This window comes from Coptis chinensis, chromosome 9, assembly GCF_015680905.1.
Source record: "Coptis chinensis isolate HL-2020 chromosome 9, ASM1568090v1, whole genome shotgun sequence".
Classification (NCBI taxonomy): Eukaryota; Viridiplantae; Streptophyta; class Magnoliopsida; order Ranunculales; family Ranunculaceae; genus Coptis; species Coptis chinensis.
The window spans coordinates 40,806,295-40,877,440 of NC_141464.1; the positions used below are offsets into that span (position 1 = coordinate 40,806,295).

The 71,146-nt window shown below is 36.4% G+C and overlaps 5 protein-coding genes across 7 annotated transcripts; 4 read left to right on the forward strand and 1 right to left on the reverse strand.

Annotated features, from left to right (window-relative positions):
• Nucleotides 1-794: 794 nt before the first annotated feature.
• MOR1 (ARM repeat superfamily protein) lies at nt 795-36,426 on the forward strand. The gene is made up of 54 exons (XM_086583730.1): nt 795-1,135; nt 1,264-1,369; nt 1,465-1,588; nt 3,331-3,410; nt 3,538-3,715; nt 3,803-3,867; nt 4,626-4,708; nt 4,824-4,909; nt 5,062-5,175; nt 5,305-5,424; nt 5,944-6,046; nt 8,570-8,706; nt 8,825-8,890; nt 9,058-9,175; nt 9,297-9,337; nt 10,737-10,808; nt 10,918-11,022; nt 11,112-11,217; nt 14,030-14,142; nt 14,218-14,305; nt 14,756-14,856; nt 15,039-15,146; nt 15,250-15,355; nt 15,448-15,527; nt 15,597-15,746; nt 15,891-15,966; nt 16,093-16,217; nt 16,310-16,420; nt 16,502-16,651; nt 17,551-17,625; nt 17,712-17,784; nt 17,859-17,986; nt 18,123-18,224; nt 18,322-18,396; nt 18,475-18,570; nt 18,657-18,758; nt 18,839-18,940; nt 19,022-19,204; nt 19,278-19,389; nt 28,433-28,509; nt 28,590-28,669; nt 31,550-31,615; nt 31,717-31,843; nt 32,721-32,843; nt 32,943-33,020; nt 33,126-33,284; nt 33,375-33,533; nt 34,207-34,304; nt 34,387-34,543; nt 34,646-34,762; nt 34,875-34,970; nt 35,173-35,244; nt 35,343-35,640; nt 35,742-36,426. Exons 1-54 carry the CDS (start codon nt 973-975, stop codon nt 36,011-36,013), a joined length of 6,102 nt encoding a protein of 2,033 aa, XP_086439856.1. The 5' UTR covers nt 795-972; the 3' UTR covers nt 36,014-36,426.
• Nucleotides 21,807-22,396, forward strand: LOC147476001 (glutaredoxin-C1-like). Its single transcript, XM_086583731.1, has one exon. It carries the CDS (start codon nt 21,940-21,942, stop codon nt 22,303-22,305), a length of 366 nt encoding a protein of 121 aa, XP_086439857.1. The 5' UTR covers nt 21,807-21,939; the 3' UTR covers nt 22,306-22,396.
• A 4,585-nt stretch (nt 36,427-41,011) lies between the features above and the next one.
• Nucleotides 41,012-47,521, forward strand: LOC147476002 (carotenoid 9,10(9',10')-cleavage dioxygenase 1-like). Of its 3 annotated transcripts, none has more exons than XM_086584328.1 (13): nt 41,013-41,183; nt 41,438-41,575; nt 41,693-41,795; nt 42,341-42,600; nt 42,747-42,929; nt 43,242-43,323; nt 43,406-43,487; nt 43,608-43,670; nt 43,768-43,906; nt 44,033-44,345; nt 44,461-44,522; nt 44,807-44,974; nt 47,231-47,521. In XM_086584328.1, the coding sequence occupies exons 1-13, from the start codon at nt 41,076-41,078 to the stop codon at nt 47,363-47,365; spliced, it is 1,836 nt and encodes a 611-aa protein (XP_086440454.1). In that variant the 5' UTR covers nt 41,013-41,075; the 3' UTR covers nt 47,366-47,521. The 3 variants fall into 3 exon arrangements, with proteins under 3 accessions (XP_086440456.1, XP_086440454.1, XP_086440455.1); XM_086584329.1 differs by having other exon boundaries at nt 43,245-43,323; XM_086584330.1 differs by lacking the exon at nt 44,807-44,974 and having other exon boundaries at nt 41,012-41,183.
• An 11,973-nt stretch (nt 47,522-59,494) lies between these two features.
• Nucleotides 59,495-60,004, forward strand: LOC147476003 (uncharacterized). The gene has a single exon (XM_086585600.1). It carries the CDS (start codon nt 59,495-59,497, stop codon nt 60,002-60,004), a length of 510 nt encoding a protein of 169 aa, XP_086441726.1.
• Nucleotides 60,005-64,425: 4,421 nt separating this feature from the next.
• LOC147476004 (uncharacterized) lies at nt 64,426-68,006 on the reverse strand. The gene is made up of 4 exons (XM_086583994.1): nt 67,875-68,006; nt 67,738-67,805; nt 66,317-67,647; nt 64,426-64,930 (listed from the first exon to the last, which is right to left on the reverse strand). Exons 1-3 carry the CDS (start codon nt 67,984-67,986, stop codon nt 66,991-66,993), a joined length of 837 nt encoding a protein of 278 aa, XP_086440120.1. The 5' UTR covers nt 67,987-68,006; the 3' UTR covers nt 64,426-64,930; nt 66,317-66,990.
• Nucleotides 68,007-71,146: the final 3,140 nt, after the last annotated feature.

The following is a 71,146-nucleotide window of genomic DNA, read 5'->3' on the forward strand; positions in this document are numbered from 1 at the left end:
GGTCTGAGATTGTCATTCTCTCAGTCTACATCCCAAAACAACCTAAAATGGCTTCCTTATACCATAATCCAAAACTTAATAATCTCACGTCTCATATCTTAAATCAAATTATAGGATGTATTGACACTTGAGAAAATATTTCAACGAGCCCGTTATATGAACTCCACCTTATTATATGAACTCCACCATCAAAAGTGGATTTATAAGATGAATTGAGAGATGACTTTTGGTGAAGATAGTCTTTTCATGCAAATGGAGAATCTCCTAACAAAAAATCTGCCCAAACGAAAATATTTAATCTTGTCAAAAGTTGTTTTCAAATTTAAAAAATCTGGACCGTTGGATAATTTTATAACATTGTAAACAAATTTTGATACGTCTAGATATCTTCAAATATGTTGATTTTTTCTAAATATAATTTATATTGTTGGGGAAAACATCTTCACCAAAAATCAACTTCTAATTCATTGTTTTTCATGATGGAGTGTTTTTGGAGTTCGTATAAATGGGGTTAATATAACAGGCAGGATATTTCAAATATACATCTAACCTTAATTATTGGATGGACCTGAATGGACATGGATCCCCAAGTGTTATAAGTTCATAACTAATGTGCTCTCCCATTACTAATATCCACCATCTTAACCCTATTTTAAGAGAGAAGGATATTATCACAACTTACCAATAGGGATATATATAGAAAAAGAAAAAGATTTAAAAATTTCAAATCGTTACCCGTCCGCTCCATTCCAAATCTCCCACTTAACTCCACTCAAATCATCATTAATAACAATGATGTACTCCTTCTTCTACTCTAATCCACGTCATCACTAATCCTAACGTACATTCCAATTTACCCTTTCTTTTTCTCTTTCTCCCTATTTTACCCCTCTGCCGGCACACCACAAACAAACAAACTTCGTTTTCATTTCAAAAAAAAAAAAGAGAGAGAGAAAAAAAGAAAATAAAAAAATGGCGACAGAAGAAGAGAAATTAGTAAAAGAAGCAAAAAAATTACCATGGGAAGATCGATTACTTCATAAAAACTGGAAAGTAAGAAACGATGCTAATATCGACCTTACTTCTCTTTGTCATTCCATTACTGATCCTAAAGATTCTCGTCTCCGTGAATTCGGTAATTTTTTTAACAGATCTATCTATCTATATCTACTTTTTTTTTTTTTTTTTTTTTTTTTTTATTAAATATCGATCTGGTTTTTTTATACTAACAATGTCGGCATAAATGTATGAAATTTTGTTTAGGTCCGTTGTTTAGAAAGACGGTGGCGGATTCAAATGCACCGGTACAAGAGAAAGCATTAGATGCATTGATTGCGTTTTTAAAAGCTGCTGATGCTGATGCTGGAAGGTATTACTATTATTTTTTAAATATTTAATAATAATAATAATTAGAAATGTATTTTGTTTTTTTGTTAAATTATTTTTGGGGTTAAAAAAATTTAGGTATGCGAAAGAAGTGTGTGATGCCATTGTGGCGAAATGTTTAACGGGGCGGCCTAAGACAGTGGAGAAGTCGCAGGCGGTTTTTTTACTTTGGATTGAGTTAGAAGCTACTGATGTTTTCTTGGTAAGTAATTGTTTTTATTGTCAAATTATTTACAACTTTGTTTGTTTATTAAGTGGTTGGTTGGATGTTAGAATGCGTACTTGGAGTTTAGTAGGTGGAAGGTAAGGTTGGAATAGGCCACATTTGATAGTAGAATATACATAGAAGATAATAACTATATTGGTGTCTTGAAAGTGGTAGGAGGATTGTGGCTATATGGAAGATGTAAAAGGTTTAAGACCTTTTAGTATTGTTGGATCTTATTCATTGCTATGAGGATCAAGAAGGTTATGGGGAGATCATCACATTATCAAAAGTCATTTGTTAAGAGGTGACAAATTATAGACTGTTTCTTCATAGCTCGATGGCTTCAAGGTGGATACTAACATGGAGGCAATTTCCATAGTGCATCTACAATTTGCGGATGATACAATGTTCTCTATTAGTGCTTTTCTGGAGAAGGCTAGAGTTCTAACGAATTTATTTGGTGCTCTGAACTTTGAACTAGATCCCCCTGGTTGTGTGTAAATCTTTCAGAGTCCAAACTTTATGCTGTGGGGGGAGGTGTTTTGGATGAGATAGCTAACACTCTGGAGTGCTGGGGCAAAAAGTAGATTGAAGCCTATATGGTACAAGGTGTTGGGAAAGGCCGAAGCGGGGTTGAGTTGTAAAAGGCTATGTGCCTTTCCAACAGTGGAAGGAGCTCTTTCACAGTCTACACTTGGCAGTTCTTCTACTACTTATTCTGATGTCCCATTCTAGAAGGGGCGGTGAAGCAACTTCGGAAGACTAAACAAAGATTTCTGTGGGGAGTGGAGGAAGAGTAGTCAAAGTTGCACATCGTAAGATGGGAGCAACATGTATCATATCTGTTGGATCAAACAGATTGTTTAGAAAGGAGATTTTTCTTTGTATGCCTAACGTTAGTGTATCTCTGTAAGGAGATCATTGATTAGTCTCAAAGGGGTTGACAAATCAAATACGAAAGTTAGTCCCTGATGGATAAACTTGAACTCAAGAAGGAGAAGAAAAGAAAGACCAACACTGGCTAATAAGTATGCGACTTGGTTGATCCCAACAGTCCAATTGACCCATTCGGAAATTAATGAAAAACGAATGGAAATTTTGTTTTGGTGACGAAAAAAGTACGAGGGTAGATTTATCTGCGTCAAGTGATTGATTCATTACAGTACCTTAAATACCCGTCTTTGACATTAAGTGACTTGCATATCGGTTTATATCATGTTTGTTGGATCAAATAGTTTGAGTATACCCTTTTGTATGTTTAGGAGATCATGGATTTGTTTGAACGGGGGTTGACAAATTTTAATGATATAGTGTTAAGTCTCTGATGAAGAAACTTCAACTTAAAGAATGAACAATAATCTCGAGAGATATATGGATATGAAAGGTTGGCATGGAACTGACTGATTGGGATGCGGCTTCGTTGATCATTGGTCATCACTGCCCAATTGACCAATTGGGAATTCAATGAAAAATGTGTGAACATTATTATTTATTGATGGACAAATGTATGGGCAGATTGATCTGCATTAAGTGAGTGATTGATTACTGTATTGTGTATCCTGAAGGTGAAAGATGCTGTTTCTGTGTTTTGTTTCAGAGACTGATAACTGTATTTATGGCATCTTGGAGAGATTAATTCTGGTTCTGTACTCTCTCAGAGCAATGTATTTACTGTTAGCAATGTTTTTTTGAAAATATATTATTTTTAAATATTCTTCTGGGTTTTGGAATTTCAGGATGCTATGGAGAAAGCAATCAAGAACAAAGTTGCCAAAGCAGTTGTGCCAGCTATCGATGTCATGTTTCAGGCATTAAGGTTCACAGTTCGTTGTGTTTTCATTGTTGAATATGTACTTTACGTATGTACCTCTCAATATGTGAACTGATTGGAAGACACTTGATACTTTTTTTTGCCACTTGGCCTTTTGTGTGTGTTTGTGTAGTGACTTTGGAGCAAAAATTGTCCCACCGAAAAGAATTTTGAAGATGCTTCCTGAACTTTTTGATCACCAAGACCAAAATGTCCGCGCATCATCCAAAGGGCTGACGCTTGAGCTTTGCCGTTGGATTGGGAAAGATCCAGTAAAGTCAATCTTGTTTGAAAAAATGCGTGATACTATGGTCAGTACTAATTTTAATCGATTCATAGCTCTAGTTTATTTTCTATCTTCAATATGTATAAATGTTGCATCTCCTATTCATTTCCAGAAAAAGGAGCTGGAGGCTGAGCTTGTCAATGTCATAGGTGCAGCAAAGCCATCTCGAAAAATAAGGTAAATCGATGGTCTCATATTTTAAAAACTCACATCTATACCGAATGAGTTTTAATTTTTACTCAATATCACTTGTGAATGACTGCCTTTTGAACCTTTTTACCTTGTTTTCACCCTCTCATATATTTCGTATGTGTTAACTTGTACCTGGAGAAAATTTAGTAGTAGATTAATCTGCTGTCATTGATGAAATGAGCCCTGTTTAACTGAATCTCCCCTCACTCTTTAGTCTGCTTGCTGACTTCGCCATGAAGTCTGTTTTTCTGGACAATTTATTTTCTCTTTGGCCTTTTCTGCCCTCGCTACTTTAGTACTTACTGTGTTTCCTATATAGTTCGGAGTAGATACTTGGATAGCATAGTAACTTGCTGACTTCACCATGAAGTCTGTTTTTCTGGACAATTTATTTTCTCTTTGGCCTTTTCTGCCTCGCTACTTTAGTACTTACTGTGTTTCCTATATAGTTCGGAGTAGATACTTGGAGAGCATAGTAAATTACATGGATAAAATATTATTCATAGTTTGTGTTTCTGTTATACTTGTACCCCCTCCTTTAGGTTTGTACATGTGGCTGTCTTATCATGGCGGAGATATCTCTTTTAGTTCTTTTGTCATCAAGTCGGAGTTGTTGGTTCTAGATTAGATACCCAAAATTAAAGATGGAGTTTGATATACATACATTTGAATCTTTGCGATCCATTTTATTATAAAAATGTGACTGAGTTTGTTATATTCTGGTAACTGTTGATTCTTGGTAGATCTGAGCAAGACAAGGAGCCAGAGCAGGAATCAGTGCCTGAAGTTGTGGGGACTGGCCCATCCGACGAATCTACTACTGATAGTAAGGAATTTATTTGTTGAGTGTCTGGATGTGCGAAAATCTATAGTATGCTCATTTATTGGCTTTACATTTTGCCTTGCAAACTGTGTTGAACCTGATAAAATTCCGTTATCAGGTCCACAGGAAATGGATGAATATGAACTTGTTGATCCAGTTGATATTCTTACGCCTTTGGAGAAGTCACAGTTTTGGAATGGAGTGGTTAGTTCCCATTTTTGTGTGTTTCATAGAGACTACCTTTTGTTTTCCTTTTTTTCTATATGCAGTTTGACTGAAACCATATTCCTAATAGTCTGGAATGGGTGCTTTGTCTTTGTTGATTTGTTATATGTTTATTCTTTCTGTTGTTTTAGAAAGCTACTAAATGGCAAGAAAGAAAGGCGGCTGTTAGCGAACTTAAAGACCTTGCCTCAACAAAACGAATAGCTCCTGGTGATTTCACCGAAGTCTGTCGGACCCTCAAGAAGGTATTTAGCTTGTCTTTAACTCTATATTATGTCATGCCACTTAGTCTTAAGAATGTTACTTGATCATGTTCCAATTTAGTTATGTGAACCGGTTGTTGGACCCTGGTTTACTAATTTATGTACTTGCAGCTTATTACGGATGTGAACATAGCTGTTTCAGTTGAAGCTATACTATCTATTGGGAATCTTGCAAGGGGACTGAGAAGCCATTTCTCTGGGGGTTCGCGTTTTATATTGCCAGTTTTGCTTGTGAGTGTCTTGCTATATGCTCTATACTTTGATGTGAACAAATTGGTTGTTTCCTTTCTTTTGATCACACAGTCCCCTTCTGCTATATTGAGCTTTATATTAGATTTATGGTTTTATTATTATTATGTGGTAGTGGATTTTGATGTAATTGGTTCTTGACTACTTGCTCTTCTTGTATTATCTTATCGAAGTTATTTATTTATCTTTGGTTTAGTAACCATAGTTGTACATTCGACTTCAAAGGCACTGCAAATGGTCGATAGTTGATCCTTTTTGGTTCCCTTTGACTGACGTTTCTGTTGTAAGCATTATAAAGCATCATCCCTATATCTGCTCATTTGTTGGAAACTTGGAATCTACATCATATATCAATATTATATTGAATTGGTAAATAAGTGCTAATAAACTAAATAAAATTAACTTGTATACTTAGTTCCCGTGTGCCAACTGCCCCAATTACACTTTGACCAATTGGGCCAGTCCTAACAAGCCTAACCATTTTTGTCTCTTCTCATGTAGGAAAAACTGAAAGAAAAGAAACCAGCTCTTATGGAGGCTCTTACGCAGACTCTTCAAGCAATGCATCAGGCTGGATGCTTAACTCTTCTTGATGTTGTAGAAGGCAAGTGGTTTTTATACCTGTTCATAATATTCGTGGATCACTTTGTTGACAGTAAATTAGGCCCACCGTTTGAGGTCATGAATTTGAACATGAAAAATTCCTATATACATTTTGGTATTCACACACATTTTCAAAATGTCGATGGCTACATGTGGCCTCTTTAAAATTAATTGCTAAATTTGCTGAAGTTCATTATCTTTCTCTCTGAATTTGTATGTATTTAGAACTTATCAACATGTGTGAACTCTATGGTAGTTCTTTCCCCTGATTTGAACCCAATCTCTATGACAACTTTCACTTTTTAGTACCTTTAGTTACTTGGTGAGCTATGTGCCTAGAAAGTGTAAATGATGTGTCAACCCTTAAATAGCAAACTGAAAATAAGAGTATGGCCCAATTTGAGGGGTGGGAGCCTTCAATTATGGCGACTTTAAGTGGTTAAACCTCCATTAAAAACTTAAGCAAAAAAAAAAAAAAAAAACCCCATTAAAAGATTTAACTATATGAGACAAATGTTATCCTCTTTTGTTCATTTTAGTGGTAGAAGTTTTGGGGAGGATGATCTCCAGGGCTAACAGGAGAGGTGTTATTGAAGGCTTTAAGGTTGCTGATGATACTATTGTCTTTTTAGGAGATAGCATTGATTTTGTTTTTGCTACGTGAGGTTGCAACTTTACCTTCTAAATACGTTGGGGCTTCTTATTGGTCCAAATCTGTTTGGGATCTTGTGGTTGAAGTGTTGAATGCTTTGGTATAAAGTTAAGTGGGTGGAGGAGTAGGTATTTATCTAAGGGGATGGTTAGTACTTTTTAAGAACCCACATTCCAATCTTCCTGCTTAGTATGTCCTTATTTTCTACGCCCAAATGTGTGGCTCCTATAATTGACTTGATTATCTGTAATTATCTATGGGACGATCTGGAAGAGCATCATAGGTAGACGTAGTTTGTCCGGAAGAGCATCATAGGTACCACCTTGTCAATTCAGACGTGGTTTGTCTACCTAAGAAAGTTGGGAGTTTGGGGTTTAAGAATATCCACACCTTTAACCTACCCTTACGATGTAAGTGGTTGTGGAGATTGGGTCTCGAGAGAGTTTGTGGAGAAAAGTAGTGGTGTGACTGGTGTCGCGTTTTGGTAAGGATCATCATAGTTGGGAAAGTCGTCCGGTTTGTATACCCTATGGCTTTGGGGTTTGGAAAGGCATTTTGAAGGTCCTTTCAAACTTTAAGTGAGGTATTAGGTATAATCTGGGTTTGGGTTGATCATATTCTTTTTTGCGAAGATCCTTGGTTAGGGAGTAGACTGCTTAGGGAGGAGTATACAACTTTATTCAACGTGACTGAGCTGAAAGGTTGTACAGTTAGGGAATGCATGATTAGAGTTGTCCATTGTAATTCGGGGAATCTTGGCATTCACCGGGCTTTTAATGATCAGTACATGGATGGTTTAGCCACCCTTATGGCAAGACTTGGCAGTGTAAGTTTGAACCGACAAGATTATGATTCGGTGACATGGCGCCTTAGTAAGACTCTTAGTTTCCCTGCCAGTTCTTTATATTACTCTTTGTTCATGGTTCTCGCTCTCCAGTGGTGCTCTATTTTTCCTGGGTTTCTAGCGTCTAGAATTTGGGGTTCCAAGGTACCTCCTAGAATGGCTTTCATTGCGTGGTGTGTTTATTTGGAGCGGGTTCTTATGGTTATTTATTTTAGAAAAAGAAATTTTAGGGATCAAACCGTGGATCCTTGTCTTTTCTGTGGTGTAGTTGTAGAGTCGGTCAATCATTTACTCGTATTGTCCCTTCTGATGGCAGATCTGGTCGTATTTTCGTTAGGTATCTGGGTTATTTTGGGTGTCCCGTTTGGGTGGTGGATTTCTTTACTCAATGGCATCTAGGTTCATTTTCATCTAGAGGTCAATGTATTTAGAAAATGGTTCCATCTGTGATTGTGTGGGGATATGGTTGGAAAGCATTAGATGACAGTTTGATGGTAGAGGTATGAATATCCAGAATGTCATCCTGACCATAAAAGGCCTTCTTTGTTAGTGGAGTAAAGTGTTTGTGGATTTTAGAAGCATTAATTTTGAGTCTTTTGTTGCGAGATGGAGTGATATTATTTATAGAGATCCTGGATGTGGGGTTGTTAGGGTTTAAGTCTTTGATGATGTTTTTGTATTTTTTTTTCTTTCCTTTTTTCCTTGTGCTTTTAGGTTACTCCTTTTTTATTTTAAAATAAAAAGTCCCTACTAATCAAAAAAAGAAAAGAAAAGACAAGTTCTATCCCACTGCTTGAGTTATTAGTCATTACATATTGCATGTTTTCTTATGTATTACACATGTACATGTGTTTCCTTATCTATGGTACTACTTACCAGCATATAAGTAAATGCAAGTAATTGTGGTACGTGTTTATCCATTTATGCACTCTTTTGGTTAGCTGGTTATATTACATTTAACATTGCATAAACTGCTGGCTTTCTTGAAACCTATAAGCTCACGCTCCTGAGAATTTATGCCATTGCAGATGTTAGAACTGCAGTGAAAAATAAAGTTCCCCTCGTCCGCTCTTTAACCTTGAATTGGGTTACATATTGTATCGAGACTAGCAACAAGGCTGTTGTTCTTAAGTTGCATAAGGAATATGTGCCCATATGTATGGAGGTCAGTGAATATGTGCACATCAATGCTCACTTATTATTCTTTTTACATTATGATATTGGGCAAAATAGGTATAAGCTGTTTATTTTGTACATTTGATAAACTTTTATGTGTTTTGTAGTGCTTAAATGATGGAACCCCCGAAGTTAGAGATGCCTCATTTTCTGTCATGGCAGCAATAGCTAAGGTAGTTGTTGTAAAGTATGTTACTGTTAGTGAGATTACTTTGATGGTAAATAAGGGAAAAAAATCCAACCTTTGAAAATAACTGTGTTTTAGATTCTAGTTTTGTAGTCTCTACAGCTCTCTTTAGACATGGAATGTTTTTTTATTGTGCTTTGTTCTTCCTGATAGTCTGTTGGAATGAGACCTTTAGAAAGGTCTCTTGAGAAACTTGACGAGGTGAGGAAAAAGAAGCTCGCAGAAATGATTGGGGGCTCTGGAGGTGGTCTGCTTCCTAGCACAACTTCAGGTCTGCTTTTTAATTCAGTCATCCTTTTTTGTTTGAATATGCATTTTTTTTGAATTTTTTATATTCTAAAGGCTTTTGGCGCTGTTCTTTTCGCTGTTTTACTCACAATTTGGTTTACCAGCACCGGTTTCAACTTCAAGTGGGAGCCTCTCAGGTCCAGAGGTGTGTTCAGTTCTTGGTTTATCTTCTTTCACATATTTCTACTATCGTTTTTTTTTGTTGTTGCAAAGATTCAACTGGCTTCATCGTTAGGATCTATTATCGTTGTTTTGTTCTTCTATGAGTTCTGTATCTCGTTATTTATTTGATAGATAAATATTTAGTTAGTTCATATTTCTTATTAACATATACCTAATTGATTATGCTACGATCATGCCAATACTAAATTTTCAAGTGTATAATATTGTTTCCACTTCCACAGTTAACAAATTTATTTGATATTCTCAGGAAATCTGCTTTTAAGTTTGAAGGATCACTTGTGTTATATTATTGATTAAGAAAAGAAAATCCTCGATTACATACTATTATGTATTTATGTATACCTGTTCTAAATGTTATCAGGGGCTCTTTGATTCTTCTACCAATTTTGTTCCTCTTGTGCTAGTTCATTGTCCATTTTGTTTGTTTGGTGTATTATTTGTTGTTGTGAAAACTACAATTCAGTGATTAAGTAGGTTCATTTGACCCTTCTTTACTGCTTATTTGTTAAAGTAACATGATCACCAAAACCTGTAGTCCTGTACTGAATGCATACCATACCATTAGCATTAAGCAACCACACATTTCTTTTATGTTTTCTTGTTTTTGGGTTTGTTATTTGTATCCGCTTAATATGATTTTGTACCTTTTTTCCCTTTCTATTTTCATTTGTCTTGTGGCTTTTATATTGTACTGTATTTAAGTGTATTACCTGTGTTTAACTTCAGTGCTTCAAAGTCCATAAATATTTTTATAAGACTGTTGAAGTAATAGTTTGAATTATTTGACTTTTAGAGTTCAATGTAGAAGGAGAAAGAGAAGATAGAATGATGAAAGAAGACGAAAAGAGAATGTTGTGTGTTGTTGTCACATGCACTTGCACTTATATTTAGTTAAAGTGACTGAGCCATTGCATGAGAAAGCATAAATGACCATTTTGTCCAGATCTTGTAATAATGCAATTTGTTAATTATCTCTGTACACTTGCCTCCATGTTGGTGCACTTTCAATAATGACAACTATGAAATTACCTAGAGTTGATCTTTTGGTAGGATGTTAGAAAATAGCTCATTAGTTTTCAGGAAGGGGGCACCTATAGCTCCTGATGGTATTGTCTCATGAATGAGATTTGTATAACTTCAACATGCTTTTGAAGGTCATATGTATTGAATTTTTTGCAATATACTAATAGTAGCCCAAGTGACCAATAACAGTCTGGAACTTCCTGTTAGATTTTACCTTTGTTATATGGATCCTAAATAATGGTCATGGGCTCTGGTGATGAGGGGAACTGAGGGACTGTCGGGTGTTGTATGCTATAGAATCAGAATGGTGATGCCATATTGGTTACTTTTGTTTTTAGGTTGTTGGGAGTTCACTTGTAAGAAAATCGGCAGCAAGCATGCTCAGTGGGAAGAAGCCCATTCAAGCTGTTGTGAGTATCTTTCCTTTTCATTATTCTTAGTTAAATATGCAACATTTTGTCAATATCAACATGGTCATCGTCATTTTCATTCGTTTGACTTCCTTAGCTATTTTAATAGCCAAGCAAACAAAAAAGTGGATCGTTAAAATCGGGTGTTAGCAAGAAAGGGGATGGTGGTGTGCATTCCAAGGCTTTGGGATCAGTTGAACTTGAAGATGTTGAGGTAAATTATCTATAGTCTGAACTGGTTTCTGTCTTCAGTTTGAGATATCTATAAGAGCTTTTGGTGGTTGTATTGTTCAATGTTTTCAGCCGGCAGATATGTCCCTTGAAGAAATTGAAAGCCGATTAGGGTCTCTTCTAAAGGAAGATACAATTTCCCAACTGAAGAGTACTGTATGGAAGGAACGACTTACAGGTTTTGAACTATCATCTTGTGGCGTCTCTTATTTAATTTTAATAACTCTGGTCATATGTTCAAGTTTTGCCTGTTGCTTTTGTCTGTGTTACTTAATTAATTTCATAAGATCCTATTGTAATTTTATTTCTAAAGGATTTGAAATGATATATTCCTCCCAAAGCGTTAATTTCATGCAATTTGTTGGAAGGTATGTGATGCGGACATCAATTAGGCCCAAGCCCAGGACGTCCCATAATAGGAATGCCTATTTTCTTTTAGTATTAGTTCTTTCCTTTTAGAAGTTGACACATGTCGTGTTACTATTAGTTGCTTTTATTTTAGCATTATTATAAATAAGGGCTTGGAATCTAGGGTTAGTTAGTTGATTGGTTGAATGCTATTTTAATTCCAGAGTGAATAAAGAGAAACCTTCGTGGTTCTTTTCTTCTTCTTCTTAGTTGTAGATTTCTTTTATTAAATCGCTTCCGCTCGATTAAATCTACATCATATCATATGGCTTGAGAAGATTTTTGGAAACAAGTGTAATTGCTTTGAGCATATTGTACATAATTTTAATCATTGTTGTGAGGTGTTGGGCTTCGGGGGACTTCAGAATGAGAGGTCTTGAGTGGGAGAATGTGATATTACCATAGTGGTGTATATATATCAGGTTTTTACCTACTTGTGTTACTTGCTAAGGGAGTTTTTTCTTTGTTGTTTAGCGGAGCATTCATTTTTTTATGGGAATTTAATATATTCTTTTAAAAAACATTATTATTCATTTGTTTGGGAATTTCTTTTTGTGTGCTACATGTACTCATGTTTAGATTTCTTGATTGCCTTTGTTTGTATTTGTGAAATTTGGGCATCCAACTTAAAACCAATTGGTGACAAGTTGAGAGGCCCTAGGATTTAATATTGATTTGCTAGCTTTAGACCCCTAATGTGGGATTAATAATCTCAATACCCATCCTCACGCGTGGTGGCGATATATATATATATATATATATATATATATATACAGTCATTCTCTAAAAAATAGCTACTTAAGTTAACTTAAAATAAGTACGTAAGTAAAACTTCACCTATAAAATGAATTTAAACCTAATTTTTTGTTGTTGTGAAACACTCACCATAAAGATCATCTCTACAAAATTTCAGCTCATTTGAAAACCTCTAACATAGATAAAAATTGTTGTCATCTTTAAAAAGAAATTCAACGGTCTAGAAATGTTGAGTTTTTGCAATAATTTTTTGCTAATGTTGGAGGTTTCCAAATGAGTTGAAATTTTATGGAGGTGATCTTTACAGTGAGTATATCCTATCCACAAAACATTGGGGTTGAATATATTTTATAGGTGAAGTTTTACCTACGTATTTATTTTAAGTTAACTTAAGTACTTTTTAGAGAATGACTATAATGTTAACGTAGCCTGACCAATATATTGGCGAGAGATCCATATACAACACTTTTTATACGACAATTTATACAATGATCTCCATCTCACTCTACAAATTTACTTACGACTTGATTTTTTGTGGATGCCATTTTCCTACCATAGAGAACATCTTTGCAAAAAATGGGCTCATTTGGAAATTTCTAAAGATGTCAAAAGAGGGTTGGAAAATTTTAAATCCTGACCATTAAAATAAATCACATTTTCAAATCAAGTTTTGAAAGGGTTAGAGATTTTAGAATGATATGAAATTTTGTGGATATGATCTCTATAGTAGTAAGATCATACCTACAAAACATTAGCCATTACTACAACTTATAAAAGGGTGTTGTATATGGATCCCTCTCCATATATATATGGTATATATCTCACTCTACAAATTTATTTAAGACTTCGAGTTTTTGTGGATCTCACCTTCTCACCATAGAGAACATCCCTACTAAAAATGGGTTCGTTTGGAAATTTCTAAATATGCCAAAAGAGAGTTGCAAAATTTCAAATCTTGGCTGTTAAAAAAGATCACATTTTCAAATCTACTTTCGAAAGGGATAGAAATTTCAAAATGAACTAAAATTTTGTGGATATGATCTATATAGTGAATGGGCCTTTTGGGCCAGAGGGCTTGTCTGTTCTGATACCACGTGAAATTTGGGCGTTTGACTTAAAAACCAATTGGTGATAAGTGGAGAGGCCCTAGAATTTATGTATTAGTTGGTAGGCCTTAGACTATAGTTATTAGACCCAACCCGGACACTGACCCGGTGGAGGTAGTGGGTCAGTGGGTTATTGGTTCAACCAGTGGGTCACTGAAGATATATAATTAATAATTATATTTATTAATTGTAATATATTATGTATAAATTTGATGGCTAAATATCATGAAATTGTGAGTAGCGTAGTGGTTTCTTTGTCAGTTCCCACCCAAGTGACCAAAGTTCAAACCCAGCCAATGTGTTTTGTTTTGTTAAAAAACGTATGGTAACAAAGAAAATTAAAATCATGAATTATCACAACCAACAGTTGGGGTGGAGTGGCTGTGCCACTTTCCCTATCTCTTTTAACCCAAGGTTCGAATCTCACCATCGACAGAAAAATGGAAAAATGAAAACCCAGCTGAACCGTCCGAGTTTAAGTGGTTTGATTGAAAACCGGATGAGTTAATCGGTTTCAGTCTGGGCTAAATGCATAAATGATCTAGTAACTGACCCAACCCAGTTTAGTGACCGGGTCACCGGTTCACCGGGTCAAACTGCCAGGCCGGGTCTGATAACACTGCTTTAGACTCCCAAGTCCCAACGTGGGATTAATAATTTCAATAGATTATTTTATGTTATCATTCAATGTGTACTGAGTAAAATGATATCTACTTTCAGCGATTTCCTCCCTGAAACTGGAGGTGGAAGGGCTTGAGAATCTTGACCAGTCAGCAGAGATATTGATCCGACTGCTATGTGCAGTTCCTGGGTGGGGTGAGAAAAATGTTCAGGTACGATTTCTTAACATCTTTGGATCAGTTCCGTTTTGTAAGGACCACTCTCTTTTACATATTACATAATTGCAGGTCCAGCAACAGGTTGTTGAAATTATTACTCATGTAGCTTCTACAGTGAAGAAATTCCCAAAAAGATGTGTTGTACTCTGCCTTCAAGGTAGGTATTCAGCGGTGAAGAAGTTACTAATTGGAGTAATTTTTTATTTCAATTTTCCAAAATACGAGTTTGATACTTTTATGTAACAATTTGTAGTGTTTCTTTTAAAACCTATGAATGCCTTAAATTGTCATCATCTCAAACACCAATTCAGCAGTTTCCAGAGTATTTTTATTTATACCTTTTAATTTATATTTGAGCAGTTAGCATATTTAGAAACTAATCAGTCTAGGAAATCAATGTATATCTTTCAGTCAAGTACTCAAGTGTGCAACTAATTTCTGGCCAGCTTAGTTACTAGTAGCAACCCTATTAGAATGAACGTTTTCCATAGCTCTGTTTCACCCATACGCCAGTATTAACTGTATGCATTGTATTTTTGTCTGCACTACTTGGTACAATATGCTTCTGACGTAATAATGTAAACTTGTATCTGTGCTTCATTTGCAGGTATAAGTGAACGAGTTGCAGATATTAAAACGCGCATTCATGCGATGAAGTGTCTTACCTCCTTTTCTGAGGCCGTCGGCCCAGGCTTCATTTTTGAGAGAGTGCGTATATTTGGCTCGTCATGTTTTTACCTGTTTTTTTATTAATGGTCATTTGTGGAAGTTGTCTTATGTTATGTTTTCCTCAACAAGATATGTACATCATCCTCATGTGCATTTTTCATTGTCCTTCACTGTTTTTTCTCCTAAACAATTCTAACATGTTTTATATACACTTGTTATAGCTGTATAAAATCATGAAAGAGCACAAGAATCCAAAGGTTCTTAGTGAGGGGATTACCTGGATGGTTTCGGCAGTTGAAGACTTTGGTATTTCACTTATAAAGCTTAAGGTGGTTGTAATTTCTTTTCCTACCACATTTTAGTGACATTCATTTTTGGCTGTTTATCTTTCTGTTATCATGTTAATCAAGCTTTTCTGGATTTTCTCTGCAGGATTTAATTGAGTTCTGCAAAGACACTGGATTGCAATCCAGTAATGCTACCATCAGGAATGCGACTATCAAGCTTATTGGGGCAGTACACAAATTTATTGGTCCGGGTGAGTTTTCGTTTTATTAATTGTTTTAATTTGTTTTGTGTGGAGTTTGATGATCTAAAGTAGTGGTAGGGCTTCCAATATATTTTCTGCAGATATTAAAGGATTTCTTACTGATGTTAAGCCTGCACTTCTCAGTGCACTTGATGCTGAGTATGAGAAAAATCCTTTTGAGGTATGCCATTCTATCCACACATTTTTTCTGAAGAGCACTGCTTCTAGTATTTAATATCATTTGCAATAGGGTACATCTGCAGCACCAAGGAAAACTGTGAAAGCATCAGAATCCACCTTGTCTATGTCCGCTGGTGGATTGGATGGCCTTCCACGTGAAGATATTAGTGGGAAGATAACACCTACTTTTCTGAAGAACTTGTCTAGCCCTGATTGGAAGGTGTGTTGGGGTTTTTGTTCATTTTGCATTAACTTAATTATTTGGATATTGTTAAGCACCCAATAACCGGGTGCTGGTGGTGGTGTTCAATCACTGTTTCACTGCTTTGTAGTACTAAGCTTGCTTGTTTTTCTGATGTTCAAGATCCGTTTGGAGTCTATCGATTCAGTGAATAAAATTTTAGAAGAAGCTAACAAGCGCATTCAACCGACTGGAACTGGTATGATTTTCATTTATTTCCTCAGTATATCAATTATGCACATATTTAACTTTATTCATGCAGTTGACTGCCATTATCTAATTTTGATTGCTTATTAGTAGCTTATCTTTTCACTTGGCCTCCCAGCTGAGTTATTTGGTGCTCTTAGAGGTCGTCTTTATGACAGTAACAAAAATTTGGTTATGGCAACTTTGGTTGTTGTTGGTGGAGTTGCATCTGCAATGGGACTGATGGTTGAAAAGTCTAGCAAGGTTTACAAGTTTGCTTTCAATTTAAATGTGTCTACTCATTTCTCTATTTGTGACTTGGAGAAGTGAGTAATTTGAGGATTGGTTTCTTGCAGGGAATTTTATCAGATGTCTTGAAATGCCTTAGTGACAATAAAAAGCACATGAGAGAATGCACTATTAATACCTTAGATTCCTGGGTTGCTGCCGTTCATCTTGATAAGATGGTAACTGCTGTCAATATTTATTGATTTGAAATGTATCTCCTATCTTTTATTCAGTATGACAGAAATGTATGTGATTTTCAGGTTCCATACATTACAGCTGCTTTAGCTGATACCAAGATTGGTGCTGAAGGTCGGAAAGATCTTTTTGATTGGTTAACAAAGCAAATTTCGGGAATGAGTGACTCATCCGAGGCGTTGCACTTGTTGAAGCCATCCACTTCTGCTCTCACGGTACACATTATCAGTTTATCACTATACAGTCTCTGCTTTCGCGGTGTATATTATTTATTATCACTAAAATCTTTTTATAATTTCCTTTTATTAATGAAAAGCATGTGTTTTTGAAGAAAGACAAATTAACATTCGAGTTTTGAGGTTTAGCAAAAATTAGGCAGTTTTTAAAATAATAAACCGTATCTCTTATAAATGCCAGTTTAGAGTGCGTTTGTGCATTGGGAATGAAAGCAGTTAAGGTTTGAAATACTTATAAGTTTGAACATATATCTTAATTGTTTAAAATGTGTGTATCGTGTTGTGAAGGCGAAAAAACTTTAGATTTATAAAATTTCTTGATCCGTGCTTTTTATTTGAAGTACTGGAGAATGAATGTCATTTCACCCTTTTGCAGGCGTATATATGTTTTTTCATAATTCATATTTTAATGGTTTGATTGCGAAAATCCTGCCGCATCAAAAGTTTCTTGTTCTGCATCTGTTTTTGAAATCCAAAGATTGTGGCTGTCTATATAATAGCTTGAACGAAGAGTGCCAATTTAGTGATATACACTTTAAAGGAATTTTACTGTCAGTTTCTTCAACTTCCAAAATGATTTTGTGCCTGTATTACACCCTTGGTCTTTAAAACAAATAAAACGAACTGCGCAGTTTGAGCTATTCCTTGGTATATTGTTGGTTTTTTCTTTAATTAGATAAACAATTGTTATATTTCTATCCCGTTTATCTTTGTTTTGTGTTTCCTGAGTTATGTTTTATATTTTTCCCCATCAGTGTTTGTAACCTTTATCTGTCATCCTGTAATGTTATTCTGTTGGTATATATTTAGCTCAAGTGATTATTAAACAATTGCGAAGAAAAATATGGATTTTCCTAAACGTATTTGTCACTATCTAGGACAAATCATTAGAAGTTCGGAAAGCAGCAGAAGCTTGCATTGGTGAACTGTTGAGAGTTTGTGGACAAGAAGCAGTATGTGGGCTATGGATTAATTCTCTATATTTTAATTTGATTTTTTTTTTTACTCTGGTACACATTTATGACTATCTTTTGTTTAGGTGACTAAAAACATACGTGGACCTGCGTTAGCTCTTGTTCTCGAAAGGTTCCACCCCTCTGGGGCTGTCCAAGGTGTGTTTTCGTAAACTTGAAGAGCATGTTTCTCTTTCCTCCTGGTGTTAATCTGTATTTAATATTATCCTCAGAATCATTTGACTCGACGAAAGCCGTTCCTACTGGGATAGCCTCTAAAGCTAGCTTAAAAGTTGGAAAGTCTGTGCCCAACGGTCATGGTGATCGTTTGGCAAAGCACGGGAGTAGAGCCATTTCTTCGGTTAGTTTGACTGACACGAGACCCTTTGAATTTGAATCATAATGAGTTATTCTTATTTTTTCTGATTGAATATCAGTTGTTGACATATAAGTTTATTGAAGCATAATAAGTTGCTGACCGTTATCTATCTGAACAGAGGGTTCTTCCTTTAAAGGGATCTAGACCTGAATCCACTGTGTCTGTTCAAGATCTTGCTGTACAGTCACAGGCTTTATTCAATATCAAGGATTCAAACAAGGTATTCTGTTAATGCGTTATAAATCTTTATAATGTTCGTTTAGCGATACCCCTTCAAGAGTGTATTGGTCAACCAAATCATGATCTTATTTGCACAGGACGATAGGGAGAGAATGGTTGTTCGGAGGTTTAAATTTGAAGAACCGCGGTTAGAGCAGATTCAAGATCTCGAGGTTTGTTTTCATTGTTCATCAGAATAACTTCTTTATTTTGTAGTTTGTTTCAGTCTTGTAACTGCACGTCCACTGCAGAGTGATTTTATGCGATATGTTAGAGAAGATCTACATAGGCGGCTTTTGAGCACGGATTTCAAGAAGCAAGTTGAGGGACTTGAGCTGTTGCAGAAGGTGTGATGTCTTGCGATACTCTTGATTGGTTTAATTTGATTGGGCTCTTGAGAGTTTTGGCACATATTTTTTGTTGGCTCATGCAGGCTCTTCCATTAAATGGAAAGGAAGTAATCGAACTTCTTGATATATTGTTGAGGTGGTTTGTTTTGAGGTTCTGCGAGTCAAATACAACTTGCCTGTTGAAGGTATTCATATTGCATTGTCAAATGTGTTGATGAAATAATTGTTAGATTGTTTTTTTACTAAAACTCATTTTGGGAAAAAGGTGCTTGATTTTCTTCCGGAGCTTTTCAACATGCTTAAGGATGAGGGCTATACTTTGACTGAATCAGAAGCAGCAATATTTCTTCCATGCTTGATCGAGAAGGTTTGTCCTCGATAATAAATATTTCTTAATGCATTGCTAATGGTTGTAGTAATTTTGATTATTTCTGTGGATATCTTATAGTCTGGGCATAATATTGAGAAAGTGCGAGAGAAAATGCGGGAATTGACCAAGCAAATCGCTCGCTTGTATTCGGCGTCAAAGTTTTTTCCTTATATTTTGGAGGGTTTCCGGTCTAAAAATAATCGCACACGGATAGAGTGTGTTGATCTTGTCGGCTTTTTGATTGACCATCATGGAACTGAGGTAGCAGTTGTGATTTCTCAATTAATTCATACGTCCTTTTCCAATCGCTTACAATTGATAACTAATCTGACAGATAAGTGGGCATATGAAGTCCTTGCAACTTGTTGCTGGTTTGACTTCAGAGCGAGATGGCGAAATCCGGAAAGCTGCTCTGAATACCCTAGCAACTGCTTATAAGAATCTTGGTATGTTATGGTGCTTCCCGAAATTTAGTTCACTATGCCATTATTGTTACATATAGTTTGTCATTTTGAATGTTTGATTATACTATTGTTTACTTACATTTCTGTATTGTTGTTACTTCATATCTGTTCAAATTTTTGAGTGATGATCTCCAAGATGTAATACGAATATGCCGAAGCAGATAAAATTGAAGAAACACCAGTCTTTATATAGAGAAAACTAGGGTTATTTCAGAAAGTCATTCAAACATAAATAGAGGCACTTTTAATCTGAAAATAAAACCTCAATCACACTATGCTTGTTTATGACTAAGGTCTTATTTATATAAACTAGTTTAGGGCATGTTTGCTTTACTATTTTTCAGTGGAAAATTTAGCTTTTCTAGGGAAAATGTTAATTATTTTTATTTTTTGATCAGTAAAGTATATTGTTTATATATATGTTGAAAAGAAATAGGATGAGATATCCTATAGTGCAAGCTACAATAGAAACTGAGAAGAAAAAACATAGAAAAATCCTCCCATTAGCTCATAATAGACTCCCATTCACACGAAAGCCTCAAAAAGGATGGCTTGAAACTTGTGATGCACTTTCAACAAGAAAAACAGCTGCGCTTTGATGGCCAAAACCACTTTCCCCCTAGACATTGTAGTAGCTTTATAATGTCTATTATTCCTCTCCGACCATATTGCAAAAGGAAGCATGCTCCAAAGACAGCACCCTTTACGAGAATGGACCCTCAAGTATCATGTGGCTAATACCTTCTTCACCGAACCAAGACACACCCAAGTGACACCGAACTCGAACAAAAAAGAACACCAAATTCTCCAAGAGAACATTCTTTAGACAAACTTTGTTTGTTGCTATCAAATGGCTCTTGTCAAACTCGACAACATGGCATTTTTTTTACAATGAATTTAATTGAAAATTATCTATGAGAACAATGTATATCTTGAAAGCTTTCAACCATGTGTCTTGGAATTTCCTTGATTTTGTTATGGAAAAGATGGTATTTGGAGGTAGATGGGTTGGAGTATGTGTTTTAATTGCATGATTATCTACTCTCATTAATGGAGTCCCACATGACTTTTTTCAAAGTTCTAGAGGATTGATACAAGGTGACCCTCTTTCACTTTTTCATTTTATCATTATCACTAAGCTTTTAAGTAGGATGACGGAGAATTGTTGGTGGATGGAAAGATTGGTGGTTTTAGAGCTTCAAGGAGGGTGGATTCAATATCCATCTCACATTTTCAATTTGTGGATGTCACCATGTTCTTTACTTGTGTGTCTATGGAAAATGCTTATACCATTAATAACGTGTTTGGTTGGTTTGAGTTGGCTTCCGTCTTCCGGGCTTAGAATTAATTTTGTGAGTTGGAGACATCTCCTACAACATATATGGCTAAGTCTAAGGATATTTGGACGAATGTCATTGAGGGGGGGGGGAGAGAGTAAGTTGGCTGGATGAAAAACATGTGTTTTTCTATAGGGGGATGTGCACCTTGGTGAACTTTACTCTCTCTACTATTCTAAATTATTATCTCTTATTATTTCTAATGAAGAATGAGGTAGTATTCTGGAAGAAAGTGACATTATTTTTAATGACATTGAGGGGGTGGAGAGTAAGTTGGCGGGTTGGAAAACAGGTGTCTTTCTATAGGGGGACGTGCACCTTGGTGAACTTTAGACTCTACTATTCCAAATTATTATCTCTTAATATTTCTAATGAAGAACGAGGTAGTATTCTGGAAGAAAGTGATATAGAAATCAAGATGAGAGAAGTGAAGAAGAGATATAAGAAAATTAGAAGAATAAGAACAATAGATTAAGAATAAGAAGATTGAGATTAGAAGTGACAAAAAGATAACAAAGAAAACAAACTTGGAGGAAGAAAACCTTCAATTCAATTGATAGTCATAATGGTTGTCAATAAGAAACCCATACTTATAGATATGGTTTCTTGGACTTCAAGGGCCTTTTCGCAACCATTATAAGCTAGGAAACGAGGATACCGATACGCGACACGGATACGACACGACACAGATACGTGGACACGACATTTTTCAAAAATATAGGACATGGATACGTCATGGACACGTTTGAGTAATATATATATATATATATATATATATATATATATATATATATATATATATATATATATATATATATATATATATACAGAAATGCTCTTATGCGGACTTCCCGTACCAAATAAAATCCGGACCTAAAAGAATCTCAATTCCATATCTAAATTCTAAACAAAAAAACCGGACCCACTTTTGTTTTCTTTTTTTCTTACGCTCTCTCTCTCTCTATAATATATATTTTTTTTTTTCCATTCCATATAGTAATCAGAAGTTCGAGAGTTCAGCTTATAGAACTAAGATTCAACGGATTCCACTGAACGCAAGTGCAATGACAGCAAAAACAAAACATATGACAATATGAAAACTAAGTGGTGACAATATGAAAACACACCATCATATCTTGACTGCTCACTCTACTAGTCAACTTTCTTTCTTTGAGAATATTTTTGAAGTAGGAAAATGGCTTGGGGTTCATACAAGAAGACAATCAACACTGTTAATGAAGAGTACCCACCGGCGATGATTCAAAGAGTAGCATCAGAGAGTGCTGTAGTGGTTATCAGTATAAGCAGTTGTTGCATGTGTCATGCTATCAAGAAGCTATTTTGTGGAATGGATGTGAACCCAAATGTTTATGAGCTTGATCAAAACCCAAGAGGGAAAGAGATTAAGAAGACATTAATGCTGCTTTTGGGTACTTCTCCAGTTGTTCCTGTGGTTTTTATTGGTGGTAAACTTGTTGGTTCCATGGATAGAGTTATGGCTTCTCATATTAATGGCACTTTGGTTCCTTTACTAAAGGAAGCTGGTGCTCTTTGGCTTTGAAGATACTGTCACATATTCAGAAAGAAAGAAAAATGTCATTTAGATTTTCAGAGATATAGCTAGCTACTTAGAAAAGGAGAAATGGAGGAATGGGTTCAATATTTTCCTCCATTTTGTTTACGTGACTTTCCTATTGTCAGGTTTATTAGTTTTTCACCCTTTTTTCAGCTAGGATGTTTACAGAGAGAAAAATGTATTTGCTTCGCTCTCCTGTATGGAAAATCAGAAAAAAGATCAGTGAAAAACTTGTTAATTACTTTCAAAAAAAAAAAAAAAAGTGGTGATAAGATGAGTGCTCAAATTAAAGATATTAAAGTCCATTTTTTCCACCATGAGATAGTCCAGTGGTGCTTATAATGGCAATGGAAAACTGAGCATCTGAAGACCGATTTCTGGACTTATTGAAGGAAGCGTATGGAGAACTCACTAACAAAAAAAAAAACTTCACTTCCAATAACCAAATAGATGCATCATTTTTTTCGTGCGGACTTCAAGACACACTTCCTTCAGTCAATACAGAAGAACAAATAAAACGCGGGTAACATTGCTTTTCTCAGATTCAAGACTATGATGCTTCAAATCATCAATGATCATTTCCTCCTCGTGAATCTCAGATTCTATCACTTCAGTTGGTATTTCAAACTGGGATGTGTTTGCAGTAAAGCCTCACTAGATCCAGGTGCTTGTTTTGGTTGACAGGAGTTGAAAGTGTTTCTAAACTACCCCCATTGCAAGATTATAAATTGGGTAATTTTTTGTTATGTCGATAAGTGATTAGGAGATTAAAAAAGAAATGGAAAAAGTGATTGAGACTCAGGTGAGAGAGAGTGTGTGGGGTTGGAAGTTAGGAAGAGTGGGCAGCAAAAAAAGAGGAGAGAGAGAGGTATTATTAGACTCATATTACTATGGTGGAGAGAGAGCGAGAAAAGGAAAGATAAAGGTGGGTCCGGTTTTTTTGTTTAGAATTTAGATATGGAATTGAGATTCTTTTAGGTCCGGATTTTATTTGGTACGGGAAGTCCGCATAAGAGCATTTTTGTATATATATATATATATAATTGAGCATTTTTCACCAAATTCAAATTAAAATGGCAATTCTACTTCATAAAATGACCAATTCAAACACATTAAGCAGCAACTTACATGTATAACTTGGATTCACTTCATCTTCTCTTGCATCTCTTCTTAACTTGGATTTTATATTACTTGTTTTTTTTTGTTGAAGCTCCAAAAAAATTTCTTGTATGTGTGAGATTATTGTCCCCCGCGTGTCGGAAATTAAAAAATTAATTATAAAATCGGATACTCCAAATCGCTGTGATCCCGACATCGTGATCGAGGCAGCCAGATCGGGCATATTCGTGGTCCGGACACGATATACTTTACCCTTAGGGACGTGTTTGGTAAAAAATATTTAGAAACCATTATCTCATTTTCAAAATGTGATAATCCTTTAAAATTGTGGAGCTTCCCTGTTGCTAGGAGTTAACTTATTTTATTTCTATTTTGTTTTTGGCAGTTTCTCTTTTCAATTTGATCAGAATTAATACTGAAAAACCCATCGAGTATTTCATTGTTTGGTACCACTTATTTCATAAGAAATTAAATGAAAATTAGTTTTATTAAATATAATTTTGAAAAGGTAAATAATTCTACTTTTAATGGTTGCCCTACTGCCCCCAAATAATTGCAAATGGAAACTATTTCTAATTCTAGCTTAATGCAAATAGAAACTCCTAAATAAACCAATTTCTAAATCTACTAATATTAAAATCGAATATTGCTAATTTCTAAAACCAAGTTTCTTGTCCTACATCAGTTTCCTATTCTGATGGGTATTACTATTTTTTGATAATTAAATTTTATTTAATGTAGGGAAAAGACCAGAAAGGCCACTACAAGTGGAGTATAAGGAATCCTGAACTATATCAAGGACAGGATTACATCATTGTACAAAGTACATGAGACCATACAAACTAGGAAAACAGGAAAGAAAGAGATAGACTTGTGTTCAAGGGTTGAATCCCGTGGGTTAAATCATGTTTGCCCCATATTGATTATTCTAGTTGATCTGTGTTTTATTTAATTATGTTTGTTTAGTGTTCGCCTTTAAATTATAGTTCATTTTTTTATTTTTATTTTAAATCATTTGTGTTCATCTTACTTCCCGCTTCTGCGAGCAAGTTTTTATCAAGGTTTTTCAGAAGATTCTTGTGGTGTGGTCAGACCAAGATGTACCTGGTGAAAAGAGATGGACTTTGCATACCAACAAGAAAGGAAGATGGTTTGGGTTGCAAGCACATTTTACTTATGAACAAAGTCTTGTTATCAAAATGGTTTTGGAGATATGGTGAGGAGGAGGAACATCTATGGAGGAGAGTTGTAGCTAGGGGTGTCTCTTTTTGCCGAATTTCCGATTTTTCCGAAATCTGACCCGAAATTGGTCTGGCTCTGGGTGTAGTTTTCATGTGCCGATTTTTCGATTTCCGAAAATTCCGAAAAAAAATTGGATCGGATTTGGATATAATTCTAAAATCCGATCCGATCCGAAAATTCCGATATTATTACCAATTTATTCCGAAAATATATACTTCTCTCACTATCCACTTGATTAGATCTCGACCATTCATTCATTTTCTAGTTTTTTACTTCCAAAAACAAAACAAAAACATAACCTAGCCGCTACTTCCCCACTTGAATTGGATCACTCTACTGTCATTACACCGTTTGCCATAACAACAATGATATGAAAAAAAAAATGTCATTGAGTCATACAATGACTTCCAGACCAATCCAAAAGCCAAATTCCAATAGATAGAATATTATGTAAAGCTACTTAGAGTCCAAGACCATAATCCATTATTTATGCATTAACTTCACGCTTCAATTTCCACACACGAAAGATTGAAACATTACAAATACCCGCACCTCAACGTAATGCAATGCTTGCTATTGGTGGTCGCAGTTCTTTTTTTTTCGCTTTTTCTTGGATTACTTATTTGAATGAAAATGGGTTTTCTTAGTAAACAAGTGTGTATTGTTGTTGGTACATTGGTGTTGTGGACATGGTTTTCTCTCCCTACAATGAACATTGGCGTATGATATTCCTAAATTAATTGAAAGTAAAGAGATCTTTGAAAATTTACCAAGTATTCCGAAATTTCCGAGTTATTATGAAATTTCCAAAAGTTCCGAAATTGGAAATATATTTTGAATCCGAAAAAAAATTGGATCGGATTTGGCTAGCATATTAGGTTCCGAAAAAAATTTGGAAAAATTCCGAAGGAGGTTGATCCGATCCGATCCGAAGTCACCCTAGTTGTAGCGGGCAAGTTTGGTGAGGGGGAAAGTAAGTGGACCTTGAAGTTACTAACATATCCATTTGGGAGAATTTTTTGGAGGGGTATAATAAGTCGTTGGGATGACTTTAAAAAATGTGTGACATTTATACTTGGAACCGGTGGGACCATTTCCTTTTGGGAGGATGTTTGGGTTGGGGAGACCTCACTTAAAGAGCAATTTGGGGGCATTTATAACTTGGCATGCAACAAGAAAGCTTTTAAAGTTAGAAAGCTTTGATTACTTATAAAGTCGAAATGAATCGGTCGTGTGGAATGAAACACTTAGAAAAGGTCTCAACGATTGGGGAATGGAGTGGTTTGAGACTTTTTTGGAATGCATCTATGAAATATGGGAGTATATTCAGGGACATGGATGCTAGAAAGTGAATTTCAGTAGTAAAAGATGAATTCACTTCACTTGGTCTTAGCCAAGGAATTTACTTTGTTGAATCTTGATGCGACCGAGAGAATCGTAAATTTTTAACATAGAAGGATATGGAGAACCTACACTTAGAAGAGGTTCTAATGATTGGGGAATGGAGTGGTTCAAGACTTTTTTTGGAATGCATCTATGAAATATGGTAGTATATTGGGGGACATGAATGCTAGAAAGTGGATTTGAGTAGTAAAAGATGAATTCACCGTGAAATCATTCTACTTGGTCTTAGCCAAGGAATTTGCTTTGTTGAATCTTGATGTGACGGAGAGAATTGTAAACTTTTCACACAAAAGGATATGGAGAACCTCTATCGCATTCCAAGTAGCTTTCTTTTGTTGGCTTGCTTATTTGGGAAAGATCTAAACTATTAATAATATTAACCAAAGGGTTATGAATCTACAAAATCTTTGCCAACTTTGCAAATGGATGGAGGAAAGCATTGACCCCCATCTACTGAATTGTCTTCTAGTAATAGATGTTCGGAATCTATTCTTCTTCCCACTCAATAGACCGTGGGATCCACCAGTAAGGCAGTAAACATTGAGGAAGCCTTGGGGAAGAAGTTTCTTGTGGGTCCATTATCTAGGAAAGCCAAATGGTTAGGGGATCATATTTGAAGTGCTATTATGTGGTATATTTTAGAAGGAAAGAAACTTGGGGATCTTCGAGTGTAAGGAGAAAGAACTTCACATGGTAGTGTTGTTTGATTGGGCAAGTGCGTCTCCAATCTTTCAAGGAGTGGGTCACTATGATTTTATTTGTAATTGAGACACTCTTATGCATTGTGGGTATAAATGTATGATTTAGTGGCTTCTTGCTGCCTACGATCACTTGATGATCCTCTTTGATCTGTACTTACTATTTTTTCTTTCTCGATCTCTCGTTCTTCTTACAGCAGCATGTGTTTAGTGCAAGACAGCGGCTTTAGGGTTTTACATATAAAAGTTGGGTACCATCTTCTTTTCAAAAGAGAATATGGGTTGACCTAACTAATGTAAGGCCCATTTAAAGACAGACTTGAGCACTTGACTACTCAGAGTCCATTTAAAGTGAATTTCAGTACTTCACTAAAAGCATACGGGCCATTTCATAAGACCAATTAAATACTCTATATGACTGGCCCGTGTAGTCATATCCACTTGTTTTGTTCTAACCATCCTCTAAGTCTTGTGTAAATAATTTGTTAATTTTGTTTAATCTATGTTTTTGTTGTTTATATTTAACAATTTCTTGAATCTTATGATTCCCGATTTGATGTGATTTGCGATATGATTTGTGTGTTGACAACTATGATGGTTAGGAATTTTGAAGTGAGGTGTTCTGATGGTCGTATCGACAAATATTTAGCCCTTAATTCATCTTGTACTCTTGTACATCTGTCTCATGGTTTCTCATACTCCCTTCGTAACATGCTTTGTCTCTCTGAAGTCTGCCAATCTGTGTTGAGTGGCACTGTTTCTAATTAAGGTGGTATGATTTTTGTACTGCTTCAATTGTCACAATCAGTCCTATTTCTTTTGCTATCCATTTTTCTGTGGGGTTAGCATAGGCTTTTGTTCCACCTTGTAAGTTTCTTTCTTGTCATCAACGTATTGTCATTGCATTGTCGTTTTTGTTAGTGATATTTTTGTTGCTTTTCTATGCAAGAGCATGGAAAATTTTAATAGTAGTTTCAGTTCATTAGTTTCTGTTTTAAGTAGGTTGGAGGTAGTTTCTGTTTTTATTGGGCCTTAATTAGAGAAGTGTACTTGAGGTTCACTCAGAAGGGGAAGGTATTTGTATGCTTCACTTCTGACTAGGAAGCGGAAGAGAACCAAGTTGGGAAATAGCTAGTCTTTGCAGAGGAGAAATTTCCTGCTGTAGAAACGAGCAAAGGAAAGCTTCTTAAAATGATGGAAGCAGGAGAAAAATGTTTGAGAATGCGAAGAAAGAAACCCGGTGGAAATAAAATGGAAATAACTGTTTTTATTGACTGACTTTTACAAATGGAAATAAAAGTTGTTTCCTATTTCAGTTACAATTATATTCAGGACTTGTATTAGAATTGGAAATGGAAATAGGGGTTTATTATGAAAAGGCTCAGAATCCTCATGGTTAGATAGTTGATTTTGATTCTTTGATTATATCTAATTTGTAATTAAATAGTTGAATTGAAGATTTTAGTTTTTCCCCCTATTGTGGTCCTTGAATCTGTTATGTCGGGTGTGATTTCTGTTTAATTAATTGGTGCTTTTGAATGAAGTTGCTTCCGCCTTAAGATTATTCACCACTTTTCTTGCTGTTTCTTGTATCTTATGATATTATTGGTGTTTGTGTTGCTGTTGTATTAATTACTTGGTTGGTACAGGTGAGGACATATGGAGATACGTGGGGAAACTATCAGATGCTCAAAAAAGCATGTTGGATGACAAATTTAAGTGGAAAGTCAGTTTATACTTCACCTATTTTCTGACCCCTTTTTGAAGTCTTTACTTTTCTATTCTTAATTATTCGTTTCTGTACAGGCAAGGGAGATGGACAAAAGAAAGGAAGGAAAGCCTGGGGATGCTAGAACAGCCTTGAGACGTTCTGTTAGAGACAATGGGTATGAACTTGCTTTTGTTCTTTAAACTGTGTGATTCTACTTTTTAGTTATTTTCTCCTCTGTTATCTCTTATGTACTTATTTTTACATCCATAATGTGGGTGGGATTATGTTTTGTACTTGTTCCCTATGTTCTTACTGTTTTTTGAGCATTAGTTTCTGTGTTTAAAAAGTTAAACAATGCTTTGCTCTTGATTTTGCATTGTAAATGCCTTCACTTTAGCTTACATATCTGGAATAATTTTTTAAGGTTTAGTTTTGTTTCGTATTCAGTTTTGTGCATATTGTATGTCATTCCTGATTTAAATTTATATCTTTATATACCCAGTTTCTGTAATGAATTCCATTTTACATAAATACTTGTATTTACCCGTGCCGTACGGTACTGTTGGCCCCGGCCCATAGACCCATTAGAAAATTACCCAGCAACTAATGTTGACTAATATGGGGGGCAGCACTGACCCACCATTTTTTGACTTTATTATCAAGTGTGATCGAGTGGATCACACATAAAGAGACTAAAGAACTCAAAAGTGTTGAATCCATTGATTCTGCCATGTCACAACTTGTGAAATGATTTGTGCCGTTGGATGGGGCCCTTTGGGCCCCACACCATCCTGTATTATTAGATAGATAGGCTGCTTTCAGATTCCAGTTTATAGTTACAAATATACGTCAAAGATAAAAGGCGTGTGTGGCATGAGATGGGGGCTGGGTTGATAACTTGGATGTGACAACGACTGGTTATGGCATGGTGACACTTCTTGAGATGGGGTCTGCATTTTGTTTGTGTTTGCTCCTTTTTTCGCCTTTAATTTTTTTTTTTTTTTTTTTTTTAGCGGTTAACTCGGGTATATAAACCTTGGGGCAGAGTAGGTTGGGTCTAATGGTCCTGAAAATATAGCTTCGTCTTGTTTCTTGATGTTGATATAGTTTTCTTACTTTTATTAATACACCACTGTTTTTCAAATCAATAAAGTAAATAAAATTGTTGTATAGTCAGACTATGTTGACTAGTGAAACAGGAAAAATATGTAGTTGGTACCTTTTCTGGTGTGAATTACCCTTTGGAGCTAAGCTGTCAATATTGCGATTAATCACCATCTCTTATTAAGCGGATTATTTTCTTACGAATTCTCATTTTTTCCTCAACGATCCATTTTATCACCAACATGACTGATTTCTTGCCAAACTGAGAAAATTAAAATCACTGAAAATATCGGTCCCCCAGCCAGAAAATATATAAAATTAACAATTGGACTCTTGTACAGGTTCACTAATATATTTTCTCTTTTCTCTCTTCTCCATCGCCCCATTTTTTCCTTTTAATCTGTAATATTTTTGTTGTGTTTGTATTTTTCGTAATACTGGATGTGATCATTAGAATTTGATATTGTTTGTTGCATCTTGGATAACCATTTAGTAATTTTTGGTAGGATTATACTAATATATAATTTGATAGGGCCAAATATTAATATCTGATTAAATCCGTTTATATCACCGATTAACCGATTAATCGCATATTGTTCCTTGACCCAATTAACTTTGAAAACCGATATTAATTGCTTAGCTTTGGAGGCTATGTGGTTATATATACATTTCAAAGTAGGTGAGCATAAAATTATACACGTGGAGATGTGCTTATGAAGTATGACTTTCTTGTCTTGCGTACTTTTGTGTAGAAAAATTTGGGTTGCATTTTCACCCTTAAGATTAGATGTAAACTTCGAAATGCATACCTGATATGTATTTAAAATGCAAAGAGACTGGTCAGTTATGTACCCTCACATGATATTTTTTGTGGGTTGTTTGGAGAATGACTTTACTGTTTTATAGGAATGGATGTGCCAAAATAATTTGAGTACCTTTTTTTTTTTTTTACTGTAGCTTGATAATTGCAGTTTTGGCCCGCTTCTTTGTTTTTATATGATCTAATTACAAAACAATCGTAAGTAAAGTTCTAGTAGACAACAAGAAGAGAGTAAATAGCTGTAAAAAATAAAAAGCCAAAGGATGTGGAAGAAGAAAATAAGATGTTTACAAGTTGACAATTGTTTTTTGGGAACTTTATGTTGGACTACAAGATGGAGAATAATAAGCATCACTTGGTCAGTTTGGAAAGAGTGTATGTCTTTAAGAAAGAATGCAGTTTGGTTTGTGTGGGATGCATGAGAAAATTTGTACTTCATGGACAGATTGCTCTGGAGATTGGAGGAGTGTGAGAGATTGTGGAGAAAAGTGGTCAAGTCTAGGTTTGGGGACGTCAGCTCTGGGTGGGATAGCAGGGACAGTGCTGGCCCTCTGCCCTCACGTGTGTGGTGTGGAAAGCCATTCAAAATGGTTTTGTTGATTTTCAGTCAGAAATAGATATGGTTGTAGACTGTTATCCTTTTAGTTTCTTAGACATTATGCTATCACATTTTTATTTTTGTTAAAAAAATTACGCCCTTTTGTATTAAATTGGAACCCTTGTTTGGCACTGTGTAGTGACATTTCTTGAGTGGCCTTGAGGTTGATTTGGTCTCCTTGTTTTCTTTTGATTCTTTGTTGTGTACTTGCACTGTAGGATATCGTCGTAGCTGTTTTTAATACCTTTCCAGATTATGTATTAACTAATAATTATTTACTTTTACTACTACAAAAAGAAAAGGAAGTGTAGAGTTGCGAAGTAATTCTTGATTTATTGGTAATTTGGTGCTCCCCTATTACTATTAATCTATTATACGTGTGCACTCTTCATGTTTATTATGCATTGGTAACATGGAACGTAATTGTAGGTTTGGGATAGGGGATAAAATTGTAAAGTCTACTCTTGAATATTGTCTCACGGTTGTTTTACTTGAAGAAGTGATTTAGATACATATTTTTTCCGACCTTACAGGTTAGATTTGGCAGAGCAGAGTGGGGAAGTTCTTACACGATCTGTGGCTGGTCCAATCCTGTCAAGGTATGGATCAGTAACATGAGAACTTGTGAGGGCATTAAGATGGTTGATGCTTTTAGTTGTTGTTTATCTACCTGACTCCTTTTTCGCATTTCTAATTGTAGGGAAAATTTCGGTCATACTGAGGCTTACATGGACAGGAATCTTGTGTCTCGTTCTGTAGCAAGTCCAAACACTCCAACTGACTGGAATGAAGCCTTGGATATCATTTCATTTGGTTCTCCTGAGCAGGTACTTTAGTTTTCTTTACATCTGAATAATTTATTTACTTCTAGATTTTTCGATTTTGGTCCCACTTAATGCCAGTTGGGCTTTGGGAAAATACAACCCGTAATTAGCTTTCGGCCCTTGCACCTCCTAGTCCATCTGTCCACCCTGTTCCACTTCCACCTTTTCTCTGTCCTACTACCTTGTCTGCTAGTCCATCCGTCCCCCCCCCCCCCTCCCCAAAAAAAAAAATTAACACCAACAAAATTTTCCCTCGTCTACAGTTCCATACACTTAAAGAAAAATTCTAGAACGATCTATTCATGATTTTTAAATAAAATCTTAAAAAACTTTGGATTGCCCTGCATTCCACCAATTAGTAACCAAAGGAGTCCTCCAGGGACAGATTATATTTGCAAGCTATAGAAGGATTCACACTTTTAGGACCTTTGTAAAGCCATTCTCTATGCTTCCGAAAGAATAACCATTGGAACTAGTCAACCAACAAAATTTACTTTTGCCGAAAGAGGTTGATCAATCAGTTTGGTCTCCAAAGCTTCCTTTATGCACAGTGGTACCACATAATATTTGTTGATTTCATGTGCAATTGGGATGGGATAGTGAGATGATTGCACTTTTGTAAAGGGTATTGGGAGTGTGTGAAATTGGTCGAGTAGCTCCGTACTACTTGGACCGAAAACATTGTAATCTGTATCATCATTATTATATATACAAAGTAAATTTTACTGAGCAAATAAAAAAATTCACAGTGGTACCACATGATCTAGAATATTAATATGTTACGTGTGAAAATTGGAACAGTTTAGTTTAGTTTTCTCTGTTTGTGGTGCCTTGGTATCACTTGCTCTAAATTATAATGCACTGACTATATTTGATGCAGTCTGTTGAAGGCATGAAAGTTGTTTGCCATGAGTTGGCACAAGCTACAAATGATCCTGAAAGCACTGCAATGGATGATCTTATCAAGGATGCAGATAAACTTGTTTTATGCCTGGCCACTAAGGTTCAGTTAGAACTGACTTCATCAAAATGCATTTATCTCCCTGATGAATTCCGCATACAATGTTTCTTTTTTTGTATGTAAAAACATGCAATGTTACAGGTAGCCAAGACATTCGACTTCAGTCTGGCTGGAGCTTCTTCACGATCTTGTAAATATGTGTTGAATACACTCATGCAGGTGAATTCTAAGTTGTTAAACCTTTTTTCAGTAGTTTCTGTCTTGTAGGAATATTGTTCATTTATTTACTTTGGGTTGCTAATATAAAATTTGTATATGCTGCAGACCTTTCAAAATAAAAAACTTGCTCATGCTATAAAAGAGAGCACTCTTCACAGCCTCATCACAGAGCTTTTGCTTTGGCTCTTGGATGAAAGGGTTCCGCTGATGGATGATGGTAGCCAGCTTTTGAAAGCGTTGAATGTATTGATGTTAAAGATTCTGGTTAGTTCAGTCTCAGATACATGAATATTAGCTTTCACCATGCATTGTTAATGGCTTTTCTTTGACCCTGACTGACGGTGTTAAATTCAGGATAATGCAGAACGCACATCATCTTTTGTTGTACTCATCAATCTCCTGCGCCCGCTAGACCCGTCCAGATGGCCTTCACCAGCATCCCCTGAAACTGTAGTGATTAGAAATCAGAAGTTCTCAGATCTAGTTGTGAAGTGTCTTATCAAACTGACCAAAGTAATACCTGTTTCTTTTTGTTTACTTTTTTTCTTCTGTCTTGATATTGAACAATTTATATACTTGAATGTATGTACCTCTAGAACTTAGACTTTTGGAGTTTGAATTAAAAAAATTCTAGTTTGTCTTTAATTCGAAGGTAGAAGTCTAGAAGAGAACTTCTAGTTCTAGTTCATTTTTGTTAGCAGATTTTATAGGTAACTCCAGCAGATGAACTTTTGTTCTAAAGCACATTATGTTGAATGGAGTTCTTTCCAATTGGGAGAATTTAGTGATGGCTGTATTATGATGTAATCTTCTTGTAGGAGGGTTGGAGTTGGCTCTCTCCAGAACACTGCTATCTTTTAAAATTTATTGTTCTAAGGTTAAAAATACTTACCTTTATATAGGTAAATCCGTAAATTAGTAAAGAATAAACGCAAGTCGGCTGTTTCTGTAATTTTATTAACGAAAAGGGAATTTGATTTCCTGGATTATCAAATTCACTACTGGAAATTGCACTTTCCCACTGTAGTGATTGTGTTATTGGTAATTTCAAAATTTTCTAATATCATATTCTTAGATTCCTATTAATATATAGTTGCGCGTCAAAACAAATCTGTATTTCGATTTTTGTTTCTTCTATATCTGAGGAGTGTGGAATATTTAAAAGTTCAATCTAATTTTGATTCAGGTACTTCAAAGTACAATTTATGAAGTTGACCTTGATCGTATCCTTCAGAGCATCCATGTGTATCTCCAGGAGCTAGGGATGGAAGAAATCAGAAAAAGGTAATAATTGCTAGTTTGCTACAATGTGAGCCTTAGCTAATTTTTATTTTATTGTATTTATGGGTATGCTATGCGTGATCAGAGCTGGAGCTGATGACAAGCCCTTGAGAATGGTCAAAACGGTTTTACATGAACTTGTTAAGTTACGCGGGACTGCTATTAAGGGCCATCTTTCCATGGTTCCCATAGACATGGAACCTCAACCTATTATTCTTGCCTACATCGACCTTAATCTTCAGGTACTTGAATTCCGTGAATAGTTTGAACTTTGAACACTCAAACCTTTTTGTTAGCTTAAATTTGTTTCTCAGAGGACTTATTTGAATCCTCTTTCCTACCAGACCCTTGCTGCTGCCAGAATGCTGACTCCAACTGGCCCTACTGGCCAAACTCATTGGGGTGATTCTGCAAACAACAGTCCATCACCCACTACACATTCTGCGGATGCCCAGTTAAAGGTTCTATTTAACTATGTCAATTTATACAGTTTTATCTTTGTCGCATTTTGTCACTGCCCCTTTCACTAATTTGTATTTACTGATTTCATGTCTGTTTGATGTGCATGCACAGCAAGAACTTGCTGCAATATTTAAGAAAATCGGTGACAAGCAAACATGTACAATAGGTTTATTTGAACTCTACCGTATAACGCAACTATACCCCAAGGTGAATAATCTATTTTGTGATATTTGATGTTGCATTGATTTCTATTTTAGTTGCTGTGTTGCTTCTCAGATTTTACTGCTAGTATGGTTTAATAGTTTATGACACCTTGCATAGCAGTTAAAATCATTTCTACTGAAATCTGAGTTTATAGCACTGCTCGGAACCCGAGTTTCTTTAATTCTTTTTTGTTTGTTTGTTTTAGGTTGACATATTTTCTCAGCTCCAGAATGCGAGTGAGGCTTTTAGGACATATATTAGAGATGGATTAGCTCAGGTTTGCATGATTTCTGGTTTGAGATCTATCAGTTGTCCTGGAAAACAGAACAATCATTTAGTGTGTGTTACCGTCTTGCTGGTATGTTTGTGTTGCAGATGGAAAAGAATGCTGCTGCTGGAAGGACACCGTCAAGTGTGCCAATCTCGACCCCTCCTCCAGTTGCTCTGAATCTTTCTTCTCCAAAATTGGCACCTATGTCACCGGTACATACAAACACCTTGAGTGATACCAAGTCACAAAATGTGCGACTTGAATCTGTTAACTCAAACTTGCCTTTGTTTCATCATGATGATGAGAGGGGTGGCAATGCCATGTGTAGGGGCCCTACCTATGATCAGTCAGAGTTGAGGCATCATATGGTTGACGAAAGGCATGATAGATATTCTTCAGGAGGTGATGACATATGATACTTAAGGGTTTTCTTTAAAATTTCTGTTCATATTGGATTCTTGTCGAAGATATTTCTAACAATTGAATTCATGTAAACTGTTTAGTAACCACTGGGACACTGGATGCAATTCGAGAGAGAATGAAGAGCATTCAATTGGCTGCAGCTGCTGGGAACCCAGAATCTGGAAACCGGACGTTGTTGCATATGAATGGTGTTGTAACTCAGGGTACACAGGGTCAGCTTTCCCATGCACCGCATCGCAGCGATCCAGACCTTCCCGTGCAAGCAGGGGTTCTACCTATGGATGAGAAGGCTTTATCTGGTCTTCAAGCTCGGATGGAAAGACTTAAAAGCGGAACAATAGAACATATTTAAGGAGATGTTTGGTAAAGTAGTTATAAGGTTTTGCCTCTGCATTGGCCGTTGAAGGGATCATTGCTAACAGAGAAAGGATTTTGCTTCCGCACCGACCTCGTGTATGCTCGTCTTGAAATATGGAAACAGAAAAGACGAGGAATTCGAGATTGTGCATGGGTCTTGTTACCGTGCACAAGCAACAAGCCAGTTTGCCTTTTGTGGGTATTTAGCAAAAGAAAAAAAATGTAGTGGAAGGATGTAATTTATCGCAGTCTATAGGACGTATGTAGTTCATGTGGGTGTAAGTATTAGCAATATCGGTAGCTCATGTCATTTGATCAAGTGAAAAATACTTGTATTTTTTGTATATTACATGTAGTCTGTATTAAACTAATGCATTTAACATATAGATGAGGAAATGCATTTTTCTATACTGGATGAAGCACTTTCAAGTTTGGTTACTACAGAATTCGCCTCTAGTCAATTTTCTTGTGCGACAATTTGCGTTGCTGTTTGTTGGCTCGTTGAGTTTGGAAGTAACTAATTTTTCGATAGTGATACAACTAAATACAAGTCGTGACCTAACTAACGGGGGGAAAACGTTAACGATATATGAATGTACACCTTGTTTACTTGCTGACACATCGTTTATGAATTTTTACAACAAAGAGCTTTGCTGGCATTTGTTCTCTTTATTGGTATATGCCAGGCCCAGAGCTTTTTGGAGACCTAATTAAGAATGGCAAGTGATAAGGAGAGATCAGTCTCTCTTCCAAATGGAGCACACAAAAAAAATATTTCAACAAAAGATTCGGTCATTTTCTTCTCTTTCGGTCATCTTCTTCTCACTGTATTACAGTCTTACTCCACTCTTCCCTCTATATTTCATTTTTCATTTGGACAATACACCCACTTCCCTTCATGTTTCTTGTTACAGCTATACCCCCCCCCCTTGATTGCTAGATGAATAAGAACCAATTCAACATTAGATTTTTACTAAAGAAAATGTTAAAAGAAAGAATGAGAAAGAAGGCGAGGGTATTCAAAGTTTATTTTGCTTTTTTCTTGTCTTGTCTTGTCTTGTCTATGGGCCACGAAACAGTTGCCAACTTAGTGAGACATGCTCTTTTAGGGATCTGGTAGTTTCCTATCTAACGGCTATTTGGCTAGATCTCTCCATAGCGTGGAAAGATCAATCTCTCCTTATTAGCAGGGGCAGACCTAGGAGAGGGCTGGACCAGGCTTCAGCCCAGGGTCCTTTTGCTACAAAACAAAAAATACTATACTACCTAAACTACCTAAAGTCCAACTGCCCAAGGCAAAAAAATCTGCCCACATACTTAGAGCATCTCTAGGTGGTAGTATCACCTCTAAATTTGCTTCCAAAACTCGAAATTTTGCGAAAAACCAATTTTAGGTGGAAACAAATCTAGTAGTATCACCTGTTTAGCCGCATCCCTGAATGCAAATTTTCGATTTCGGATGTGGATGCGGCGCTACAATGGTAATGTCACGCGCCATTCTAAATTATTATTATTATTATTATTATTATTTTATTTATTTATTTTATTTATTTATTTTTTATTTTTTAAATTTGGGGCGACATTGGGAGTGTCGCGCGACAATACTAATGACACGCGGGGTGAAATTTGCGGCCACTTAGAGTTGGTCAGATTTTAAGAAAAGTTTTGTCAAATTTCGGAAGCAAATCTGCAGGTGATACTACCACCACCTAGAGATGCTCTTAGAACTTGGGCTTGAAGGATTATATAATGGCATGGCTATTATCTTTTAGGCTTTTAGTCCGGAGAGAATTGAAGTCTTGGATCCGCCCCTGCTTATCAGGACTCATTAAGGAACGTGTACTTGAAGAAATAGGAGCAAACACCTTCGAGAGTTGAGACTTAAGAGTCATCATCCGTATCAAAATTTGGTCCTCGGAGTAAGGTTGTTTCTCGCCACCAGTAGGTTGTTTTCACTTTTCACCTTAAAAATCCATAGATGGAAATAATATAGTTGTCTGAAATTGTTGGCTTTACAATGTTAACCAGCTGCATGCACCGATTATCGAAAAAAAAAAAAAGCTGCATGCACCGTGCTCATTTTTTTTTTTCTAATTTTATACTTAAAACACCTTTTCTAGGAATCCGTTGGTTCCTTTAGGATTCATCTCTAAAACTGAAATATAGATTTTCATTCTACTATTTCAATCGTGCGCTGTAATATACGATCGTGATTGTGATTGAAGGATTGACTTTATAATTGTTTAGGAATGATGCATATTAATCTTTAGAAGATTAAATGTTAATCCAAGTAGGAACAGACTTGTGACACTGACTTGCTTACATGCCACATAGGGGTTGGCAATGGGTCAGGTGTCGGGTTGTGTTTGTGTGGTCGTGTCGAGTCGATATTGGTTTGCGGGTTGAAAAGCAAATCCAAACCCAACCTATTTGTTAAACAGGTCAAGATTGTCGAACCCAATTTAGGGGTGTAATACGGGGCGGGTCCGGTCAATCGCAGGTCAAATAGTAATGGGTCGGGGCAGGGCGGGTCTAGGGGATACAAACCCAATGGTTACCAACAGGGCGGGGCGGGATGGGTTGAAGTGTCATGTCTTAGTACTATCACCCGAACCGTTAGGTCAGCTTATGGAGCGGGTTTTGAACGGGTCATTCCGGTCGGGTGGAAATTATCATTTTAACCCAATTTTACCTAGAAAAAACTTTCTAATTCTGCAAGTAATATATTTCCAATTCACAACATAGAGAAAAAAAATATAATCAATCAATTAAAAATAAACAAAAATAAAAAAACTTGAACTAAAACCCAAAACCATATCTGTAAATTTGAAACTTTTTTCTCGTGATTTATCATTTGTAAATTGATTATTTTTCATAGCATGATAAAATGAAGATGGGAGCAATGATCTATGGTACAAAACAATAAAATATAAACTAAAAGAATACGAAATTAATACAAAGATGAATGATTAATAATATTCTCCAAAATTTGAAAGTTGAATTTAAACTTTTGATATTTGCCCGATGTTCAAACTTGAATGTTTGAAATTGATGTTGAACTCATAAGTTTGTGTTCATATCTCTTAAATTTCTACAAAAGTTAACAGAAAATATAAACAAAATACAAAAATATTAGAGTTAGAGTCTTGAAATTGTGCGGGTCAATGGCTTTTGACACGGTACGAGTCGGGTTTGAGCATAGAACCTATACCCATAGCCCGACCGCGTAAAAATGGTGGCGGGGCGGGGCGGGTCTGTTTTTGGGTCGGTGCGGGTTTGGGTGGCGGATGAAGACCGGATACCCTACCGGATGATGGGTCAACGGTTTTTTTTTACACCCCTAACCCAACCTGCCAAATTAATGGGTTACCCGACCCATTAATGGGTTAAACTTGGGTTGGGTTTACAAATAATCCGTAAATAAATTAAATAAAGAGTCCTATTACTGACAGACCCATATTGTGTTGGACAAACTCAAAAAAAAAAAAACAATTATTATAAGTGTCATTGGTCCCAAAAAAAAAAAAAAACAATTACTACAAGTGTGTTATTGGTCCCAAAAAATTGAATTCAAAAACCCCAAGCTTAAACGACCTGGCTAGGTTGTTCATTGTGCAAACCCAACGATATGGCTACACCGTTTAGACTAAATCCCAAACAACTTAGCCACACCGGTCAAGAGGCCAAAAAACAGAACTTTATATTTTTTCAAAGTTCAAATCCCAAACGGTGTGGCCATATCGTTGGGGACTTAGTCCAAACGGTGTGACCATATTGTTGGAGACTTAGTCCAAACGACTTGGCCACACCGTTTGGGACTTAGTCCAAATGGTGTGGCCATATCGTTGGAGACTTAGTCCAAACGGTATGGCCACACCGTTTGGAATTTGAACTTTGAAAAAATATAAAGTTCTGTTTCTCGCCTCTTGACCGGTGTGGGTACATCGTTTGGACTAAGTTCTAAACGACTACTTGGGTCGTTTGGAACTTAGTCCAAACGGTGTGGCCATATCGTTGGGTTTGTACAATGAACGACCTAGCCGAGTCGTTTAAGCTTGGGATTTTCGAATTCAATTTTTTAAGACCAATGACACACTTGTAATAATTGTTTTTTTTTGGATTTTTTGGGAACAATGACATATTTGTAATAATTGTTTTTTTTTTGGAATTTGTCCAACACAATATGGGGTATGTCAGTAACAAAATAAATTATCATTTTCGCTAATATTGATATGCATAACAAATTGTGTAGTAGAATGCAGATAACAACTATGGATAACTAATAAAGTATTGGACTTTGTTGATGTCTCAAAAACCATATATTAATGTTTATTTTTATTGACAAGTTTGGTGGGTCAACCCTCAAATAACCTAAAAGTTTTTTTTCCTAACTTTAACTTGAAGTTAGTCGGGTTATAAAATGGATTTGAATCCTAATATTATAATAGTTTGTTTTAAAATATTTTAGTCCCATATTTTATGGCTAAATCTATCCTGCGCAGGTCGTATGGTGTGCTGGCAAATCTGGGCCACTCATACCACGGGGTGCGTGTGTATTGGACGGCAGAAGTACTGATCCAAAGGTCTATATCTTCTACGCACCATACATCTGGCGCACTGAAGAAGTGCTCATATTTTATTAGCAACAATTGAATTTTGGTCAAAATGCATATTTTATTGGCTGACAGTCTGACCACTATTTTTGCTAGAAGAGCATATTGTTCACATATTCCTCCACTACTAAAAGTCAAAATGGGTTCTTTTCGTTGACAAGCCTTGAAAAAAGAAAATCCCCAAAGCATAAACCATAGTATCGATCTACATGCAAAACCTATGTTCTTATGAATATAATATATATTTTTTTCGGTAATTTGATGAATATATTATAAGAACAAGCATTTCCTAGAATTTCATTTCCAAGATGCTTTTTTGTCCCATTGTGTTTGGGCTTCACTAAAAATGCCATATAAAAGTAAAAACACTGTAAAAACACTGAGAGAATAATAGGAAGGAAAAATTAAAATAAAAAAAGGAAGGAAAGAGGAAGAGAAACTGATATGGCTTCCATTAGTTTGTCTTTCCAACTATCATCAGTTCACAAAGCCTCTCTTTCACCCAAGCTTGATGTTGGAAGGACTTCTCTACCTTCTGCATTTGATGTTAAGGTCGTCCATCTAAATATATTATGTCCGTAGATAAGGCTGAGCTCTACCGCTCTTATTATAGCATGGAACTGATCGATGCAGTGATGCATCATACCCTTTTACATTAAACAATGATGCATTCAACCTTATAATTCGGCGTGATGATACACTATAACGTAGAACACATCAATGTTTAATGTAAATTAAATAGAAAGAAACTCTTGTTGGGGTCGGGTTACTGTCTTACTGATATGATTTTGTTCTTGTAATAACAGCCGTTCCTCAAAGAATTGCTGCATGTTCCCACTGGCCTCAATGTTTCTAGAACTATTAAGGATACCTCCAGGAGACTGCTAAATGCTTTCGTGGATTCCGTGTTTCAGTTTGTCGACATTCCTTATCTCCCAAATGAGGTATTGCAAAGCTTTATATGTGGCTGATTCCCTACACTACTCTTTGACTTTTTTTGTTTCCTGTTTTTTATAGATAGCCTGGTGATTGAATTCCCTTAAATTTTTTGCACACTGTAGCGCAACTTCGCACCCACTGAGGAGACTGGACAAGCTACTACGGTTGTAAATATTGAAGGAGAAATTCCAATAGATTTTCCCATGGGTGTTTACTTAAGAAACGGTAAGATATGATATAGAGACATTATAATTTACTTGAATTAATTGTTCTGAAATTCAAACTTCCTCATTATTCAACAAAATAAAAGAAAACACATACCACCTACATCCACGTGAACACTCAGGAATTCCAGTAGTCCAGGATGGTTGATAATGAGAATTACTCAGGTATGTTGTTTTTGTTGACTAAAAATAACAACCAGTCAATGAGAGATATATATATATGAGGACCAAATCCTCTGTTTGGAGATTAAAATCAGCAGTTTCAATTTTGGAAAAGCAAGCAATATTTGGGTTGAAGGAGAAGGGATGGTTCATGCTTTAACAATTACCAAGGATAGTTTTTGTTGGAGTAAAGTCGAGCTGATAAAAAAAAAAATCCTCGGGAATAAACTCCTAGACTAATAAAATTTCATACAAATTTAGACTGATTAATGTATTAACATTTTTTTTTCAGGTATGTTGTTTTTGTTGTAAAAATAACTATAATAACGAGTTTACGTACTTACGTCCCTGCACCAGTCAATGAGAGATATAATATATATGCAGGACCAAATCCTCTGTTTGGAGGATTAAAATCAGCAGTTTCAATTTTTGGAAAAGCAAGCAATATTTGGGTTGAAGGAGAAGGGATGGTTCATGCTTTATACTTTACCAAGGATAGTGAAGATTGCTGGAAGGTGGTGTACAACAATAGATTTGTTGAATCTTTAAGCTACATTGCAGAGAAGAAAGAAACCAAGCCCTACTTCCTACCTGCCGTTGAAGGAGATTCTCCAGCTATTATAGCGGCTTATGTCCTAAACTCGGTAGGCTCTCATTCTGTGATATCCATTAGAATTACAGATATACAGAATGGTCTATTCCAAGAAAAAACCGTCTTTGAGACAGATCCTTGTCTCCAAAATTTTACATATATTGTACATATTTCTAACTTGATCTTGTATTTTGCTAGTTGAGGTTCGGTAAACCTAACAAGGATCTAAGCAGCACCAACATTTTTGAACACTCGGGGAAGATATATTCAGTTACTGAAGATCACTTGCCGCATGAGATTGATATCTTCACGCTTGAAAAAATTGTTGCAGATTGGGCTGTTGAAAAATCTTGGGGACGCCCTTTCACAAGCCATCCGAAGGTTTTTTTTATCTACTTATAACTTACATGCACATATACAACAACCTCATATTTTCGATTTAATGTTATTGCTACTTGGCATACATAGTAGAACTAAAGCAAAAGACTGCCATGTTTCTCCGACACAAAACAAACTGCAAAATTGGTTTGTAGTAACTTAAAATACTTTGCAACGAATTTTATCTCTTCTCCGATGCTTTCTGCTGCTGGACACTCTTATTGAAAATTCCCTTTTTCAGTTAGATCGATGGTTCTCTTGGGTTTTCTTGTGTACATATTGTAATGCGAAGTCACATGTTCGTTTGACATGAAGCAGAAAGCTCCAGGAACTGGGGAGCTAGTTACTATTGGGATGGACGCGTTGAAACCATTCTGTGTTCTGGGAATTGTCTCTGGTAAAGTTTCACCGTTATCCTTCCACACTTGCACAATATGAAATCTCTTCTAATTTAAGAAAGAGGTGCTCTCTATGCGCAGCTGATGGGAAAAAAATACTTCATAAAGCGAATCTCAAGTTAGATAGAAGTTGTTTTGTCCATGAGATAGGAATTACAGAGAAGTAAGCTTTTCTTTTCTTTTTCTTCAGAGATGGTTAAATTAATTCCACCTAACTATTTTACTTTAGCTCACTATTAATTAAATTGATTGATTGACAATGCATTGATTGTGGTTTTATTAGGTACAACGTTATTATAAATTGTCCACTTACTATAGACATAAACAGACTCGTTAAAGGAGGGCCGTAAGTTCATAACTCTCTTACTTTGCACAATAACAGACTCAAAAAAATTGTCCATATGTAATTAAATCACATAATGAATTGGACTGTTGAAACGCAGGCTGATCAAGTTTAATAAGGAAGACTTTACAATGATAGGGGTGATGCCTCGTTATGGAGATGCTAATTCAATAAGGTGGTTCGAAGTAGCATCAACTTGCACATTTCACATTCTCAATTGTTTTGAAGACGGTGATGAGGTAATTAACTAGCAAAGATATCTCTATGGTAATACCGTGAGCATTTTCTTGCTTTAGAGTGTTTGATCTCTAGCTCTCAGATAAAACACGAACTGGCCGATTCATATCCTGGATGGTTTAAAACAGGTTATTGTGAGGGGATGTAGAGCGCAGGAATCTGTTATACCAGGTCCTAGGATGAATGATGATAGAGTTGAATGGTTCACAAGAGGATTGAAGCCTATTGATCATTGTGAGGAAAATGGCAATGAAGTTGGAGAAATTTTTTCTCGTATATATGAATGGAGATTAAATATGAAAACTGGAGAAGTAAAGGAGAAGAATCTAACTGGAACCTCATTCCCATTGGATTTCCCAATGATTAATGAGAAGTACACTGGTGTCAAAAATAAGTACGGCTATGCACAGGTTGTGGATGCATCTGCATGCTCTAACTTTGGTACTGACCACTGAAATCATTTGTCTCGGTTTTCTGCATTTATTTTCTTGCGACAGTAAAAGAAGGTTGGTCCGCCAAAACTAATAATATGATATTACTAACTATTCAATTATAGGCTTCAAATATGGAATGTTGGCCAAGCTGTATCTTGAAGAACTATCAACTAGGCCATCAGAGGTAATGGATCCATTTCTTTATTGATTTTTCATTTCCTCTTAGTTGCTCAAGGTTAAAAATAGAGGGAAACAGTAAGAAAATCTGTTTTTCAAAATATGTACTTAAACATCATAAAAACTTCTATATCTTCTTGAATTGTATACGTTGTTACACTTATCCATATATATAATTATATATAGTGCTTAAGGTCATGGTAATGAATGATATTGCATATTTCTGCTCTTGCCTCAAGGTCACTGGTCATATGTACCCAATTTAATAGTTTTGATTTGCGTACACGCTAGATGATGGAACATTCTGAATCCGAAGAGCTTATAAAAGTAGAATATCATAAACTTGGGGAAAATACCTTCTGTTCCGGAGCTACTTTTGTACCCAAGCAAGGAAGTCAAGATGAGGATGACGGCTGGATCGTCAGTTTTGTTCATAATGAAGACACTAATGTTTCACAAGTAAGTTCATATCACACAATCACACATTGGCATTGATACAATGCTCGTACAGTCGCACATCTGTATGTTTTCTCGGACTCTTAGCAAAGTTCTAAAAGGTGCTCCTAAACAGAGACTTAGACTGAAGGCAAAAGGTAGCTAGGATTGATTTAGGCTCTAGTAAGCCCCCAAAAACAAAATTTGCCAGAAGCACAAAATGTCAACCCGGCGTTGAACAGCAATCTGGAGCATCTTCGGCTCTTTGCTAAGTACAGTATTAATTTTTAACTTAAATACTAGCCTTTTGATCATTTTACATCAAATAAATAATGCAAAATAGTCTCAACAAATTTACTCTGACTAACATTCAAAAAATGAGTGTGCATGTCTGGCTTGCCTATTCAGAAAATGACTTTGCATGCCTAAAAAAACACGCAAAGAAGACTTTGCACGCCATACTTACTAGGGTTAACACTTAACGAATATTACCCCCACTAGATAAGCCAATTAGGATTTCTCCTCCCCTAAATACACATAAAAAAAAACATGTTCAACTCAAGTTGACTTTTTTTGTGTTCATTTAGAGAAAGATCCTAATTTCCCCATCGGAAAATCCTAATTAGCTCATCTAATAGGGGGTAATACTAGTTAACTCTACTTACTATGCAAAAGCAACTGTGTAAGTATCAATGTATGCATCACCAATAAAAATCGGGTATGACCATGTGCTGGGCTCTAATACATTTCTATATCTGTTTTTGGGTCGGATACGGGTTAATCGGGTTCCGATACGGGTTTTAGGTAAATTTCCAGAATTTTAGTGTTACCTCGTGTTGTGAATATATAAGTGCGGAAACAACGTTACCCACAACAAACGGATCAATCCTACACAAAGATCGATCCTTCACACTAGACAAGACTTCAACACCCTCCAAGCAATATCCCAACACTTCTCAATATCAAATAACAAGCATATAAAGTAAAACAATTAATGTAAAGGAAGAACAAACCACAAAACGAGATATATCGTGGGTTCAAAGAATTTGCCTACTTCCACAATCATCAAGAGTTCCAAGCTTTACTAGATGTCTTGAGTAACAGATTACAAGTCTCTCAATTCACTCACAAAGAATGAACACTCAACTCACAAAGAATTGCTCTCTTATAATCTCTCTCTTTCTTGGTTTTGGAAAAGTTAGGTTTTTCCAAAAAAACTGATTTTGTTTTTATACCAAAAAACCAAAATCGCGGTTACTGTAGCGAAGCCCACAAAAAATGACATGAGCGAAGCCCTCTTCTTCCTTCCGTGAAGGTGGGCGCTGCGCTTCGAAGCTGGGTCGGCAAAAAACATCGGACCATGAGCGCTGGTCGCCCACTCGAAGCCTTGAAGCCTCAAATGTAAAAATGTGAGTAAAACTTCGTTTTTTTTTTCTCTACACCTCGGGTTTTGTGTTTGGATTTGGTAGAAATATTTGAAAAAATTTGGATTTGAATTCGGATTCCGATACTATCAAAAAATTCGGAATTCGGATTTAGATAATGGCATATCCTACCTGTTCCATACCCTAATAGTTGATTCATGCATAAAGCCGCCAAAGAGAGACTAGTTGAGTGTCAATGCATGAATATGCCTAAAGCCGCCAAAGAGAGACGTGGGTAAGTGCTTTAAGGTGACGTCAAGTAAAATGAAGAAATATATATTCCTATATTGATTTGGAAAAGGGGTTTGTTAGGGATGATGCATATTCTTATTGTGATTTGGAGGAAATTAAAAAGGGTATTGCAGGGATGATAACCTCCCATTATTAGTTGTTTTTAAAAAAAAATAGGGATAAACCCTCTCAATTGTAAAATCCAACGACTACGAAATGAAATTTTCTTTAAACGTGAAATAAGATTATTGTTGGATCTTGCAACTGGGAGTATCCTAGCCCATTTTTGTGGATCCTAAACTACTAATAAAAAAGTTGGAAACTCTGGGATTTCGAATTTGGTTGGATAAACTGTTTTCCGTCGGCCGTTTTGGGCATGAATGTCTGTTTGAATTCCACACGTGCATTCACAACCCAACTGAAAAATATGCAAACGTGTACTTGCCATTAGGAATTTTTGTTTTGCCATTGGGATGTGGTTCACACAAATGTTTCCTACTTACCTATGGCTGGAATGAAAAATGATCTTAATGGTGACACATTGGATAAAATTTCATTGTTTAAAACATTTTCATTTTCCACCATTGCTTTAAACTAAACTCAATATAAACATGTTTGTTTGCAGGCACATATAATCGACACACAAAGCTTTGAAGCTGAGCCAGTTGCAAAAATTACATTACCTCGGAGAGTACCGTATGGCTTTCATGGCACTTATGTTTCAAGGCCCTTTCACATACAGCAAGTTCTAAAAGTTTAACGTAGCAATTTGAAGTTTTGAACCACTTCCATTAAAAACAGAAGGCTAATTAGCATTTCGCCCTACTATTTTAGGGGTATTCAGTATTTGGCCCCAACTTGTTCATTTATCTGTTTTTGGTCCCATTTATATTAACTCAGTCAATTTCAACTCCAATGTTACTTTTTTTTTTTTTTTTTTTTTTGTAATTGGCAGTTTTACCCATTCACTTGAGTTTCACATGAAATTTCGTTTTGTTATAATTTTGAGTTAGAATCACTACTACAGAAATTAAGTGATTAAGCCTTTTTAATCAATATAATATACTCAATAACTAGTGTTGGGTGAGTATGAGTCATCCATGTCTAGAGAGACAAAGATTGGTCTCAAACATCCATTTGAACCTAGAGAAGTGGGGAGAAGATAAAGATAATATTTTGGGTTTGATTGACTCCTAAATACTACAAGAAATAAACTTAAAATAAAGTGTGAATAAGATGAGAAGAAAGTAGAAAGAGTTTTAAAATCCACCTATACTCTTTAATTTTATTGTAAAATTTATAGTTTTATGTTTTCCCATAAAATTTCAACTGGTTAAATTCCTAAATCTCTAACTTGGTCTCATGGCATCTCCAATGGCGAGTATATATATACACCTCCACATAGGTGCCACTAGGATTTTATGGCCCCTCTTACACATTAGTAGGTTCCACATCCAAAATAGTATCCAATACAACAAAGTTTAAGAATTTGTAAAATTAAAAAACTGAGAAAAACCGACGGTCAAAGTCCATCGCAAGGGGTTTAACCAAAAAAAAAAACGCGCCACTTTGAGTAACGTCCGTAGTTTATTAAAACTAAGCCAACCAATAAATGACAGTCTTTACCCGTCCCAAACGTTACAATTCTGAAAAAAATAAAACAGGCGTGAGTTTAAGTGACGTCCGGATTTCTTTTTAATTGGGACGTTACTTCAAGTGATGCCCGAGATGTTTATTAACTAATAGCCAGATGGGGAATTCCCCACCCCCTCTATTAGCTATTAGCTTATCACCTGGGATTTATACCCCCCATTGGAAATATGTTTTTGACATTTAGAGTGTAAATTTTACACTTTAAACAATTTACATCCTCCATTGGAGATGCCCTCATAAGTCATAACCCGTTGTCTCCTCTCAGACTGTCCACAACAACTACATCTCATCAATAAACGAGCCTAACCATTACGTTCCAAACGGTAAAAGGGATTATAAGGGCACAAAAACTTACTTTATTCCTTTTGGTTTGGGTAGTGGAGTTTGTGCTGGATCCCTGTTTCAGAAAGGATGATACCATACTTATTAGCATTGCTTCTGCATTCATTCAACTGCAAATTGCCAGAAGGGACAAAGCTTGATCTATCTGAAACTTTTCGAATTGAAATAAAGAAAATGATTCCACTAATCGCCATTCCTACACCAAGATTACTTGATCATAATTTGTATAATTGATAGGATTTGTGAGTTAAAATGATTCACGATTGCTATTTTCTACGTAATTATTTTATCTTCACGATTGCTTAATAAAAAAGTTAAAGGCGCACAGTGGTGGAGAGCAAATTTGTTTCTTTGCTCCAAACAGGTTTTGTGTGATTGCGTGTTGTTGCTTATTTATTGAGAAAATGCTCCAAACAGGTTCTATAAAGAGAAAATGCAGGAACAAATGGCCCCCAACACTAGAGAATATTGGGTCTCATGATGTCATGTGCGATTGTGAGAGCGATCACTACACCATAACAGGTTTTTTGTGACACTAGGGTTTTTTCATTAGTGACGCCAAATTGGCGTCAGAAATGTTGTGACACCATTTTGGCGTCACTAAATTGCTAAAGCCGTCACCAATAATTTGATAATTTTGTTAATTAAATTTTGAAGAGTTTTAAGAATTATAGTGACGGCAAGGCAGCGTGAAGGTGTCTAAGATGCAAAAAAATTACAACTTAAGGGACCGCGTCTTCTCTCGAATAAATTACAACTCAAAAATCAGTTCCCATCTCTCCCAAATACTTCGTCTCTTCTTCACCACTCCTCTCCCGTTCCCATTACTAAACCAAATTCGCCTTCGATTAAAACATAGAAATCTAGAAATGAAGTTTGAACAAACTGCAGAAATGATTGAAGTAAGTCTCGAAGGCAAATAAGACGCTAAAGAAAAAGGAGATGTGCCTAGAATAACGCTCGAAGATGCTACTGATTTAATTGAGAAAGGGACGATAGCCGTGAAAGCTCGTAATTAATCTGAGACTTCCGATTGTTCCAGCCTTATGTTGAAATCAGGTTAGGTATTTGAAATTTCCCCTTTCTTATTTTCTTTCTCTTACTTCCTGACTAATCTCGTGTTATATATATATAGAAGGGTCGGGTCGAAGAGAAAGGACACACACACTCTCTCTCTCTGTTTGAAGTTTTGAAGGTGGAATCAGCTCAAAGAACTGATTTTTAACAATGGGTGCTTCAGGGAAATGCCTAAAATCAATAGTTGGTGTGAAAAAACCAGAAAAAGATGACCAAGTAAGCTGGAAAAAAAAACTCTCATTTTGTTTCATTTCTTCTTGTTTTTGTTTGTTTACTAAGTTTTAAGGTTTGGATATTTTGTTTTGTGAAGGAGAAGGTTAGTGGTAATAAGAACAACAAAGAAGTGGAAACTATGGAGAAGCTCATCGAGAGATTTGAGTACGTGGTGGAAAAGGTTTTCAAAAAAGGAAGTCATCATAGAGCTGCTTTAGAGACTTCTGAGTGTTCTTCAACTGCTGATGCTTTTAATGCTGCTGTTGCTACTATAGTTCGTGCTCCACCTAAAAATTTCAGGGTTGTGAGGCAAGAATGGGCTGCTATCCGGATTCAAATTGCTTTTCGGTGGTTTCTGGTAATCGAGTTTCTTTTGTTTTAATGTTTTGTTATGTTTTTAGTTTGAATTGCTTAAGCTTGTTTTTTAGATTGATGGATGGTTAGATTATGATGGAATGTGTGTTGTTGAGGTACATCGATCTCAATTTACTGTTAGTGTTGACGTGTTGTTGGTTTCTGTTACGAAGTGTTCACTTATTGGGGAAAGAGTTGAAACTAGAGAGAATTTGAAGAATAGTTGGTATTTGTTCTAATTTTCAGCTCATTGATGTTCATGCAATTGAGTTTTTCTCTTTAGTTGATTAGTTGGTCCTAGACTCCTATAGTTTGTGTCCACTATTAATACTTGAATGGATGGACCATTTCTAATTTTCGAGAGATGGGGACTCTGGCTAGTGAATATCATTGCTCATTGGAATGGTTGAAAATACTAAGTTTATTTTGAGTATTAAACTTTTTTAAGTTAATTTTTTTTAAAAAAATCTTTTTGAGTGAACTGTAATAAAGCAAGACGTTGGACTTGTATCTAGGCTTGGTATGAATCTGCATAGCAAAGTGAACTAGTTAATTCTAACGTGGTAGTGCGTTTGGCATCTATGCTGATGTCAGGCACCAGTCAGGCCAAGGTGCTTAAGATGCCAATTTAGTGAAAGTTGGTGTGGCTTGTCGTCAGATGCATTGCCTTGGTGCTCCAAGTTTTATTGTGTAATGTTTGTTGTGTTTGTGGAACCGACAGAAAGTTTCTTGTGCTTTTACAAGGTAATGTATAACCAAATACTGATTTTCCTAAGGGTCTAAGCTGTCATCTTTTATTATTTTATAGAATTCATCATTTAAAAACTTGGATATCCTATGGCTGAGTTGGATAAGTGTGGTAATTCTATGAAGAAGGCAATGAAAATCTGGTTTCATTTGGTGCTAGGGAGAGGATAATTCTTGATAAATGTGGTTGGCTACTTAATTAGGATAATGGTGGGATGAGAAATGTCCTTTGGTGTGGAACATTGAAAGCATTGTATGACCCTGGTAGGATAGAGTGTAATCATTAGAAATACAACAAGGAATATTAGATTCAAACTTAGTTGAACTCTCTCTTCCCCATTAGCTAGGACATCATCTTTTGTAGTATGTATTTATCCAACAATACTTAAGCTTGTAGTTAAATTGGTATACTCTTCCTTGAATTGTGTTTAAACAAATTTTCAGGCAAGAAGGGCATTGAGAGCCTTGGAAGGAGTCATCTTGCGGCGCGGCTCTTGTTCATGGCCGCCAAGTGAGAAAAACAAACAATTGTGACATTGAGGTGCATGCAGGGCACTTGTTCGTGTTCGAGGCCCGTGTAAAAAGCGAAGCGTGTGCTCACATGTTTGTAGAGGGTCGAATGTATAGAAATTCTTTGAGATTGTCGACAAAGGAAGATATGTTGAAACAAGTTGAGGTATGGTAGCCGACTGTGAATGTGGAACGATGTATTCTCTTTCCAATGTGCTTGCTACTATGCAAATTTCTTAGAGTTGCATTCAAATTTGTAATAATAACATTGTTATCTTCGTGAAGGATGGTGTGATAGTCAAGGAACTTTGCATGAAATTAGAACAAAGCTACAAATAAGGCAAGAAGGAGCTGTTAAGAATTTCTATGTAAATCATTTTGTTGCCGAATGCCTCTCCAACAAGAATGGGGCGTTCTTGATTAATTTTCCACTTATTACAAGCACATGTCCATATTTGAAAACGTATGAATTGTTTAAAACTTATTTTCTCGAACATTTCTTGGGACCTCAAGAAGACATGATTCTTAATTTCTTATTCTATTCAAAATTCGACATTGACATGGTGCGAATTATTAGTGGGCAGTACGTGTATTTAGTTGGATCTTGCATATGATGTACACAGCTTGCGCGTAATGGAAGAACTTTACTCAAATGTGCTTGTTGAAGCGGAAAAAAAGATTGCAAAGCCTCTTGTGGATCGAACTTCATTATAACGTGTGCCAACAGTAATAAGTGCTCATATTAAATCGAAAAGACTATCTTGGCTGCTGTACATGCAAAAAGGTAAAGTAAAGTTAGGTGAGCTTCATAGGTCCTTACACTTTGTGATTTTCTACATATAATCAATCAATTTTTTGTGATGCTTCGAACCTTGGGATATTATTCTATTGGTTATTATTGTTTTAGTGGTTCTGAAAAAAGAAATTTATGTGACAGCTTGTTATTATGTGTTTCTTTTTTGGCATTAAAGAACAACTCAAATGATTTTTGATAATGAATATGGAAATAAATTGTTGAATGGGGAAATAAATCAGGCAACTTGATATCTGCTTATGAATAAACTTATAAGTCCGGAGATGATTAAATTGTTATTATGTAGCTTGTAAGTATTAGCATACTCATAAATGCATTTATAAGACCTAAAATGAAAAAAGAGGGAGGTGGCATTTACTGATAAGTATTGGCCTATTCTATCTCTTAGCTGTTTCTGAATTGATTCGAGTTTACAATACTCTATAGTCTATCCTTCTAGTACATATATTTATATGTTGTTTCAATTGATTTTTCATATAGGGCTAGCCAAGTGGATAGATTGAAGTCTTAGATTTTTATCTTAAAATTTGACTCAAAGAAGGTACTACGGTCTTCATTTTTTTCCCACCATGGATTTTGTATTCTCAAGGCTATCGGTTATCAATTTAGTAATGTACATATGATTAAGATCAAGTAAGTTGACTATTTCTTGTGATATTTTATCGCTCATATGGCTCATATTTTCTAAAGTTAATTATTTGTGTTTTAAGTTCATAATCCGGTGAGGGGCAATGCTGATTTTATTGGCAAGATGAATACTATCATAGATTGTAGTCAATGGTGTGTAGACATTAATTAATGGTTTTAGGGGTCGAAAAGAGAATTTTTTCTCGACGTAGAAGAAGACTTAAATCGTCAAACATGGATGTGATACCTTCTACAACTATCATTAAGCAATTGGCAACAATTGATTGAGTAAGTGTTTCTCCCTCTTTAGGCGTCAAGTCATGTGTCCGTTTAATTATATGTAGGAGATTTTGCATTGTGTCTTATTGTATGTTCTGGTGTAAAGTATACTATGCTGCCTTGGTACTGATCTCTATCAAGAAAAGAAAAGAGGGTGTCTCTAAGATCTGCTGATTCTATAAGTTAATAGTTTCGTTTTTCCGTTTGTTTGTTTTGACGGAGATCGCAAAGTCTAATTCAATGAAAGATCTCCTGGCATCATCTAGAAATTCTTCACCTGTCAGAGAGAGGGCAGGGTTAAGTTTTTATGCAGTGAAATCTCTAGTGCTTCGTGAGAAGGAGGATAAGTCAACATCTGACTTTCGTGATGATGACGAGCTCCTGCTATTAAACCAGTCTTTATTTGATCCTGGTAAGCATAATGTAATGTAACCATAAACCAGTCTTTCTAGCTAGTTGTAAGCATAATGTAATGTACTTTTTTGCTTGGAAAATTGAAGTACTTGGTGTGTACAAGTGATTTGTATTGTATTTTTCGATTAGAAAATTGAAGTACTTGGTGTTTACAAGTGATTTGTATTGTAGTTTTTGCTTGGAAAATTGAAGTACATGGTATTTATAAGTGACTTGATAATTTTGAGTGATGGAATGAATGTTTTATTCTTAAATGGGATTGACGGCGTGATTGTGTATTTTATGGAATGAATTGTTTTTTAAAAGAGTTGTATCTTGAATAATAATAATAATAATAATTGGTTGCTATACGTCCACCGGGATCGGTGGATATATAGCAACCAATTATTTTTTTTTTTTCTAAAATATATTTTGTGACGCCAAAACGACGTCACAAAATTTGTGACACCTAACATTTTGTGACGTCATTTTGACGTCACAAATATTCGTGATGCCATTTTGGCGTTACTAATTTGTGACGTCAAAATAGCGTCACAAAATTTTGACGTCACAAATATTTGTGACGTCAAAATGGTGTCACAAAATTAATTGACGCCAAATTGTGACACCATATTTGTGACGCCAAAATGGTGTCACTAAAATTATTTGTGACTCCATTTTGGCGTCACAAAAAAGCTGTTTTGGTGTAGTGGATCTGGTTTGTTAGGGATAGCCAAGTCTTTTCACTCTAAATAGGATTGATGAATCGGTGGAGGGAAAACTTGCCTCCAAAAATGTTTGACCTCGGTTGACCGACCGGTGACCGAGGGTTTTTCTCTTTTTCTTTGCAATATATCTCTCCTCCACGATGGCTAATCTACCTTTTGGTATCGGTGGGGGTCGAAATCAACTAAATTATGGAAGTAATAATAGAGCTTCTTCATCGGCAACGTGGGGGAAGGATAACAACGCTTCGACAGAGACACTAAACCAAGGTGTTTCCACTAATGAGGTGCAGGGTAAGAAATCTTATGCTACTGCTGCCAGACCAAAATATGGCCGTAATGTGGACTTAGCTACGCTACCAATTCCAAGACAGCAAGGTGAGTTTCCCACAATTGCATTAATAGATGATGAGTTGGAAAAAGGTTTGGAATTTTGTAAGTTTGCTTTGGTGGGTCGTTTAGATCTCAAAAAGATGAACTTAGAAGAAGTTCGAAGAATAGCATCTGCTCTATGGAAGCCAAAAGGTGATTGGTTGATAACACCCTTAGGAAGAGGGTATATTATGGCACGTTTTGATCTGGAAGAAGATTATCAACCCGATCCGGGACCAAGGAACGTGGATTTTTGATAAACAGTGCTTTCAGATTAAGTAAATGGTCACCCAATTTCTCTCGGAGAAACAAACCCAATCACATGCTTTGCTATATGGGTTAGGTTTCCGGGACTTAGTTTGGAATAATGGGAGGTTAAGAACTTGCTTGCCATGGGCAGAGAAACCTTCGGAAGACCTCTACATGTTGATGAAACAACAGCAAAACAAACTCTGGGGGTTCTATGTGAGTGTTCAAGTCGACGTGGATTTGTCAAAGAAGATACTAGATAAGATATGGGTAGAGTCAAAGAAATTTGGTGTGGCTTTCTGGCAAGAGGTGCACTGGCAAGATTCCCCGACTTTTGCAATCATTGTAAAGGGGTAGGACACCTTGTCGGAAGTCAGAGACTTCTGAAAAAACTGATTTGGCTCGATCTAAGAAACCCGATGGACGGAATGTCGTTAAAGGAAAAGGGATTATGGTGGAACAAGCGGCTATGATGGATGGGTTATCCAAGAGTCGAGAAGGTGCTTGAAGAGAAAGAATAAGGATAAAACAGCTGCCCACGGTTGCACAACACTTTCGGTGGTGTTAAAATAGTGATGTTGGAGGTGAAGATACTGAGTTAGTTAACGAGGTGTCGGGCGAGTAATCCAAATCAGGTTACAACTTATCAACATGCGGTGGTGCCGAGGCCGTGGTGGAGGCCGAAGGGCATGAGCTAGTCAACATTGTGTCGGAGGCTAGTATCCTAGTTGTTTAAGTCTCACGTGGAAGTTGTACGTAGGGGGAGCGGAAGCTGATGTTTTGAAGAATACTATCACAGAAGTCATAAACAGTGTGATGGAGCCAGAGAAACAAGGTGAGTCTGCACAGTTACTTGTAGATTTCTCTCAATACTCTGAAAGGCAAGTTGTGATTGATCAGGTGGTGGCACAAATTAGTCCCAATTCACAGAGTTCACCAGTGAATCCTGAATTGCCAATAAGAAATAACTTTTATGTATTGGATAATGAAGAGGATTCAGGGATTGAGTCTCAAAAAGAGGGTGATGCTGGATGTGTTAATGAAAACTGAAGAGTTAGGCGATAACGGCCGGCAGTTTTCTAATACAAAGAGGTGTGACTACGAGAACTAAGCGAAAGAATAAGAACAAAGAGAAGAGAGGGGAACTAACTCTGCGGTACCCCTACAAGCCTGGCGACCACATCTATTTCTAAATGAGGACATTATTTTGGAATGTGAGGGTTAAGAAAGACATAACAGTAGAGAGAATAAAGGATTTGGTTTTAGGTCATAATCCAAAGATTCTTTGTTTGGTGAAAGCATAAGATCAAACCCACGCTTAGTAATATTAAAAGACTTGGCTTGAATATGTATAATGATTCTGTTATACATAATGGTTCTCAGGATATTTTGGGAAATCTATGGGTGATGAACAGAAGGGATGTGATGATTAGACACCTTTTCAATTCCAATCAGCATATTACTGTTGAGTGGAATGGAGCTATAATTACTTTTGTACATGCACAATGTCCTCTTGTTCAGAGGAGAGAGCTTTGGAGGGATTTGGAAAGAATTAAAAGCACGACACCATGGCTAGTGGTGGGGGATTTTAATGTGGTTATGGCAAATAAGGAGAAAAAGGGTGGTAGGCCGCCTTTAAGAGTAGCAGTTAATGAGTTCCATGGGATGATCAATAATTGTGAACTGATGGAGAGTCCTTTTGTGGGGCTTGAGACAACATGGTGCAATAATAAAAAAAAGGGCTAAAAAGAACTTATTGCAAGCTTGACAGATGCTTCTTTAATAACGGTTGGTGTTTGAAGTTCGCAGGATGGAGTTATAAAGTGGGTTCTAGGATAGGATCAGACCATGCTCCCCTTGTTGGGCATTGCGTTCATGTTCCTAAGCCTAAGAATACACCCTTCCGTTTCAACAACTGCTGGACACAACACAAGGGATTTATGGAAGTGGTGAAAAATAATTGGAATCAAGAGTTGTGGGGTAAGCCATTGTTTGTAGTGGCTGCTAAACTAAAGAGATTGAAACAAGAGTTGAAAAAATGGAATTGTGAAGTATTCGGTCATACGGATACTAACATTAAGAAAGCGCAACATGAATTGTTTCAGCTGCAACTACAAGCAGAGGCAGATCCTGAGGATGAGAATATGGAGGTCTTAGCTATTCAAGCCGAACACGCATTAGAAGAAGCTCTGAACAACAAAGAATCTCTTGTCAAGCAGAAATCGAGAAATAAATGGTATGATGAAGGAGCAAGGAATTCTGCTTACTTTCATGCTCTGTACAAAATGAGGTTAGGGACATCTATGATTGAGGAGATTCTTAATGATGATGACCAAGTACTGAAGGAACAAGATGAGATATCGGAATTTATAATCAAATACTTTGAGACTAAATTCCAAGAGAAGGAAATTCAAATGGATGAACAGCTATTGAAATTAGTCCCAAAACTAGTTACTGATGGTGACAATGGAGAACTGACAAATATACTGGAATTTCAGGAGATAGAGAATGCTATTTTTTCTATCAACAAGAATAGCTCTCCAGGTTCTGATGGTTTTAATGGGGTCTTCTTTCAGCATTGTTGGACCATTATCAAATGGGATGTATTTGCGGTTGTTAGATTCTTCTTTGTTGAATACCAAATACCAGGTGGACTAAACTCATACTTCTTAACACTGATTCCGAAGGAGAAAGAAACTAAGAAGTTGTCCAAGTTTAGACCCATATGCATGGGAAACTTGCTGATGAAAGTGATTTCAAAGGTGCTCCAGTTGCGACTTTGCAAGGTTGTTACTAAGCTAGTGTCACCTGAACAAGCTGGCTTTATACATGGAAGATGCATTCAATCCAATATTGGGCTTGCTTCAGAGATGGCAAATGAAATGAGGAAGAAAAGATATGGTGGCAATGTGGCCATCAAAGTTGACATCTCACAGGCTTACGATACTCTGAGCTGAGAGTTCTTACAAGCGATGTTGGTAAAATTTAGGTTTGTACAAAGATGGATAGATTGGATTTTTTACATCATCAGAACTGCAAAAATTTCAGTTTTGGCTAATGGGGGGCCGTGTGGATATTTTGGTGTTGGAAGGGGTCTCAGGCAGGGAGATCCATTATCACCATTACTATTTGCGTTGGCAGAAGATGTATTGAGCAAGGGAATAAATTTTCTGAGAGAACAGGGTTACACTAAGCCAATGGTGATGATAAAAAACACTCCCGAGCCTAGTCATCTCTTATTTTCCAATGATATTTTTCTTTTTGCAAGAGGGGATAGAAGAGGTATCGAGTACATCGCATGGCTATTACAAAAATATGAGAAAACCTCGGGACAATGTGTCAGTAAGGAGAAAAGCAAACTATTCACTGGTGGTATTCATCACACAAGAATAGAGGCTATTGAGAAAGTGTTAGAAATTACTTCTGGAGCTTTTCCCGAAAAGTATTTATGGGTGCCAATCGTACAAGGAAGAGTTACTCATGTCACTCTGAGGTGTGTCCTAGATAAGATTAAGAAGAGAATAAGTAGTTGGGCTGGCAAGCTACTCACTTTTCAAGGAAGAGTGGTGCTAATCAAATCGGTTTTGAGCAGCGTCCCAATATATAACATGTCCATTTATAAATGGCCAGCGAGTTTGATGAAGAAAGCAGAAACAGTGATGAGGAATTTTATTTGGTCTGGGGTGAAGAAGTCAATTACTGTTAGCTGGGACAAATGTTGTAATCCCATCAATGAAGAGGGGGGGGGAGGGGTTAGGTCTGAGAAGACTTAAAGAGGTGAACTTGTGTATGCTGATGAAATTGGGCCTAAATGGAGATGAAGAGTTTGCGAAGTTCATTAGAATCAAGTACTACAAGAAAAATGGAGATATTATTAAGTATTACAGGCCCTCATCTATCTGGGGAGGCATTAAAATGGCATTAGGAGAGGTGATCCCTCGATCACAATGGATGGTTGGAAATGGTCAACACATTGATTTGTGGAGATCAAATTGGCTGGGAAGGAAGTCCATTTAGGAGCACCTACAACTATCAGATGAGGCTCTAGTGAATTGTAATGCTACAGTAAGTGATTTGATCCAAGATGGAAGCTGGGCACCACCAGAAAACTTCAAGGAGTTTCTTACCCAAAATGGCATTGATACTAGTATCATGGATAAACCCTTGACACAGGATGAGGATCACAGGATTTGGTGTCCAAACTTGAAGGGTGAATTTACAACTGCATCAGCATACAAAGATATTAGAAGCAAGGAGAGTAAGGTCAACTGGCATAAGGTGTTATGGAGTGCTCACATACATCCAAGTACAGCTGCGAATGCATGGAAACTGATGAGAAATTGTGCAGCAACTCAGGAAAAACTTCAGAGAAGAGGGGTGCAGCTGGTACCAAGATGTGGAATTTGTAAGAAGGATGTTGAAAATCTGAATCACTTGTTGTAGTATTGCGCATTTGTGAGGCAACTGTGGGAATGGATATCAAAGTAAGTTCCGATTTAGAAACGGCTTCTCCAGTCTGACACAAGCTCGAAGGATGGCTCAGGGTAGTAGAGTGCTAATGAGGCATATGTGGGAAGCAGTAGTAGTGGGTGGCATGGTGGCTCTTTGGTTTCACAGAAATAAGGTACACTTTGAAGATGAAAGTAACAACTTTACCTTTTGTACAAAGTATTTGAAGCAACAAGTTAACTATGTTATACACACGTCAAAGGGTACTATGTATGGTACTGCACATGATCACTTTGTGAGATTGGCTTGGGGTGCTGAACTAAAACTAAGGAAAGCTCCACAGATCAAGGAGTGCAAGTGGTTACTGCCTGAAATAGATCAAGTCAAAGTTAATGTAGACGGGTCTTCCATGGGAAATCCTAGACCAGCACGGTGGGGTGCAACGTATCGAGATCATAATGGTGAGTTTCTGCTCGTGAGTTGTAAGGGCTTAGGGGTGGAGATGAACTATGTTGCTGAGTGTTACGTAATTATGGAGAATGCAGAAGTAGCAATTGAGAAAGGTTGGCTGAACTTATGGTTAGAATCGGACTAAGCGGATGCAATAGAAGCTTTTAGTACGGACAAGATACCATGGCAACTCAGTAAAAGATGGGGGTGGTGTAAAAGCAAATTGCAAAGATGTATGCTCTCTCATACATGGAGAGAAGCTAATTTTGCAGCAAACATTGCTGCAAAAAGAGGATCTAGCTTAGATAAAGATGAAGTAAGTATGTATGTAGGTATTCCCCCATGGTTGTATAAATGGGAGAATCCTAATGGGCTGTATTTCAGATTTGTAACATGAACTTGATATGAGGTGTTACCGACTAGCATGTGGCTGGTGAGTAACTCTCATGGAGTTCATACACTTTTGTAACTTTCATTTTTCTTAATATACAATAGATAAACTTACCGAGCAAAAAAATTTTATTTATTGAGAACAAATTTGGTGAAACGTTTTTTCTTTTGTGTGGATAGTGGATGCTAATATGCTATCGTACTACCAGTCACCAACAGTCTCTATTCCTTTGTATTCAGTGTATGCATTTGTTATAGTTTTGGTATTTTGGATTGTACTTTTTTTTTTTTTTAATAAAACATTCATACATTATATTAAAACATTCAAAATAGCCCTAGGGCAATACAAGAAGAACTGTTTAGGACCATAAGGACTAGCCCACTCTGCTAGTTTTATAGTCCATTCATTCCCTTTTCTTACAAAAGTGTTTCTAAAAGAAAATTCTTCCAAATCAGTCAGCTTCATGTTCATCCCCTCTAAAGTAGCTTTATGATACTTTGGATTTGGATTGTACTCATTATACTTTGGTAGGGTGATACAAAGATTTGGTCCAAGCCAGCTTCTGTTTATTGAGCTGTGTCAAAAGTGTTTCAACCTTTTATGAAAAGTTGATTATTTATTTATAAATTTTCACATGAATCAATCGAGGCTCTTTTTTTTTTTTAAATTAACAATTTGAGTCTCGCAAGCTCAGAGATATTCTCGATGTTTTTAAGAATGTCTCTGGCCAGAAAATAAAATTTTAAAAATCTGACATTTTCGTCAGCAAAACACTCACCACAAACACCAGAGATTGGTGAAATGGGTTCTTAAGATTAGCAAAACCATTACTTCGGACAAGTACCTGGGAGCACCCTTGGTATTAAGCAAACGGAGTACACAAGACTTCAATGAGGTCACTACTCGAGTTTTTCAAAGGATGAAAAGCTAGAGAGCTAAGATTCTCTCCTAGGTAGGAAAAGTCACTCTCATCAAATCAGCCACTTCAACCATATCGTCCTATCTTATGCCAATATTTGATGTACCGGCTACCATATGTTCTAAACTTGACTCAATGAATGCAAACTTCTTTTGGTGACATAATGAGAACAATGCAAACAAAACTCATTTCATCTGCTGGAACAAAGTTTGTCAACCCAAATTACAGGGCGGGCTAGGTATCAGACTTGCCTCAAACCACAACATAGTTTTACTGGCTAAGCTTTTCTGGAGATTGATCAAAGAACCTGAAAAGAATTGGGCATCTAGCCTTATCAAAATGTATTCTCCTAGAACACCCATTCTTAGAGCAAAAAGCTCGTTTCATTCATCCAAAATTTGGAAGGACATTATAAAAGCTCACAATGAAATCCTGCCAAACTTGTGTTGGCATATTGGTACTGGTGCAAACATTGACATTTGGTTGGATCTGTGGATCCTTACCAAACGTGACCATAAACCTTTTGGGCCACCACCCAAACCAAACCAGTTTAAGTTTATATCTGATCTTATTGATCCCATAACCAGGGTATGGAACTTGGATATTATAAACAAGTTATTTATCTCCGCAGTGGCAGAAGAAATTCTTAAGATCCCACTCAGTCAGACTGTTCATGACAATACTATCAGATGGTTGGGAGAGAAGAATGGTGAACTCACATGCAGTTAAGTCAGTGTACAAGTATCTTAGCAGTTATTACAAAAAAAAATCACATTTTTTTTGGAATTACATCTGGCACCTCGACACTGCTCAACGGGTAAAGTTCTTCTTATGGAAAGCAGTAAAAAATGCCTTGTAGCCAAAGGAAAATTTGAGTTACCGGAATATAGTCGAGTCATCTACCTGTCCGAGATGTAATAACCAGGTGGAGTCAACATCTCATGCTCTCTTCCATTGTACTATGCTCAAACGTATTTGGCATGATTATGCTCTTGGCCTAAGAACTGAAAATTGGAACCCGAGTGATAATTTCGGCTCCGTCTTGAGTAGTCTTATCAATCGACATAATAATAAACATGATATCATATACATGCTTAGCTTTGTAGCTACAACCATGTACTCCATATGGATCGATCGGAATGATCTCACCTTCAACAACAAACAAACTCCTATCACCGCTATCCTCTTCATGGTAAGCACTCACATCACCAAGAACAACCAACCACTTAGCAAGAGTACCAATTGGCTCAACATAGGCTCATATTGGTCTTATATATCTACAGATGCATCTTGGGTGGGCAATTACACTGAAGCAGGCCTTGGTTTTGCTTTATGGAACTCTGCTGGTGTATGCATTTGTGTAGGACATGACAGGGTTAGAGCTGGGGACGCAGAAGAGGCTGAAGCCAGAGCTATCTTTGAAGGATTGAAGTTAGCATAGCGGTTGCAAATCAATAAAGTAGCAATATTGTCAGACTGTCAAACCCTTGTTGTAGGGCTATCAATGGGTCAGGACAAGTCCGAAGCCCGATTGAATCCGAACCGATAAGATAAGGACTTAGATTTTAAATTTAGCCCGATAAGATTATTGGGCCAGGTCTGGACATACCTATGTCCGATCCGATAATGGTTTAGCCCGAAATCAATAATAGTTTTATGTGTTTTATATTTAATATTATTAATATATCTATTATATTTATTGAAAGTTGACATAGAAATTGGAAGCCATATTGGTTAGTATTGTGTTTGCCACATAAGAGATGTAGGTTAGATTCTTGCCACGTACAAATTTGATTAAATTTTAGAAAAAAATAACAGTTTCCATATATTGCTAACGGATCTAGACCTGGCCCGAATTTAAACTTGCCCAATAGGACCTAGGCTGGGCTTGGACTCAAAATATCAAATATGATTTGGGCTGGGCCTGGATCTAGGTGTGTTGGACCCGTTGACAGCCCTACCGTTTTGGAACGTAGAGGAACAATGTTTTATTAGGGAGCAGTGTCTATAGCTCATGATATATACTATTTATTATCTAAATTAGTTGAGTGTAAATAGAGAAACAATTAATGTTTTCTTGGAGAGCCGTGCTATAGCTCACAATATATACTCTTTATTATCTAAATTAGTTGAGTGTAAACTTTACTATGTTAGTAGAATCTTGAACTTTGTCGCCCATAATTTAGTTTTTAGAGGTAGACGGCCCCTCCGTACTTTTGTCTGGATCCTGTTTCAGCACGGTTCTTAGACATTTCTGGACCTTTATATATTTTTTCAAAAATGAAAAACAATTTTATCTAAGTTAGAATATATCAAACAAGTTGAATTTTTGTAGAGATGTTCTTTATGGTTAGTAAATCATATGCACAAAAGATTTGGTTATAAATAATTTTGTAGGTGAAGTTATGAGTGTTTTAAATTTGATACTTATTTAAGGTCCTTTTAGGAGCCGGACTGTATATATATATATTGGACCACTTCCCATTGCTTCTTTCACGACATATCACCGAAAACAAATGGCATGGAGAGTACGTTCAACAAACGTGCACACAAGCTAGTCATACACAAAAAGAAAAGGCTTCCTTAATACTTATAAGGAAGTAAAGATCGGCTTTGACACAAATAACAAGCAATTGATTAGTAGGCTGTTGCGCCACACTTGCAAAGATCGTTTCCAGTGACTGCTAGTTTTGATAGCGATCCAACAACATCATCAAGATAATTCAAAGGAGCAAAGGAGTTGTTCACATCCATTGCTGAGATAGAGACAGACTTACAAAAAAAAAACAGAGCAACGAGAACAGCAGAAATCATCACTTTTTTTTTCTCCTAGCAATATCGTTCTATGCATTGGTAACAAAGTATATTTACATAGAGCAAAACAAAACTATATTTACATAGGGCATGGTAGTATGGTACGTTGGCAGCTGAGGCAGAGATGGATTAGGGCAACTAACAAGCTACTGGAAGTGAGAATATCTCATGTATACAGAGACGCAAAGTGACGCAGCAGCCAAGAAGGAAAGGGTTAGTTAGTGTTACCCCCACTAGATAAGCCAATTAGAATTTCCCCCACAAGATGGGAAATTAGGGTCTTCCCCCCCAATACACACAAAAAAACACGGTGAACTCAAATTGACTTTTTTTTTGAAGAAGACCCTCATTTCCCCATCTAGTATCTAGTGGGGGGAAATCCTAATTGGCTCATCTAGTGTGGGGAAGGGGTAATACTAGTTAACCCATAAGGAATTACATCTGCCCAAAGGTGTATCGCTCTCATAGAATCTATTTTAAGTTTGCTTGAACTGTTCTAAGAGTTTGTTGTAAAGGGCTCTTCCCTGCACTCTGTTACATTCTTTCTCTAAATCATTACAAACATACCTTACCTGCGTGCAATAAAAAAAATGTGGAAAGTAAAGTAGTTCGAATTTCAGCTTTTTATGGTATAGATGCTTATCTGTTGCCAAAAACTCATATTCAATTTGGCTTCTTCAAGTTCACGACTCTATTCTTGGCTTTGTTTTCTTGTTGATGACCTAATATCAGCTACTGGTAATTGAGAGTTGAGACAGGGAGAGTCCTTGACAAGGATCCCTTGTATCTTCTAGTCCAATGTTGTTTGTTCTCTTTCTACTACTATAATCTCCATGTGAATCACTAACTTCTTTTGAAACACTCAGAAGCTTGGTCATCTCAACCCTCCAGTTTGAGCTCTTTATATAAACTCAATGAAAGATGAGGCATTTTACTTCAGGATGTAACTGGAAAAAAATTAATAAATTTTTATGAATGTTATATCAATAATCAGACAAGACAATATAGAACAAAAAGTAAATTAAAATAAATTCGAAACCCAACATAGACATGCTTGTAATATATCTGCAGTAAGCCAGTAATTCAAATTCTCACCCCGCCCTCACCAAGGAGATAATGTTCTAGTTGTTGTGACGCAGACGATGATGAGAGGGGACAATGTGATCGAGAGAGAAGAAAGGGAAGTAGGAGAGGGGAAAAGACGAGTGGAAGTATGCTTAGTGCTAGAGAGTTGAGAACGGTGATGGACTGACGGAGAAGATGTTGACAGAAAACAAGAAAAGTTGGGACAGATGGTGAAGTAGTCGATCAAAAAATTACATATCTTTTCGACTTTTCTCTTCCCAGCCTACTTCATTCCCTTGGTATACTTTCCACTCTAGCGAAGACTCGGTCTCCTGCCACTAGCAGTTGCAGATATAACTCATCCCCCATCTGCTATTTGTGTAGATGTTTTCACTCGTTACCCATCAGCTTAACAATACAACATAAGATTAAATTTGAAATTTAACTGAACCTGACAATCTGACATAATATCCCTGGTCTACTATTGGGTTGAGAAAATAAATGCTTAGAAGAGTTTACGTTAACAATGAAATTTATGGATGCAAGGCAGGTTAAAATACCAAACTAAGAATGTGTATCCGAACAACTAATCAAAATAAACTATGCAAGAAAAATAAGAACAAGTGCTGTCTCATGAACCGATGCCTCAGCTAGTAAAATCTTCGTTTTTTAAATCGTGGCATGACATATAAGCTTTATCCATTTATTTACCGAAGTTAGGAGCCTTTCTAGTAAGTTTGTGAATTATTCAAGTTTTAAACACAAATTTTATAAGTACAACTGCAATCGAATTATTCACGTTTTAACTTAGGAGGTCTCTTGGGAGAAAGGGCCCAAAATTACAATGCATGTCTGTCATAAAAAAGTGACTGACACTCTTCTTCCTCTCTTTTCCACCCAAATCGACTCTCTTTCTCTTTCTCCTAACCGAAACTCCTCACTCAGACTCTCTTTCTCTCACCATCCCAAATCAAGTAATTATCCTCCGTCTCAAATCATACTCTCCCTCCATCATCATCTTCTTCTTCTCCATCTCTCAAATTCTAATGTCCAGTGGTGCAACCTAAAGTCGGTCACCACTGCAATGTGGTGTTCTAGGATATTTATACAAGTAAAATAATGTTAACTTCAAGAAGAAGTAAAGACACAAATGCATACACTAACGAGCACACACAAGGAAAGAAAAAGTAGGAAAGTTTCTTGAAAGAAGGGAGAAAACTAGATAATATCGTGTAACATGAAATGATATATAATATAGAGTGTTATACCTTTTTCAATAAAATCTTCAAAAGAACTTTCCACTTTTCTTGCAGGCTACAGCAGGGGGTTGAATGAGGTAACGGGTAGTGTGATAGTCGGCTTCACAATGCAAACATAATCTTGTTTTTCTTTACCTCATGGCATCAAACAAGGTAAAAACAGATTGCCAGTCTTTGTTTTCACCCACATTATCAAACAGAGCTGACATACATGACTACAAACGGGTAGTGTCAACAGACATGTTTCTGCACAAAGCTATTAAGGACAGGAAGGATTAGCATTTGAACCACATATACTGCCAGGTCCTGTAAGCAATTCAAGATATTTGGAGATTCGTAATTTACAATAAATAGCTGCTACGCAATGGAGATTTGTCCGCATAATACACTCTATCTGTTGTTCGTGAAGCTCCTCTTCTCTGTTGATTGTGAACCTTCTCTTGACTACTAACTTCAAAATATTTTGATCACAACCAGATGATCTTAAGGTCCAGCTACTGTGAATTTTCGTTTCATAAATGGTAGAAGACTGCATAGAAGGGCGTACAAGGATTTCTCTGAGGACCCTTTGAACCAAATGAAATTAAGACGATCACCCCTCTGCTACTCTTCAAATGTACAATTCACCTTCCTTACTAAACCACAGGCTGTCTGTCTAGCAGTCTGCAACATCTTACATTCAATCAACAGTCAACACTATCACTGACCTCAAAGACGAGAGTTTTAGGAAGCACTCCACACTTGGACTGGCATATATCAAGTGATGGTTTCTTCTTACAAGTAGAGCTTAGAAGACTTTTAGAAGCTAATACAAGACGCTTTCCAACTTTAATTCTTTCAATCTTGCACCCTAAAGCTCCGGGACTTGTCTCAGCAAGGGATTGGAGAGGAATTATTCTGGATGGCTTTCCACAAGTATAAACAATTGGTTTTGGAATTACAACATCTGACTCGAACGCATTTGTTTTTATCTTCAGCGGCTTATATCGCTGGCCATGATAGGATCCATTGACTTGAACCTCATCAGTAACTGCACAACTTGAAGGACCATCATATGATCTCACCTCATCAAATTCATAGAAATATCTTGTTATAAGACCTGCTACTGACACTACCTCTGACACACTCACACTAGCGGTCTCAATCGTAGGTTGACAAGTCGATTCTCCCCCTTGGTGCGAAGAATCACCTTGGGTATCCCTAGACACACATGCAGTCTTATCATACTGATTTGAAGGAGTGACATCCACGTGAAGAAACCAAGTTCCTTTAAAACCTTGAAAAGCATCCTTTAATACGACCGAATCGGGAAGGCGGTAATAATGTGATCTCTTTTTCACCTTCAAGATTGAAAAAAACATGATGACGTCTTAAAAGATATAAAAGAAAACTAGTTTTGAAGAGACAAAATGCTCCATTCACAGTCATACCATTAGTCCATTGATAATGATCTCTCCAATACTTGGGAAACATATGTAGTGCTCACTTCCAAGTTGTCCTAATAAATAAACATTTAAAGAATAATAATAATAATAATGTGTTGAAAGAAAGAAATAATTGCACATACTTTTGAGATCTCCGGCAGTCATATGTGGAGAAACACCCATGACTATGTGGGTGCTCAGACTTGTTTCCACGAAAACAGACATTTCCAATTGCTTTTTTCCGTCTTTCTTCATCAGTTTTGACTTTTTGACCCATAAATAAAAAAATTAAACTCTCACAACATTTTTCGGACTTCGAGTAGGACCCATTTGATTTACAGAGAATGGGCTTGAAGCCCATTGGCCAATTTTATTACGGAAAAAAGACACACATTTTTCTAATTGTGTCAAAAGCCCACCCGGTCCATTTTCTTGTAATATTACAAATTTGTCCTTTAAATAGAAATCAAAATTAGACCGATAGATCAAAAAATCCCTAGTTCCCCAAATTAAACCCAAATTTCAAAATGAATAATCGTAATGAAGAAAAAAATAACAATTCAAGTGATCATGTGCAAGCAAACACAAAATCAACTCCATAAAAAGGACAACCAGACGGCAAAAAGGTTAGAACCCAAATTTCATTGATAGTTTCACCAGTTTGATATACTAGGATTTTCATTTTATGAAAAATTGGAAATAAATTAGTTAAAACATGATGAATGTATTCACTGCAACATGAGTGTTGCATCAAATATACTAGGTAACATGAGTGTTGTAGTGTCAAATCCGACTTCAACATGAGTGTTTGGATCGAATGTAAAATGAATATAGTTTGAGGTTTAAATTAGTGATGCTTGTTTGAGTTTTGAGGCATGTTTTCCACTAAAACATCCATGTTACAGTAAAAAAAATACTACAACATGAATGTTGTAGTGGAAATTTGTTGAAACAAGCTATTAAATCATTAATTTTCTTTCAGGTTATGCTGTAAGGGAAGGTAAGGAAGGCCGATGTTGTTGGAAAATCTAAATCTAAACTGAGCCTTCCCAAACGAAGTAAGGATACAACTACCTCAACAAGTGTAAACCTAAAAACAAAAGGCAAAGAAAAGGTAGAGGAGAAGGGTAAACAAAATTTGGTGAAAAGTGAGTTGTTGAGTTATAGGTCCAAATTTGAAAGTCAATGGTTAAGATTGTGGATTTGATTAGAGGCTTACATAACGGAAGTGCATAAGGAAAAAAATGATGGATACACCTTTTGCAAGTCTTTTTAGTGTCTTTATTGATAATAGGTTGAATGTTAAGACTATAATAAAAGCAAACATTGATGTTTGTTCAGTTTTTGGAGGCATACTTTCGGGGAGTAGATGATGAGTTTTGTGTTGGGGGTAAGATTGTTAGATTTACCCCGGAAGACGTTGCGTTGATTTTTGGGTTGCCTTTGAAAGAGGAAACTGTCGTGTTGTCCAAAAAGTGTAGGAAAGAGTAACAAGTTGGAGTTTATAAAGACCTAGTTTGGAAGAGAGGATGAAATCAAATTGTTAGGAGTAAAGAATGAGATTACAAGTATTGTAAAGAAGATTAGGATGGAAGACGATATTGTGAGGTTGATGTTCCTATATTTGACTACGACAATCTTCTTCCCGAACCCAACAAGAATCAATTGGTCATTTGTTCCACATATTGAAGATTTAAATGGGATGAGAAGAATCTCATGGCCAAAAGTAATCCATGCAGAGTTGATGGATTAGATAAGACGTAAAAGGAACAAGCTTTCGACGGTTTCTGGTTGTCTGGTTGCACTTTTGGTAGGTTTCGCTTTGTTTTGCAAATGAATTTTATTTCTAATACAATCCCTTTTGCTAATACTTTTGTTTCAAATTGCAGTATTGGTTGTGTGAGCATACAAAGATAATCACACCAATAGATGTATTTGAATATGTCGAGCCTAGAGTTTGTAAGTGGAGCTTGGACGTACTACGAGAAGTAATGGAAAAGTGTCCTCTAAAGGATATAGGTCCTAAAAATGTAAGTCTCATGGTTTTGTCTAATTCCACTAATACTGTGAATTACTACAGCAACATGGATGTTGCAGTGTCAAATGCCACTCCAACATGGATGTTGCACTGTAAATTCTCACTACAACATGGATGTTGCACTGTGAGTTATTACAGCAACATGGATGTTGTAGTGTCAAATGCCACTGCAACATGGATGTTGCACTGTCAAATTGACATCAAATAAGTGAGATTGCATGTTAGTTTTGAATTCTAATTGTGTTTTTTGTGTGCTATCTTCAGGTATTAGTCGAATTGGGCACTAAATCAAGCAAGGAGGAAAAATTGTTAGATCTCAACTTCAAAGTTGAAAGAGAAGTTGTTTCAAACGAAGAAGCCATGCGAATTGAAAATGAAAACCTAAAAAGGTTAATTGATGAATTGAGATATAATCAGAAGAAGGACAAGGAAGAGATCGAAAATCTCAAGAAAGAGGTCCAAGTTTTGGATGAGAAGAATACGAGGTTGAAGGAAGAGAAGAGTGAGTCGTTCAATGATACTTTTATAGATGATGAGAAGCAATTAGAGATTGTGTAGTACAATAATAGTGCCGTGCAAACTGAAGAAGAAAATGAGATTAGCAAAAGAGGTCTGGAAACAAAAAAGAATGAAGAAATATGTTCATTGGTAAAAAGGGTAAAGAAGAGAACAACGTTGGAAACAAGAAAGGAGAAAAACCCGAGGGCTGATGATAACAAGAGCCCCAAAAGGAGAGAAAGGCGAGAAAAAAAGAGGTGGATGACTGGCCTACTCCTATAGTCGACCCAATGTCATTATAAATGCATGATGTCACTACAAGCATGGCATGGCCTTATTTGGAGAAAAAAGAGAACAAGGTGGTTAAGCAATTTTTCAAGAATGCAAAACCAGAGTAAGTAACAAAGCTTAAGAATTATTGCTTTTGTTTATGTATTATACCGGTCGCGTCGCGACACTTAATAAATTGTTTTTCTTTCATTTTGTTTATTTAAGTAGTACTATATCGTGGGAAGATGAGTGGAAAGAGTTAACACTTTCGGTTAAACGATGGTTATGGACCTCATGTTGGGGAGATTAAGTAGATAGTCGGGTAAGAATAACAATTATAGCCTAACTACTAGCTTAATTTTTATTAGGCTCAATAGCAAACATGTAGATGAGTTTTGTTTTGCCTTTGGATATCCCAATGCAACATGAATGTTACCTCTGCTACCTCACATGGCAACATGGTTGTTACAACTTTATTCTGATGGCATCAAATTAATGAGAGTAATATGATTCTTAGTTTTTCTCTGCAGATCATTAATTGGTATGATCGATATTTGCAAAAGAAAAATGTAAAGGGAGCTAAAAAAGAGATATTTTTCTTTGATTCTT

What these genes read in the sequence shown, in the direction of transcription:
- MOR1 (XM_086583730.1), top strand. Translation starts at nt 973, where the DNA reads ATGGCGACAGAAGAAGAGAAATTAGTAAAAGAAGCAAAAAAATTACCA. An exon ending in CAGGCTTCATTTTTGAGAGA is followed by an intron (nt 14,857 to 15,038) that starts GTGCGTATATTT and finishes CACTTGTTATAG; the next exon opens with CTGTATAAAATCATGAAAGA. An exon ending in ATGACAAATTTAAGTGGAAA is followed by an intron (nt 28,510 to 28,589) that starts GTCAGTTTATAC and finishes GTTTCTGTACAG; the next exon opens with GCAAGGGAGATGGACAAAAG.
- LOC147476001 (XM_086583731.1), top strand. Translation starts at nt 21,940, where the DNA reads ATGGCTTGGGGTTCATACAAGAAGACAATCAACACTGTTAATGAAGAG.
- LOC147476002 (XM_086584328.1), top strand. Translation starts at nt 41,076, where the DNA reads ATGGCTTCCATTAGTTTGTCTTTCCAACTATCATCAGTTCACAAAGCC. An exon ending in TGTTCTGGGAATTGTCTCTG is followed by an intron (nt 43,324 to 43,405) that starts GTAAAGTTTCAC and finishes CTCTATGCGCAG; the next exon opens with CTGATGGGAAAAAAATACTT. An exon ending in GAGATAGGAATTACAGAGAA is followed by an intron (nt 43,488 to 43,607) that starts GTAAGCTTTTCT and finishes TGGTTTTATTAG; the next exon opens with GTACAACGTTATTATAAATT.
- LOC147476003 (XM_086585600.1), top strand. Translation starts at nt 59,495, where the DNA reads ATGGCTCAGGGTAGTAGAGTGCTAATGAGGCATATGTGGGAAGCAGTA.
- LOC147476004 (XM_086583994.1), bottom strand. Translation starts at nt 67,986, where the DNA reads ATGAAGAAAGACGGAAAAAAGCAATTGGAAATGTCTGTTTTCGTGGAA. An exon ending in GACTGCCGGAGATCTCAAAA is followed by an intron (nt 67,806 to 67,874) that starts GTATGTGCAATT and finishes TTTATTTATTAG; the next exon opens with GACAACTTGGAAGTGAGCAC. An exon ending in TCATTATCAATGGACTAATG is followed by an intron (nt 67,648 to 67,737) that starts GTATGACTGTGA and finishes TCAATCTTGAAG; the next exon opens with GTGAAAAAGAGATCACATTA.